Source organism: Protopterus annectens, chromosome 5.part0, assembly GCF_019279795.1.
Source record: "Protopterus annectens isolate FY-2018-M chromosome 5.part0, PAN1.0, whole genome shotgun sequence".
In the NCBI taxonomy this organism is placed as follows: domain Eukaryota; kingdom Metazoa; phylum Chordata; order Ceratodontiformes; family Protopteridae; genus Protopterus; species Protopterus annectens.
In genome coordinates, this window is record NC_056735.1 from 1,398,020,429 (window position 1) to 1,398,092,517 (window position 72,089).

Below are 72,089 nucleotides of genomic sequence, written 5' to 3' on the forward strand. Positions count from 1 at the left end.
TTTGAGGAATCCCAATCTTGTGGTGAGTGGGATATTTGGGATTCCCAAATTGCACAAAGGCTTAGACGATGTCAAATTTAGGCCTATTGTGGATGGTAAACGAAGCAAGACATGTTTCATGAGCCAATATTTGGATTATTATATGCAGAAAGGTCTAGGTACCTTTGGATATATTACTAAGGATTCTTGGAATTTTTTAGGAAAATTAAATACAATAATTATTGCTGATAATACCATGTTAGTTACAACTGATGTATGTAACCTATTTTCGGTTATTCCACATGTAATAGGATTGAGTTGTTAGAGTGCCAATTGACAAAAATGGGCCTGTATGATCAAGATCAAGTGAATGTTTTCATTACCTTGATGGAAGCAGTGTTACATAACTTCTTGTACTTCGAAGGGCATTTTTATAAACAAGTTATTGGTGTGGCAATGGGGGTCACTTATACCCCCATTTATGCCAACTATATAATGTCTTTTTGGGAACAGGAATATGTATTTCCAAGTGCATATAATAAGCATATTAGACAATGCACGCATTTCCTGGAACAATATTTTTATCGTTTGGGAAGGAAATTGCGAGCAGTTGAATGTATTTCTGAATTACATAAACAGCACAGTTGAATTTTTAATATTCCCTTATCAGTACAGTGCAGAAATAATAACATATTTAGACATCAAATTGAGAAAAGACAGGGAATTGAAATGTTTGAAATCTAGCATCTATAGAAAAATCACTTTTTCCAATTCATATTTGGATTAAAATAGCTGGCACCCACACCATCAAAAAAGGTCCATTGTTAAGAGCCAGATGGTGAGGGTGACCAGGATGGTCAGCAATGATCAGGAGTTTCTTACAGAATTGGAATGTATGATTATGATGTTTAAAAGAAGGGGCTATCCAGAGACTCTATGTATGGATGTTAGGGAAGAAATTATTCGTAAAAGGAATAATGGTATATATAGGGCCATCCTGATAGGGGGTACTGGGAAAGTTTCAAATCAATTGGCATGGAATATTGACAAAGTAGACTTGAAAAATAAAGGTGAAGGTTTATTATCCATCACCATTTATAATCAGGATTCAGATTGGCTTAAGTGGATGGTAAAGAAAACCTGGGGCATCTTACAATTAGATAAGAATGTTGAAAGTAAGATGGGTGGTGCTCCCAGGTTTGTACTTCAGAAGGACAAATCCTTTAAAGAGATCTTGGAGAAGGGGTTCCATCAGCAGCCATTTAATGGTGGGAGAATGGTGGGTAATTTTAAATGTGGGAGATGCAGCATATGCAAACACATTATGGAGATGGGTAAGAACATTAAAGTGAATACTTATTTTATCCCTTTAAATGGGCATTATGATTGTTATACCCAAAAAGTGGTGTCTTTAGCAAAATGTGAGGCATGTCCTGCGTTTTATGTGGGAAAAACTTCCAGACACTTCAGAGAAAGAGTTAATGAACATGTTTTGGACATTAGGCATCTTAAATCTACCAATGCCTTTGCTAGGCATATTGCTGAATATCCAGAGCATCATTTTAAATTTTGTGTAATCCAACAAATTAAAAATGACATTCAGGGCAAGGTGTTAGATGTCCATTTAGACATATGCGAACTTAAATGGCAACTTAGGTTGGATGCCCAAAACTATCTGGGAATCAATGACAGTGTTAGCATTGCCCCTATATTGAAGTTAAAAATAATATATTGGGAAAATTGATGGTCAAGCTAACACTGGATTAGATTAGGTTAGTATGTCAATTTGGTTTGCTTTATTTACTGTTTTTATTTTTATATGTATGTGGTGAATAAAATGACAACAGTATTATGAATTTTAAATACATATAGAGATAATACATTAATTATTTTATAAGTAATTTTTATACAAATAATATGTTGCATGTATTTTAATAGGTTCGAATGGAATATGATTATGTTGCTTTAAATAATTTGGGGGGAAATCAATTGTTTAAGTGGGTGGATTTATATAAAAAGGAATTTTTGTAAGTTTTTATTGTTCTGATGAAGTCCTGATGTGTGGACGAAACCTAGGTTAACAATTCTGTGGACAATCTACTTTTACAATAAAGTGCGGACTGGTTTTCTGTTCTCCAGGTGCTTTCTTCTTGGATTTTGTTGGATTTGGTTCTCACTTTGCAGTGTCCCATACACTGAACATCACATGTTACAGTCTAGACCCAGCTGATAATGTGGACTACTGTAATGCCTTATGCCATAGTGTATCTCTGCAGTAGTTGCCATTGTCCTACAGGTATATACACTGGTGTTGCACTGTATATGGGTGCTGTTCCGAACATGTCCCTACTGTAGGCCATGTGTCCTACCATTAGGTTACTCCCTGTGGACATATTCTGCAATGACAGGATGTTAGTTATGATGCAGGTGTCTGACATACCCTTCCAATACCCCATCATGGTCACCCCTGTGACATCGTGCATTTCACAGCAATACGTGCACATGTACAGCATGCATTCAGAGTAGGTGTGTTAGATGTGTGCATGGAATATACCATCGCCTTTAAATGCCCGGTGTGTTGGCAAGTATCTACATAAACCATACTCACCAGCTACAGGCTGCTGCCTTAGTGGTATCCTGGAGGGACCTACATAAAACGATGACAGATGCAGTGTCAGTGGCCACACCTGTGGCAGTGCTACAGGGTGGGTGCAGTATTAAAATACATTAACAGTACATTTCCACAATGCTACCACATCTGGACATCTGTTTATCACTACAATGCAGCAAAACAATATATCTATGACATGTCAGATATGCATGATCTACCTGTACTGATGTAGATGTATACACAACAGTGGTCTACTGATGGGCCCTGTGTCCTTACCTGCACGCTCCTTGGCCAGTGTGTGGGTGCCACCCACCTCCACAAAGGTGTCCAGCAATTGGTGGCTGGCCGGATGGGCAGGTGCCATGAGGTTGGCCAGGATCTCCTCCACACGTGTCAGGCGGGATGGATGGCATACCCCCCTGTGGCAAGGTGATCCCCCTGGACTGCAGCAGCACGCCAACGGGCATTGCGAAGCAGGTCAGTACAATGATGCTGGACCTGCTTATAACTGTGGTTGTACAGTTCGACATCATTGACCCTGTGGACTAGGTCATTCCACAGGGCGGTCTGCTCCTGCTGTTCATGGGCAGCCCTGCCAAACAGAACTGGGCTGTGCTGGATCAGGTGTGTGATAAGCACATCATTCGTAGCTGTTGAATAGGTAGGCAAGCGTGCATGTGACATCTTGGCTGAAAGACATAAAGATGGAAACAGGTCTGAGCAACTCATACAGCAAGGTTGCCACAGTTTGTAATACACATATCTGTCACCCCCCACCATATTAGCTTCAACAAACTGTACACACAACTCATTAGGTATGGCTACAGCTTACCTACCAGTGGGACAGATATTGTATTGTACCACATATTCTGCTATGTGATTGTAGCCATGTTCCCTGTGTGGACACTGTCATTGCTGGCCTGTTACAGACTATTCACCTGCATGCCATTGTCAGGGCCTCTATGGTTCCATATATGCCTGTGGTATGGCTGCTTTGTGATTGCTGCATATCTGACATTCTTTGTTATTGGGGATATCTATGCATGCTGTCGGACATGTTCCGGGATTATATAGACTATTACTACCAACAAATATTCTATAACAGTGACACAGTAACATGTATATGTACTATTGGCCAGTAGAACCACCTCTCCAAACCCATCTGCCCATGATACCTGGCCACATCACATGTGTGTCCCAACTTGGGGCCTCCTCATGTACTGGTCCAGCATTACCTTCAGGTGGAACCAACACAGGGGATGTTATCCCCCCTGGGCAAACACAGATATGTTCCTGTCCCCTGAGGTCAGGTCTAGAGTCTGTTCCATACCAGGCTCCACAGACACGTGGGATGTGCTACATCACTCTGAGGCACCCAGTACACATTCACAGGGCTGACATGCCCCTCCTGCTCAGCGTCCAGGCCAGACACCTTCAGGATGTGGACTGCTATTGTGAGTAGCAGTAGGTGGGAGGCTTGTTCCCATTGTGCCCATATTGGGGCCTATGGGGTGTCCACATCACAGACCACACACACCATCCAAGGTATTTACCCACCACAGGTCTCACATACCACCCCTGTAGACTGTCCCCTATATCTGCCAACCCTGACCACCTCCACAACTATACCTACCATGCTTCCCCATATTCCCATTGCATACTTCACAGACGGGGCAATATGGTCCCAACAAGGGACTGACATGTGACATACCTGTCCATGTTGCACACACTGCCAGCTATAGATATCTGTGTGTTTCGCTATGTGTGCTGGTGTTTCACACATAACATGCATCACTGTGGTAGTAATATAGGGAACATGTATTTACATACATATATGTTTGTGTGCGTGTTTGTATATATGTAGACGTACATAAAGGTATATATCTATACAGGTGTAGATATATGTGATCTTGTATATATGTACTCATATATTTATTTATTTTTTTATTTGTTTTACATTTGTTGACCGGGCTAGTCTAGCTGGATACATGTCCATTTTCAGTAGAGGCCCGGAGAGAAAAGCTCCACAGATAAGAGAATACAGAATATATTTACAAGTGGTATAAAGTAGCATAACATACATATCACAGAAAATGACATTGGTATAACATATTTGTAAAATAACAATCAGAATATTTTATAGATAAGACTAAGGTTGGCGACAAGTTGAAGCCGAGGGGGAAGGTTGAGAACTCTGGGATAGGGTGTATACTACAGCGGCTAGTCTGGTTTAGTACATGGGCATGACCAATGAGACTTAAGAAATATTTTGAGGTGATTTTTGAATTGATTAATCGAGGTCATTAGTCTTAGGCTATTGGGTAGGGAATTCCATAGCTTTCCAATGGAATTGGCATAGAGAGCATCACCTCCAGAGTTATTAGCTTTAATGGTTAGTACCTGAACACTATTAGCTGACCTGAGTGATTTTAGGTTTGAGTAGGAGGTCAGGATATTGCGCAGAGAGGGGGTTCTGTCCGGATGGTTGATTATTTTAAAAGCTTCAGTAAGTTGGTTGAGTTTGAGAAGGTTGGGGAGGTCTAGCCAGCCGAGGGTATTTAGGTTGAGGCAGTGGTGAGTACGATACGGTGTTCCTGTTATAAATCTGGCTATATGATTATAGGCAACAGATAGTTTATTGAGTTCCCGCTTATTGAGGAACGACAGTATTGGGGAGGCATAAAGGAGGGTGGAGAGGAGATGGGTGCGAGCAATGGTTAGCTTGGTATGAGGGGTTAGGAAATTTTTTATTCTGTACATAGATCCAAGTTTCTTGTTTACGGATTTAATGGTTTGGTTAATGTGTATATCAAATTTAAGCTTGTTATCTATAGACACACCTAATAGTTTGGTATGAGACACTGGGGTTATGATGGTACCATTTGTAGATTCCACGTAGAACATGTTGTCCGTATTCAGAGGTTCTTTACCTAGAGGAGTAGTTGCAGAGGGGTAAAAAAGCAATAATTTGGTTTTAGTAGGATTAAGGATGAGTTGCCGTTTAGAGAACCATTTTTCTACTAACGTAAAACAGTTTTGGGTGATTGTTTGAAGTTTCGGGAGGGAGACGTCAGAACAGATCAAGGTGGAGTCGTCTGCATATTGGATGCATGTAGATTTGGGGATAATCGAGTGGAGATCATTTATGAAAACTGAGAAAAGAAGAGGACCCAGTATAGAGCCCTGAGGAATGCCTATGGTGTTGGGAAATAGGTCAGATAGCTTGTTTTGCCATTGGACGGCTTGTTGCCTGCAAGAGAGGTAGGCTTTAAACCAGTTTATGGTTGGGATGTCAAGATATAGGGTTTCCAGGGTGTGAAGCAGTTGCTGATGATTGACCATATCAAAGGCCTTTGAGAGATCAAGGAAGAGTGCAGAGGAAATTAATTTCTTGTTACGGTTGTTGTTGACTGAGTCAACAAAGGAGAGCAGGGCGGTGGTTGTACTGTGATGGGGGCGAAAGCCATGCTGGGTTGGGGACAGAAGACTATTAAGGTTGAGGTAGGGTAAGAGCTGTTTGTGAACACACCGTTCCATGACTTTAGCTACTGGAGACAATATTGCTATGGGACAGTAGTTGGATGTTTCCGTGGAGGTCCCTCCTTTATGAAGAGGGATGATATATGAGATTTTCCAAATAGAGGGAATGGTAGTTTCAGTTATAGTTCTATTAATCAAGATTGAGATGGGATAGGCAATGGCGTCTGACGCTATTTGAAGGAATTCTGCAGGGAGCTGGTCGGCAGCTAAGGTAGTTGGTTTGAGTTTTTTCATATATATGTCTACACATGGGTATCTGTATATTTGTCAACATACATGGTGATATATATATATATATATATATATATATATATATATATATATATATATATATATATATCTTTATATATTATATGTGACATTTACACATACATATAGCTATATGTGGGGTACATTCAGACATCAGGTCCACAATCTCACAACACCTTCCTGCACTGTTCTGCTTGCTACAACACAGACAGGTGCCATATATGGACATGACCTGACATTAGGGGGGTATATGTAGGACCCGATTGCAGGTAACCCTACTACACACCTATAGCATTCCTGCATGCTACATTACAGATTAATGCAAACAACACAATACATTACAGATTAACCTGAGTATCCTGCAAATGGTGGGCTATGGGTCCCATGTGTCCATTATAATGGCATTACTTTCACCACCAGCTATTGGCCACATAGTATACATACTTCCCATTACACAGCACACACTATGATGGCTTACATCTTGTCAGTCAGTGCTGATCTGTACAGTTGACAGCTATGGCCCACTACCCACAGGGACAGACTCTATTGTCCATAGCAGTTGTTCAGTTGAACATCATTACAACAACACCTGATGGCATATATAAATCATTCCACATCATCTATCCCATTATTATGGACCAGGTACTACATTCAATTACATGCATATATACTTCACATACCTGTTGTGGGAATGATGTCAGTTCTGGATAGTTTGCTGGAAGTTAAACTGGTTTGTTCTTCCTTTGGCTTTTACTTTGCTTAGGCTGTTTTTATTTATTTATTTATTTATTTATTTATTTATTTATTTATGTATTTATTCATTTATTTAATTAACTTTTTCCCTCTCTCTCTCTCTCTCTCTCTCTCCCTAGTAAATGGATTGAGCTGCTTTGAATAAATTGCAGCATGGCTTTAGTAGGTGATGCACATAATTTGGTGATGGCCTCTGCACCAGTCAGTGTCCTCCACTTGCTAACTGCATGCAGCTTGTTGTGTAATACTTCCATTTACCACTGTCATTGCAACCACCTACTATAAATCCCTACATCATGTAGGTGTGGTTCCTTTACCTTTCCTGTGTGATGGACATCCTTCCTGTGTGCGAGCATCAGTGTTACAGACAGCAGGAAGCAATACCTCTTACAGGAGAACCTGCACACTCAGGCCAGCTACATATTTGTGGGAGGTTCCAGAACTACAAACAGAGTGTGAGTAGAGTTGTGTTATGCTTTGTATATTCCTGGTGTTACAGGGTTTGTGTGTACATATTAGTTTACCTTGGAATGCAGTCTGTCTGCATAGCTCTCAACTGTGGGCCTATCCACTTGATGGCCAGAGGTGTGCCTATTATGTTTTGTCTGTCCACCACACAGGTCCTGTGTCAGATATGTCACTGGCAGTGTATGTGTTGAGTGCTATCAGTACATGGCTACATCCATTTATGTTTCTAACCTCAAATCCCTGACTAAGGGTATGTTGCAGACTATCCTGTAACACCAGTAACTTGCTTAGTGTATAATAACAGTTTTCCACTTATGGGCCTATGTTCCAGTCTCTGTCCTCCACCTACATACCAGGCTTTGCACATATAACATGCTGTCAGAGGTTGTTCTGTAGTGGGCTGAGTATGTCATGCTGCCATTCCTGCCATCATTCCACTGCTGTTGTATCTCCCATACATATGGTGAGACTGGGGCCATATATGGGTGGGCTTCACCTATACAATACATGTGTGCCTGTATGCACTCCAGAGGCCAGTGTATGTAACAGTGGTATATGGCCCTGTACTATTGAGTCTAGGGGGGATGCACCATAACTAACTTAGGCTGTCACAACATGTGGGGTTATCTGAGGTGAGCTACCTTAAGGTATCTGGATATACATTACCATACAGTTCACCTATATTTAAATTAATTACATAAATTGGGTTAATGCAGGCCTACTGCCTCCTGCCATACAGACTGTTCTGTTTGTCAGTGTGCTTGTGATGGTGTCAGTTATGCCTTGTTATGTAACAGTTACATCCCATTGTGTCAACTGAGGTCTTTACCACCTAGTGATTGTGTACAGAGTGTAGATAGAGGTTGCTGAGCTATACATCTGCATTACATACTGTTGATTGTTTGGTATCCTGTGGCCCAGTCTGCCTTTACTATTGTACTATTTGAAGAGCTCAGCCTGGACAGCAACATTTGTGCACCTTTCCAGACTACTGTATTAGTATAACTGTTTCACATTTGCATTACTCTGTTTATATGGATGTCAGTGTCTAAACAGCTATATGACATGGTATATTCAATTGTAATAGTACACAAACAAAGGTTTACCATTTATGCAAACCTGCATGTGGTGCTATATCCTATGACCTCTCTGTGGGTATATGTTGCAGGCAATGATTGTCATTTGTATGGGTGGCTCATAGAGTGTCCAGTTGTTAAGGTGTTAACTGTAGGCATAGTGGCTGTTCCATATTGTGCGCACCTTCTACATATGTATCTTGAAGAGTGAACGTGTTTGACTGTGGGGGGGGGTATAGCTACTCGTACAAGATGTATGTTGTTTGGGGCCTCTCAACCCCATTAACGGTGCATGTGGATATATATGTTTTTGTTATGTTCCCATTGTTATCTACAGATGTATGTCTCTATATACCTATATATATATATATATATATATATATATATACTTACATATATATAACTTGCTGTATATATTTAGATATATAGATGTGTGTATGTATATATATATATATATATATATATATATATATATATATATATATGTATGTATATAGTTTTATATATATATATATATATATATATATATATATATATATATATACAATCTACATATATAGATATGTTGTATCTGTTTAGATATTAATATATACACACACATATACATCTACATGTTGGAATACATTCCCTGTACTGTTGAATGACTGGGCTAGATGATATGTTTGTGAAAACATCAGGGTTATGTATGTCTGACATGGCTTGGCGGTAAATCACTTTTGCTATGGTGTACAGGGTCCTGGGTTTGAGCCTTGTAGAGGTTGTTTATTTTGTTGCTGGGCAGAACAAGGGCCGTTGGATACAGAATGATTAAGGCATCTTTGAGCAGTTGTAAGCGGGTTTGTGCTGAGGTAAGTACTGCTACCTTCCGGTTACAGTTTCTTATACTCAATTAGCTTTTAAATTGCTTAACCTGTGTAGGCATTACTTACATCTGCGCAAACAGGTTTAAACCCACTTACTGCTGCTTAAAAGTGCTTACTCCCACTTACCCCCACGCTAATTTCTTTAAAAGAAAAGAAAAAAGGGTTGATAGGAAAATGGTGAAAAAGGGGCACAAACAGGGAAAGACAGTAGGGAAAATAGCTAGGGATGTGCAGGAAGGGTGTAGGGAAGGTCCATAGCTGCCCATTTCTTCTACAGCAACAGCTGTGCATTTACACTGAATTTGGAGATTGATTTGGACACTCAAACCCCTGGGATGGGGTGAGGACAACAAAAATAAGTTGTGATGCCAATTAGACCAGATTATATGTGTCCAGTGGACACATGTGTGAAATGGACAGCTATGTATGGGGCGAGGTTTTTTTTTGTGAACAGATTGCCTTTTTTTTTCATGTGAGAGTGGAATGTTGGGGAGGGATAGTAGGTATATTTGGGGAGGTAGGTTGGGTAGGTTAATAGACAAGACAAACAAGATGCATACAGGGGCAGTATGTGACACATTTGGGGGGGTAAACACCTTAATAGGGAGGGGTGTTGGGAAATCAGAAGCCCATGAGCCCCCTAGTGGACACAGTGTGACTGAGGTCCCCACCCATGGGCAGTGACTACTGCACCTTCACAGCCCCGAAGATGGCTGTGCTGGGGGCTGAGTCGCAGAGCCAGGCTGCCCTCTAATCATGACATGCGGCCCTCGAGCTGACGTTGTAGATCACCAAATTGCTGGTTGAGCTCTCTATGCACCATGACTTGGACTTGGCAACGGGTGACAGGTTCCTGTCCATGCCCACTCCCGGGGTGGTGAGCCCCATCCCCTGAGGCAGTTCCACCAGAAGGTGGTGCAGGACCAATGGACAGGGGGGTCCTGGGATGGGCCCCTGACTTGCTGGTGCCCAGTGCCACGGCCAGGTGAGGTGGGACAGGTGGGTCCGCTGGAACCGGTCTTCCCAAACATGCTGTAGTGTTTAGATTTTATCATCATATGTGGGTTAGTAATAGTCAAAACATTCCAGGGTTAGGTATAACAGCATGCATAGATATTCCCATTAACCCAGACTCCAGATATGGAATAGTTGCATAGCAAACAAAACGCATGCATATATGGGACCGCAGTGGTAATAAGAACAGCATGCAGGTACATTGATGGCACCATGACACCAATGTTGGAATAATTCAATATAGCACATGCATGGGAAAAATTAAAATATTTATCAAACAGGACAGTATCAGAACATTGTAGTCATTATATACCGGTTGGGGTGGGTATGTTGTTTATTGTTGGAGATATGATGGGGGAGAGAGAAAGATGTCAATTAACAACTAGTATATTCCTGTAGTCCATATTACTTTTCTAGTTAGTGCTGTTGTCTGTACCTTACAAGTCTTACTACACTACCCTATAGCCTTAGTTTGGACAGTGATATGGCTGTCATCATCATTATACATGAACTGGTTTTACCTGCAGTATACACCTCTTACCTGGTATACCTGTGGAGGGAATGTATGTTAACACTAACTAACTCTTTCTATACATACTCCCAGATTCCGGGTTGATGTTGTTCACATGGCTATCCAACTCTTTCTGCATTGACCACATGCAGGTGTACCGGGACATATCTAGAATATTGTCCTCTCCAACCTGTGAATTGACACAACATATACATGCTTTCATACACAGTTATATTATGTAGCACAGTGTGGGTGACAGTGATCAGTGATACTTTATTATTCAGAGAAACTGCAACACTCACAATTCCCTACAATACCAAAGTAAACAGTACCAGTACAGGGTATAATGTTTTTTATTTCTCAGCACAGTGTTTGTATCTGATGTACCTGTGGGAGCAATGTTTGCTAGCACTAACTGAATGTTGCCACACAAAGTTCAAGATTACATATTACTATTATGCACATATATCTCACTCTGTGGCTGTACACACTCTGGTCACAGTTTGACAACATGGGTGTGTAAAGGCACAAATAACTTGATAAAACAGCTACACAATCCCCCGGACACAGTAGAATCCATTCATGACTTTTAATAAATCTCCAGAGAATGAACTTAAAGCACTTTTCGTCTGCTCTCAAAGCAGACTTCATCAGAAGTGTTTTTTACAAGAACAGTTCACAGTTTAAATAATCATTAGCACCAAAAATGCGGGATAATTAAGACATTAAAGAAACACTACATAATTGGTCATAAAACCTACACTAAATTAAAATATATATATACAAACTTATTCAAATATAAGAATGTATACTCTGATTCAAGAAATTAAAAATTACTTGTATGTAAACACAAAAACATTCCCCAAAAAGTACTTCCTTAAAAAGCTTGTTGTTTGTCTGAAATGGACTTTCAAATTCAAAAGTACCACTAATAATAATTCAACTGTTTGAACCAAAATTATCAAGTTCACTATGAGTAAGTGATTGTATTAATACAATTTGTTAAAGTCTACAGAACATTAAACAACCCTAGATTAATCATTTTATCTCAGCAAGCTCTTCAATTTCAATATGCTGCTAATAGAGGTAAACTCATTCAAACCTGGAATATTACCTGCATCTAATTTGATTTGCCACTTAAGTTCTAACTCCTGACCTGCTCACCAGTTCGGGGTATGCCAGTGGCACTGGCACTGGTGAGGTCATGGGCAAGATGTTCCCAGACATCTGCCTTATATTGGGAGCCCTGGTACTGCCCCTGCAGCAGTCTCTGTTCATGGACTTTGACAAGGAGTCCTGCCATGACTTAGGACTCCTGGATGCACCAGCGCTGTGCCCGAAAGCACACACCCTCTCCCCTTCCTGACATAGTGCCTGCAAGGGAAGCTACAACCAGTTATGAGATGTATTCTCGCCTCTTTGGTTTAAGAAGGGCTGATTTCCTGCACTTTTTCATGATTGGCCAGTTTTGTAAATGGGCAAATCTGCTTACCCACGGTTGGCATTGTTTAAAGGGCTATAATACTGGGCACATTGCGTTAGCTGCCCTAGCATTGCTTACATTTGACTTTGCATTATATTTTCTTTTTGGCATTGATTTATTGTTCATTACATCTTATATGTATGCCTGGTATCCATGATTCATGTGTGCATACACTGTATGGGGTCCTTGTGTTTTATTGGAGACTTCAACACTCTATTACAATTACACATAACTTCTAGGCTTACTGCTGTACTCCAGTTCACATATTTATGTTATGTAGTGGGTTATGGAACATATGTCTGTATACTGATTCCTTTCACAGGTTCAGTTTGATTTTACTATAGTGAAGACTTGTTTGCTGATACCTCATTCTTCTGTACTTCTGTGATGGCATGGTGGTTAACTACTGTGAGTATAGGGTCCTGGGTTCATGACTTGCAAGGCTGTTTATTTTGTTGATGGCCAGAACAAGGGCCATTGGATACAGAGTGAATAAGGCACTTTTGAGCATTTGTAAGCAGGTTTGTGTGGGCTTGCGTGAGGGTAAGCAATGCTAACCTCCAGTTACATATGCTTACAGAGAGTTAGCTTCAATATTGCTTACCCCCATGCAAATGGGCTTAAACCCACTTACTGGTGCTTGTCTATGCTTACTACTGCTTATTGGTGCTTATACCTGCTTACTAGTGCTTTATTCATTATGACACTGACACATCACTTGTGCATTTACTACAGTACTCCAGTTCATAAATATGTTATTTAGTAGGTTATGCAACAAAAATATTGGTCATACCGTGCTTTGCCAGGGAAAATGGAATGTGCTGCAGTGAGACTAGAACCAGGGATGCCTACTCGTAAGATGAATGCTCTGCCCACTACACTATTGCTATGCTGCTTTGTTTGCATATATCTTCCTTGTTATCCTCTTCAGCCATTTAAGCTGCATTAACCGTAGCTAAGTGTTGGGCACAACTGCGCACCTACTGTTGGCTTTAATTGGAGTTTTAAAAAAAAATAAAAGGGTTTATTCATTTTATTTCTATATATTTGCTGTTGTACACGTGGGAACTGTTGGTGGGGATATGCAGACACCTATGAGTGGTCTCGCTCATTTCTCAGCCCTTTCAGCTGTTCTTCATTGCAGGGACGTGTATATTCTGAGAGCTCTGCTCTCAGACACGCCCCCTGCAGTCTTACATGCTCCATGTAAGATTAGGACCTTAGGCAGAGCACCTCATTACTATGCATGGCGCACTGCCATCCTGCTCCTAAATGGCTGCTTCTGTGCAGGACTAAGCTAGTCCTACATGGAAGATTAGTAAATCTGGGGGATGGTCTGAATATATATTTTCTAAAAAGTGTAATAATATATTTTGGCTCATTTAGTCAAGAACTAATATGGAGATTGGGCAGGTTTGTAGTGCAAGGGGTCACTAAATATAAGGAGCTGGGTAATTTTATAAGTCATAAGATATTATTTCAGAGAAATTCAAAGGTGGTTTCGACAAATTTGATGGATAGTATGGAATTATGTTTGAACATTTTATGACAATCTGAAACTCTTCTTATTAAACTATATATAACTTAGATTAGGCCCATTACTGAAGATAACTTTTGTGTTTTGCTCATATTCAAATGGAGATTTGAGAGGAAGTGTTCAAAAGAAGGTTACAAAAAGAATAATGAAATGTGAAATTATTTCTTATGATTGTTTAAAAAACATAACTTAACTTCTATTAGTTATCAGTGGTTAAAGAAGGGCTTCATCTGGCTTACCCAGCCTTTCATAATAAAAAATGCAGGTTGTCATTAGATACTTAGTTGTTACAACCATGTTGAATGTTATGAAGTGAAAATTATACATTCCAAACTGCAAAATGCTGACCTTCCTTAGATCAAATTTTATAACTTGGCTGTGCTAAGATATTTGATTTAATTATCTATACAGATTAGTCAAAGTAAATCTTTTGAAGTATTTAAGAAATTATTGGATACTTAATCAGGACCCAATTTATTCTTTAATAAACAAGTCTATGTTGTGATGATCCTTGACCCTTACATGGTATCTTTGAAACTATGAAACAATAATTTTCTATTTTTTTGTGACTGACATTTCCCTTTGTATATAACTTTATTGTATACAAAAATATATTTATATATTTTTTGATTTGATTGTTATTATGTTTGATATTCAGTTGTACAACATGCTGACTTTGTGTATGACCTGGAAAATAAGACTGCTGTTGTGTGCCATCCTTATGCCATGTCAATGGCAGTTTTCAGTGCGCTATAGCAGCAAGGCTTGGGTACTGTAATACTGAGGTACTAGTGCCCAGTGCTGGTATGGCATGTGCCAGAGAAGGTTATGCAGCCAGCCTGTGCAGAACCACATCCTATGTGAAGTCATCATTTATTACTGTGCACTCTCGTATTATGATGACCTGGTACACCATCATTTAAATGGTGCATCCTTACTGCTACAGTGTAGCCATTGTGCATGACTTGCAAACTTATGTGAAGAGCTTACAACATTGTGCAGCAGTATTTATGAATCACATACATTCACAGCCACATACAGTAGGACTTTGGTGCACATTGGATATTGTGTGGGTCCTGCTTTTCATAGCTATCAACACCACTGATTCCTAATACACGGTGTGAAAAAAGTATATATTTGTAATAATGAAAATTTATAAATATCTTAGGTTGAAAAACTTTCCAAAATGTTTAGAATATAGATGTTAAGAATACAAACTCCTGTAAATCTGCAATACTTATGCTACTTAATAAAAAATAAAGTAAAAGTTGGCCTACAACAGGCATAAAACCCCAACATGGGGAAATATGCCCTTTTCCCCACTGTAGTGAGATCCTGGAGGTGATATATATATATATATATATATATATATAGGTAGGGGGATGGGGGTGCAGCCCCCACCTAGATGTTTTTTACATAGTCCAGTGTGGTTACGTTATGTTTTCAGCAAGTGTTTACTTGCCTTGAGAAAAAACAGCCCTTCGTGATTGCAAGTATTTGTTTTTTCATTTTGGCAATATGCCGTTCAGTGTTGTGGGATTCGTGATTTAAAAGTAGATCCATATATATATATATATATATATATATATATATATATATATATATATATATATATATCTGTATGTATGTATATATATATATATATATATATATATATATATATATATATATATATATATATATATATATATATATATATATATATATATATATATATATATATATATATATATACAGATAGATAGATGCATAAAAAGCACAGCACACAAAACCTACAATTACCATTCCACAGAACAATGCTGACTTTAAGAAAATAACACACTAGCCCCAGCACTGACAGCAAAAGAGAACCAGTTCTGTCTACACTGATGAAAAATTAGCTAACTAAAAACAAAATATGTCAAAGTGTTACTTCAAAAAGATTAAAATATATAAAATAAACATCTTACCTTAACTCACACTAAACCACTAATAATACATCAGATAAATACATTTTCACAAAATAAATAAATAAATAAATAAATAAAAATAATTACAGTTTACCTTAGAACTAGAGTGCAAAGCTATTCACAAGACACAAACCCTGGAATTCAGAGGCAAGGGCTGCCGCCATGTAAACTACCTACCATAGGTAGGTCCAGTTTATGCGGGTACATAAAATGCAATTCTGAGAGATGTTTAACAGCAATTAAGTGGAACTCATTACTGGATAATCTCTGAAATGCCTATAATTACCAACAGTGCTAGACAGTATTTTGCAGCAGTAGTTATTACTGACAGCCTGTGCATTGATTTGGAAGAGGGACTATCCCCTCATTCACACTCCCACACACATGCAGGCATTCTCACACACACACACACACACACACACACACACACACACACACACACACACACACACACACACACACACACACACACATCTCCTTGCACACATTCGTTTAGCATGACAAATCCTCTCTCACTTAAATGCGCTCACTCATAAATTAACCCATTTACCCATATAATCAAACAAACATGCACATACCTACACTCTCAATCCCGTACTTAAAGGAAAACTTCACCTTCTCCTACAGTTTAACTTAGCCAATAGGTTGCTTTTCTCCATACAGTATGATTCCAGTACTGTGTAGGTACCAGAAACCTGCTTGTACTTTATAAAAGTTCCATTTCCTCACTTTGGTATCCTTCCACTTTTTTAAAGCTTAACTTCTCACATAAGTTGCAGAGGAATTTGTCTATACTTGCATGACATACCATAGACACAGAAAAATTTGTAGTGAGGAGGTCAACTACTGTAAACAAGACAGGTTTGAAACGGTTTTCCATTGTCTTTATTATAGAGAGAGAGAGAGAGAGACAACTTACACTGGTTTTCCTTGCTGATTTTCTGCTGTTTTAAACATTTTTTAGTGTGTTGCTGTTTTTTTTTTTTTTGTTATTTTAAACATTCTCTACTTTTTCCCACTGAAACTAGGGTAGCTAGTAGCTGTAGCATAGTCCAGATACAGGCTTGCTGCTTCTGGTACTGTTTGTAATGGTTTGTTTGTTCTGAGCACGGTTTCCAGGCCATCTTAGATTGGAAGGGGCCTATCTGCACTTTTGTGAGAGAATTGTGCTGATTGGGATGTGTCTGGTAAAGGAAGGATGGTCTAGGACTTAGAATAAGTATCCTTTTTGGTCCTTTTGAATCTTTTTAAAGTTTTTTTTCAAGTTTTTAGCTTTTGGTATATAGGCCCTGCATTTGTGCAGGTCCCTGCTTGTTTGAACCAAGTTGAACTGAGGTGTGCTACCAGCTACAACTCAGAGCTAAGACACTAGATGACTAGAGGCATCTGAACTTCCAAAAAAACATAAGTTGCCTATTTTTTTTTGCCTGCTGCCTACTTTTATACTAGATTTATTTACTGTGTACTAAACTACACTGCTGTACTGCAATTGCCTGCTTTATTGTACCTATTGAATCAAATGTTGTTGCTGTTTTCACTGTTTACAAAGCTTTTTGTTAGCTTCACTGTTTAAGTATTTATTGATATTCTTCACTGTTTTAAGCTATCTTTTCTGCTTGTTCTGTTTTATCTGCCAAGCAGTGTTTAAATAACTAATCTGTTAACTGTTTAAAACATTCTTTATAGCCTCCTTGCTGATTTTTTGCTATTTAAAACATTTTTTAGTGTCTCACTGCTATTTCTATACTGTTTTAAACATTCTCTAATGTTTCCTGCATAAGCCAGGATAGCTAGTAGCTGTAGCATAGTCCAGATACAGGCATGCTGCTTCTGAAATTGTTTGTAATGGTTTGTTTGTTCTGATCATGTTTTTCAGGCTGTCTTGAACAAGAAGGGGCCTACATGCACTTTTGTGAGAGAATTGTGCTGATTGCAACCTGTCTGGCAGTCTAGGGCTTGGAATAAGCATCCTCATTGGTCCTTTTGAATCTTTTTAAAGTTGTTTCAAGTTCTTACCTTCTGGTATTTAGGCCCAGCATTTGAGCAGGTTTTACCTTGTTTGTGCATAGTGCAGCACAGTGCACTGCTGCACAGTTGTGCGACAAACCTGGACAGTTAAATTCAGCAAATTTTCCCTAAACCCCCCACAGAAATATCCATCTACTGAGCTCTTCCATGATTGATTCTGAATAGCCACCCCTAGTGACAACAGTCTCCAAACTAGCGCATTATAGACAGTTGGGCTACCCTTGTTTCTCCTGCCAACCTTGTTGACTTGGGTCTCTTGAGACAGTGTAACAATTGCCTCATGTACAGAGACAACAATCTTCTCATAACACAATCTAGTACTGAGTGCGAGCGATGTATTTACACCAGGAAGCTAGAATCCATGCTCTCTCTTACTCAAAACAGTAACATCGAGAAGGTTGTCAACTCGCCCACCACTACATATACTCATAGTACCAGTACTCATACACATACCACTACTCATGCACATAGTATGCATCAAACACGTAAATACACATATTCAGAGGTTCTCTCGAAAACAATACTGAAACACCAGATAACTCCAAAACACAAGACTGCCGCAACTAACACAGTTCCCACAGAACTCATGGCAAATAGCAAAACCAGTGTCTCACCCACCAAGCCAGTAAGGTGTATCACTCAACAATAAAATGTTCTTGTCACTAGAGACTCAATAGTGAGACACACCGATATCCCACTCACCAGATTGGATAAGGAGAAATTCATGGTCAGCTGCCAGGATTTATCAGATCATGCATGCACTTAGGTCTCTCAGTAAGAAGTACCGCTATGACTCTGTCATAGTTCATGTTGTTATGAATGACCTGAAATGTACCTCACTGGACTATATGAAGAGAGACATGATTGAGCTCTCTGAGTATGTGTCCCAGGCAGGTATGTCACTAGCCTTGAGCACCATACTACTCTCACCTAGAATGATGCCACAGGATAAAAAAAATGATTGAGTTCAATAATTGGCTCATTTTTTGCTGTCATCCAAAGGGGATCCAGTTCCTGTCAGCCTGGGAAGTCATGGTTGACAAACCTCTCTGCTTTGTCAGAGATGGTTTGAGCCTGGCACCTCTAGGATTTCAGCTGCTGGCAAAGGGTCTTGCCTCCCCCATAGTGCCTTTTTTATGAAATGTCTTGAAAACAACATTACAGACATGAAATTAGCCAATCAGAACAAAATAAGGGGCATGCTAAAAATGCTAGGACCTTAAAGTAAAAACTGCACTACCTGGAAACACTTCTATCACTAGAAGATGTAGATGTTTGTGCACTCACAGAAACCTTGTTCAAGGCCTCATATAGTACCCTGGCCTTACAAAGCTACAATGCCTTCCACACCTTTAGATCGCAAAATGAACATGTGAAAACCAAAAGATGCAGTGTTTCAATCTATATTAGAGATAAATTCATCTCCCATCTAACTAGACTGGATTACTCCATGGAGTTACTCCAGGTCCAAGTTACAGTAGGTATGAACCCCATTCATGTCATAGATCCCTCTCCATGGGTCATGATGCCCATGAAGCCTATTTGACCAAACTGGAGACAATCCAAATTTTACCAAAAGCACTGGTTATGGGGCATTTCAATTATCAACTGGGAAACCTACGCTAGCCCTAACTTGCTAGTGCAAAAGGTCCTTCATAGGATCATAGATTAGTAGTAGGCTAACTGCCCTTGTAGGCCATTTTAAGCCTAGCCAATTACCCCATGTAAGAATCAAACTCTGCACCTGGTCTCTGTAAGGTAAACACCTTAACTATTATACCAGCCTCCCATCCTTGACGCTGTTAATCCAAATGCCCTGAAACAAATAGTCCATATCCCGACAAGGGGAACAAACATTCTGGCTCTGGTTCTCACCAACATGTTAAACAGATGCACTGCCACAACTGTCAGATCTTCATTAGTTAAAACTCACAACAAATCAGTCACTTCGAGCTGACACTAACACCAGAATTCACAAAGGGTGAAATCAGACTAAAAGAACTTCACCAAGGCAAATTATACCCTCCTAGATGAAGGTATAAATGCATTCCAAGCCCTGCCCCATTCTGGAAGTGGCAACTACTCTGAAACTTACACTAAAGCCCTGTACAATCACTTGCATAAATGTATAAACTCAGTTGTACCTGAAAGAATCAAAGCTAGAGCTCTAAGTGAAAATAAGCTGCCATGCTGGACATCCAGCATCAACAAACCTTACAATAAATGCAAAAAGTTGTTATCCAAGAAAACAAAGGTAAGGCTCCAACAATGGAAAAACACCCTCCTCAGCCTCAACAGGCAAATAAGACAACTTGTCAAATCCTCCAAGAGCTCCTTTGAGAGAAAGTTAGCAGGTATAGCCAAAGATAACCATAAGGTCTTTTACAGCTATGTACATAGCCTAAAGGGTAGGATCCAGGTATGTGCACAACTAGTGGCCAACAGTATATCACACACACTGACCCCACAGAAATAGCAAGCCTGCTAGCTGATATGTTTGGTGAAAAATTCACCCCTTATCCCCCCCTAAATTGCAACACACCTTCCCCCAAACTCCCTCCTACCCTGCATTTCTCAAATGCAGGACTTCAAAGCCTTGTCCAGGGCAAAATACACAGCCGCTATGGGACCAGACAACATCCCAGACTGTCTTCTAGCAAACAAATTTCTTTCAAACATTTGTAAGTACCAAAGACCTTATTAGTACAAGGTGTTAAAATTTTCATCCCTGAAAATTCTAACAGTTGTTTAATATTTCCATTTTTCTTTTCTACAAACGGGTTTATCCCCCACTACGTTTGGCAGGTCCTCATGTCCTAGCAACATTTTCCAGTTGTCAGTGACAATATTTTTAATGGTCATGGAATACACCATGTCCAAAGAAAACCTTGAAGCGAAATGGGAGTTAAAAGATTAATCTCTTGCTTCATTGGTAATCTGTTTACTAGTGATACCATGTATAATAATGGGTGGAAATTTATTAGCTCTAATGCTAATAATTTCATCTACTGTGCTCATAAGTAAGTCCAAGCTATAACCTCTTTCCAAGAATAACTTCTTGATAAACTCTATTTGAACTGCAGGATGTGTAGCTTTATTTCTGACGGTCCCTTCATAGACTTATCACATTGTAATCAAACTATAAAAGTGCCAGGTAGATTTGATTGTTCCTCTACTGGCGTTGTTTATGTTGCTTTATGTACATCATGCACAGCTTTTTATGTTGGCATGACTACCAGATGTCTGGGTACTAGAATTAGGGAACATGTATATGCTATTATGACACATGATGAGAGTAATGCACTGTACAAGCATTCTGTAAAATGTTCCAATTTTAAGAAATGTATTTTTTCTGTTTTGGACATGGTACATATGGACTTAAGGGGAGGTGATTTTAAGAATGAAGTTAAAAGGAAGGAAGTCGAGTGGCAGATTCGGTTGGCTGCTCACCTTCCTGGTTTAAATGAAGCTGTAAACATCAAATGTTTTTTAAAGTATAGAAACATTCCCATTTATTCTGTCTGATGCATTAAGGGTTAACATTAGTGTTTTCCTGTTGGTTAACTGTTTAACAAATTTGGTTTAAATATGGCTGCAATATTATGTGGTTGTCTGTTTCTGATGAAGTCTTCAGACAAATAGCGGATTAATAAATTTGGTTTACGCTAAAAGCATTGTGTTGAGAACCTGTTTCCACCAGTGTACTTTTGCGATGTGAAAATTGAAGTTATTATGAAAGACTAAAATATCTGAACTTGTACAGTGTCTCTTATAGACATCTAAGAGGAGATCTTATTCAGGTATATAGGGCATTTAGTGACAATTACCTCTGGGAATGTTTGGGGTTATCAAAAAGTACTAGAGTATCATCAGACATCCTATGTAGAAGATTCTATAGGAATGAGAAGTGTACTAATTGGTTCTCTGACAGAGTAGTTGATGCATGGAACAGACTAACAAATTAGAGTAAAGCAAGTACTAGTTTAGATATTTTTAAGAACAGCCTGGATACTTATTATGGGAACAAGTGTTTTGGTATATTGGCAAGCTAGAAGGGCATTAATGCCCGTGCTTGAAATATTGTATGTATGTATATATGTATTCATAAAGTCCTATACAACCTATCTAAAGCCTTATTGGAAACATAAGCAATTATCACCACCCACTGAAGACACTGGAAAGCACTACTCAAAATAAAAAAATGGATAAATAGAATAATACATGATGGTCTGGTTTGAGTGATAAAAGTGTAATATATTGTAGTACAAACAGAACATGAAACTCAAAACATACAGTGGCTGGAAATTAGAAGTAAATTACATTGGTGCAGTGGAGTTTATACTTGCTACTTGTTTAAAATGCATCATCTATAAAGCTGCGCTTAAGTTTATCTTGCCTTGCACTGCTTTGGTTTCCTGTACCTTAAACATTTGCTTGTTCCTCACTAAATTCGTCATTGTGTTACTCTGCAGCTGCTGGAAATTTACAAAGTGTGAACTGAGTCATCAGAAATTCATTTCTTTTCATGTCAAACACTATACCCATGGACTTTTCTAGGTCAGCGGTCTCAGGACTCTTGTCATACTGTGGAGCTTTAAAATGATCCTGAAAGTCCATTTGTTTAACTTGGCCTACTAAAGTCCCAATACTTACTTATTGTTTTAGAGTGATTTTAATCCTTGTTTGTCACTATGTTCTTTTCACAATGTTATTAATTTAACTGCCATGTGCTTAGTCATAATCACATTAATACAACAACAATGTCAATTAAAATACTACAGATAGTATGTAGATATAAAATCTACACTGGTATAAGTGAGGCGTGAACAACTGAGTTGTGGAACATTGGAGACAAGGAAGGAAAGCAGTTGCAGAAGCCTGAACAATGAGATAGGCTTAAAGAAGATAGTTTAATTTGGGAAAATTAATGTGTTTGAAAATGTAATAGTATGGAATACAAAACCTGCATCCAACAAGTGGAACTGCTCGTATAGCAACATCCAGTTTATACTATGAGTGAATCTGGGAGTTTTGTAGGGATTTTAAAGTTCTTTAACTTAAATATTAAGAGTAAAAATTTAAAAGACTGTTGACACTATTACCTAGCAAATTGTATATGCACTTGCTATGATTACTGCCATTTAAAGGTGCTACATTTTGTAATAGATGAAAAATTATTCAAAATGTGTTCTCTAGTAAACTAATGTCTGCACCCTCAAAGGCAATTCACAATTGTGTGCAGAGCTCATTGTAAATGGAGTCACCTATACTGAGTCAGAAGATATAGCAAACCTCCTGGCTGATAAATTCAGCTCCAACTTTACCCCCCCCCCCCCAACCTCCTGCATATCCACAAAAGAAACAGCACCAGAATTATCCATTCTAAGGACTTAAACCTTGCCTGTATTATAAATAAAACCTGCTGGAGCGATAGCTATGTATCCCAAAGACTACACCATCTGTGGAACAGGCTTCCCATCCACGTGAAGCAGAGTTCCTCCCTAACCAAATTCAAGTGCAAATTGGATAGATGGGAAAATGGAAATTCATCCCTGGTGTGGCACCTATGTCTCCAATGGACACAGGTAACCTGTAAATGGTTCTTCTCCCTGGCCCATGCTTACACTTATCAAGGGTATCAGAACTTGTCAGAGATTTGGGATGCATGGCTAGGTTTAAAAAGGCCCTTGTGGTTGTTAGCCTAGTAAACACCTATGAACTATTAATTTTACATTACATCTAATAATGACCTTATATCATATACACATTGATGGTAATTTAATAAAGCCTACAGTCTTACTTACCATGTAGGCATTGTGGCACTCTGCTTACATGAAACTAAGCAGGTCTGCGATCCAGTAAACAAAGCTGGGCAGCGAGCACACACGTACGCATGCACCAACACGTAAGTATATATGGTATGCAAATCACCTCATAAGCAGGTGAATTTTATGCAAATGAGGGAGGTAGACCAATCCAGCAAGCAGAGAGTCAATCCTGCAGACCCCATATTAGTGTCCATAGTGTACATGGAAAAAATCTGTGTATAGGATTTTAAATACATAACAGGGGTTGTAAAAGTGTAGTTAGATGGACTGAAAAAAGCATAACAGACACAGAAATGTGGAAGACTATCCACTGTGCATCCAAAAATGTAAGGGAAATAAGTTAAAATATTTATTTTTTTTTTTAATGAGCTGGTTATGTTTGAGCAGCATTTCGCAGTGCGCAATCATACAGCTATGAAAAAATAATAGTGGAAAAACCAAATTTCATAGTATGTGACAGAAATGTAGTATAGGATCCCACAAGGAGTATCCACAATGTGGGAATTGTGCAGTTGCTAATGAGGTAGGGCCTGGAACCGTGATGTTTCCAGGTTATGTGCACAGAACCTTATGCAAATGAGTTGGGGTTTCTGAACAGCACAAATGGGTATCCGTGTCCACATATCCCTTCTGTGTAGGCAGAGAGCTGTGTTGGTGTCCACAGAAGAGGTAGCTGACATCAATGGGGGGGTGGGTCTGAGGACTTGTAAGCTCATTGGAGCTCAGCTACACCTGTTTGCACAGCATGTCACTGTGCTCGGCGAGGGGGGGGGGGCACCCTGGCTGCTAAAATTTGTTTACTTTTGGGGTATGTGTTTCAGTGTGCTTGTGTGGTGTGCCACCATGCTGAGTGTGCCCTTTCACGGGGTGTGTATAATGACTGCTGAGCTTTGTTTTCCCTCATGGAGCTTGTTTTTGTGTGTTTCTGTGGTTCGGCACACTGCTAAGTGTATCCAAAAGCCAATGATATATTAATGATTCACTTAAACTAGAGCCATTACATGATCTTAATGATGTATTTGGCAGGTGGAATGCATCATAGGTAGCCAATCACACAGCCTTTACCTACAGCAGAGCCCAATAAAGGCTGCATACACCCTACAATCTGATTTCTTCCCCAAACTCTGCACCAGTGAAGTACAGACTTGGGAATTTTAAATGAAGGAATGCTAAGGGCTACTTCAGGTCTGCTACATCTGTATGTGCTAGATGCTGAGGTCAATGCTGCTGCTGGTGCTGCTGACAATAGGCTTAGACTAGAAGGAGAAGAGTGTTGAGGCCCAAGGTAACCTTCCAGCTACATGAGCTGGAGATTGTAGAACACTACAGGGTGGACATGGACATACTACAACAACTCACTTGAGCTCCTTACAATATCAACTCAGACCCAGAGCCAACAGAGGGGAACCCATCCCAGTGGACACAAAAGTATGTGTAGCTCTAAGGATACTAACCACAGTTATTTTCCAAAGGCCAACTAGGGACATGATGGGGGTTTCACAGGCATCAGCATCCAGGATACTCCACCAGCTCCTGGATGTCATGCTACCACATGCCAGTGAGCACATTAATTTACCCTCTCCCTTGAGGCATGGGGCAGCAATATGCAACACTTCTATCATGTAGCACACTACCCTGAAGTACAGGGTGCCATAGACTGCACTTATGTACACAGCAAGGCACCAGCTGGTAGAATCTACGTCAATCGCAAGAGTTATCACTCCATCAACTGCCAGGTCATGTGCAATGCCCAGGTCATTATCATGAATGTGTGTGCTGGCAGCCCTGGCAATTATCATGACTACCATGTCTGGTATGCATTGCAGCTGTATCAGATGTTTGCTAGGGGGGACATCCCACATGGCCATTTACTGGGGGATGCTGGCTATGCACTAGAACAGTTGATAATGACGCCCATCAGAAATGCACACACACCTATGGAAGAATGCCATAATGAGGCACATACACAAATTCGGAACATCATAGAGCATATGTTTGGGTTGCTTAAGTCACAGTTCAGTGTCTCAATATATCTGACAGAGCCCTACAGTACTCTCCAGCCACATATGCACAGATGTTCACAGTATGTACCATGCTACACAATATGATCCTGCGTAAACAGCTGCAGCAAAATCATCAAAGGGAAGAGACACTCAGCCCCCCGCAAATACCTAGGTCCCCACAGCCACAGCGACAGGAGGACTTGGAGGAGGACCCCCTGAGGATATCCCTGTAGGCAGATGTAGGCATGCCCAGTATGCCCTGGCCTTGTCCAAGAGGCAACATATAGCCCATGCACTGACAACCTAGGGCCCTAGGGACTGACACCTTACTCCACCTCACATACATATAGTAAAAAGGATGCCAGCCCACAGAACCTGTACATAACCATGTATTGGCTGTGTACTGCATGCATCAGACAGAGTCAGCCCTGAACTACAGGTATGTCAACTGCTGCATTCACAAGGTAAGTAATTCACCTATACACCACTTGTAATGAGTACTAGAATATGGTACCATATGTATGGATCTGCCGCATGTAAGCAAGGGTAATATAGTGGGCTACTGGGCTACTTGGAAAGATCTAACAACCACATGGGACAACAGGTACCCAGTCCAATAGTATGTGCTTCATAATATTCACTAGGCCACATTGCTGGAATATCCACTACATCAGTCAAAGGAGATGGTGAACAGTGGGGTCACAGGACAGTCTCACAACTGTCTATGCCAGCAAATCATAGGCTGCTCGTCCCCTACCCCATCACGTCAGTCTTCCCATACAATTGCTGTAACAGTACATCAGCAATGATATATCAGCAGACCAGCCAACCTCATGGTTGTGACATAAAACCTGGGCACACGTTGGATTTCACACATAACGCATGGATGATAATGAATGTCTGTAAGCTGTTGATTGTGTAATGAATGACACATGCCTGTGGGGCTCAGTGGGCTAGGGACATTAGCAGGGGTGATGGCGTCGATGGTTTGAATGTAGCAGCATACACATCTTTTGATTGTGAGGTCATCTGGTGGTATTACGACAGACTATCATACAACTCATTCTGTTACTGCAAGAAAGCTGGATAAGATCAGAGAGAATGGGGAGACAAAGGGTCATAACTACAGACAGTCATTGCACATACTCTGATTAAACTAGAAGGTGACTAGTATAACAACAGGTTGCATCACAAGAGAATATCTGCAGGATGTGAAGTCCATCACTCAAATGTGCCTGTAGGTAGTACTATTTAGTGACTGCATTATACAATAAATTACCAGAACACCACAGTTGCATGAGGAACAGACCAGACATATGGAGTGAAATGCCAGACTTTCTACAAAAACATGTACAGTGAGAGGTATGCAGACTGTCATCCTGTATGTGGTGTTTCATTATGTACTTCAGTGACATACAAAGTACAGCAGACAGCTGGGGAATGTCATGTACAGGTTCAGGGAAGTGCTGTACTGCAGAAACAGGTGCAACTCCCAATGTCTTTACCACACAAAATCCCAGACTGGAGTACAGGCAGCTCTGGCCTGGAGTCTTCTTGTAAGTACTGACAGTCCCACAGGGCATGTTCCTGCACTTAGCTAACTTGAGTGCAATTCTGCTGCCTCTCTATCACAAAGACCTGCTATTGGAAATGCATCTATACATACAGACAGCTATACATTCTGTCTGTCCCTATCCCCCACTCACATGAGTAGTGCATCTAGCAGTATGTACCCCAAATACATACAATATATATATATATATATATATATATATATATATATATATATTTAAATATATTACAGTGATACATAGACTCTATACATGTGTCTGTATAACACATATACATAATGTACGCACACAGTGACATTTATAGAGACATCCCTTTTATACACATTTAAATATATATATATATATATATATATATATATATATATATACATATATATATATATATATATATATATATATATATATATATATATATATATATGTGTGTGTGTGTGTGTGTGTGTGTGTGTGTGGAGATGTATGAATTCCCCACATACCCTACAAAACCTGTGGTTATCTGCACTCCCACATCAATGCAGTTGCCCACAGGAACCAAACAAAGGCTGGAACAGTACATATTCCACTCACTCTCAGACCCTTCTGCCTGTGGAATCTCACCCATGTTGACAGACACAGGTGAGCAGGTGGTGTAATGTATAATGGTTCCAACGCATGCCTTCTACATGGAAAAGTGTCTCTGGCCACATATTTGCCTAGATAACTGCAGCCAGGCACATATGGCCATACTGGTGACTGTACATACATATCAGGGATATTAACAGGTACCCTACTCCTAGGACAATAGATACAATAACATTACCAAGCAATATCACTCTGCAGGCCACACATACTGTCCAACACAAATCTACTTTGTGGAATCCACAAGTGAAGTGCCTGCAATCACATACTCATTAGATGTAATCTGTGGCACGTGTGATAAGTACTGCATGCTATAGTGTGTAACAGTTTATAAGTAAGGGTTCTAATCTCACAGCAGCCAACTATGTGTGTGTAAATATATCCTCTTATAGCACATTGGACATGTCCTCATGGGCTATCCCTGTGCAATGGTTATGCAATTTTGGTCCTGTAACTAGCTGCTGCTCTCTAAATTGCCCTCCTCTACATGACCTGCTGATGTCATCCACCTTAAGAGTGCTGGCTGACAGTCTAATATCAGGTAAACGTTGTGGCACTTACAATAAGTACTAAAAGCAATAGTGTATAACAGTAAATAGGTAGTAGTTCTAATCTCACAGCAGCCAACTCAGTGTGTGTGTACATGTGACAGCCTTTGTAACATACACATTGGTAGGGCTTTGCATTATTTTACTGGTTGTGGGTGATGTGGCCTCCCAAATGATTGATCACAACATTGTCTGCTTATATCAACTAGCATTATGTGTCCTACTTGGATAGTACTAGCAGACATGAGGCGTAGTGTGTGCATCCAGTATTGTCCTCTGTACTGTGTATCACTACATAGGTAAGTTTTCCACTGTCCGTGCAGCCAACATGCACTATGTGTGCACCATGGCATGCCCTGTATATAGTGACTGGAAGTGCCACTAGTCTGAATGTGGCCATGTGTGCATATCAGGCTGTGACAGCATTGTACATCATGTCACCGAGAAATAGGAGATGAGCATGTCACTACCATGATGGCCATACAGCTATCACAGTTGGAGACATTGCTACCCATAGTCACAGGAATAGCACATATTGCCCAAGTCCATGGGAGGTGCAGACACACCCCAGTGTTGAGATGACATCTGCCAGTTAATCATAGAGATGGCATGTGTGGAAGTGCACTAAGGTGCTCACTGTACCATACCAGTATGGAGGGACTGTATTAAGGGTGTATTACATCTGCTGCACAAATGACAGCAACAAGCATGTACTACTAATGTCACATAGTGGCTTAATGTCCTTAGGGTGACTAATCCATCTACTATGCTTTCTAGAGATAGGCAGCATATGCAATCAAACAGGGTCCCACCTTGTCCTGTATGCATGGCACAGATCACCTATGAATATGCTGAATGGTGCAGGTGGCAGTGACATGAATTGCAGGTGAACAATGGTGAGCACATACTGATGATATGATAAGACCACTTGAGGGGCCATTCTGTTATCTGCATGTGCCAAAACAGTTAGGAAAGTACATTAACACATGGCCATTGTAGTCAAATAGTGGCATGCTGAGGGAGGAGTATATGGATGGTATGGGTATGTCACCAACCGGTGACTGTGACTGCAGCTATGGCATATGAATCCTGCCATACCACTGTACAGGCATGTTGATGCATGGCACGTGAGCTCTACACCTGTGTGGCTGGGTCTGTGGGGCTAATTGTCACCCCTACATATGTACATCACATGTAGGGACTGCCGTACTACTAACCAGGATCATAGGTATCCCTGATGGAAATGGTAGTGCATATACATATTCAGTTGGGGTTAATGGCCAATACTATGTCACCAGGCACCTTTGTAATACCGTCATATAAGACACCAACATAACACAGTGGCTGTATGAGTGCTCATAAGTAGTAGGCAGCAGCCAACATCGTTAGCCACAGTCAGTCAGTACCCGCGTGTACTGTGGAGACATGCAGTCCAAACAGTAGAGGACCCATGACTGTGCCCTGTTGAGCACTGCAGCTTACAGAACAGCTATTGGAGTCAGATGTCCCTATGTTGAGTATGTCTGCCTTCAGTGGGCCACATGTTGACCCCCACATTGATAGTATTGTGGTTGCCTAAGTGGGTGCTTTGTACATGTTGCCTGAATGAGCGGTACAGTGAGATGGCTTTGGCTCAGTGTGGGTGTTGTACACCCTGATGTACCCTCACCCATGTCCCTGCTAACTGCCATGACAAGGTGTATGGTAATAGTAAGGCAACAGGGCATGCTGCCAGATGTGTATGCCATGTACAGACTGGTATGTCAGCTGGTGTGTATGCAAGTGTCTGAGAGACAAACCCTAGGAACATAACATCCAGACGCAAGATATTTGTAGATGGGTCAACTCCATCACCACACCTTGTAAATATACATTCACAGAGCCCAGGTGACATGTATCAAGGGTAGCAGCCCTTATCACAAAGTATGAATGCACGATTACATGGACTGACTCCATTGTCCCTGTTAGACTGTTATAGACATATGTACCTAGGGATACATGCACGTATACTGCCATACCTTGCTGACGTCAATTTTCTGCTGTGCTGCCATGCCATCCTGTGCTGCTGTATTACTGCCATGTGTCCATAGTTTATTCCCTCAGTCTCCTAGAATAGAAACATACACAGGTCTGTGAGGCATACATCATCCTGTAACACTATCACCAGTACAACATCACACAACATAACGTACACAAAGTTTAGTACAAAGTCATGACACATGCTAGCATTCAGTATCAGTTGTGTAACACAAACAAGTGGCATGGCAAAGCAATACTGCATTACACACATGCATGTCAAATAATGTAGTCACCTTTTGCATCAGACACATAGCTTAATTTTCCTGCATCAACGGCAAGGATGACAGGAATGTGGCACAGGTATCATCGCATGCACAGGGTGGGGTGTGGTGTGGGGGTGATGGAGGCCTAGGCTGTGTCAAATATTTGGCATGTGCATGAGTCAGAAAGGGGTGGGGGTTAGATGGGCCATGGAGAGGTGTTGTGTGTGTCCGTAGGTGACCTGCATGTGACACTGAAGTTTGAGTGTGTGCATGTACACAGTCAAGCCCAGTGCTAGCCCTACAGGTATGTATGTATGTTGGAGAGCTGTGGACCATACACGGTAGAGTGGACAGTTCACCATCTCTGGCCATGAACATGGGAATTGGTTCTGCTAGGAGCTGCATTGACACCACCATGCCCAAGGTCAAATGTGGTGCTAGTATCTGATGGTGACTGCTGTCTGTCGGGTCTGTGTCCCCTGATGGGCCACCCAGGACAATGTGCCCATGGCCTGCCATGTTGTGTTGTGGACAGCACACTTCCCTCTGTAGTGCTGGAGGTACTGCCACTATGGGAGCATAACTGTGCATAGCCATACTCTCAGCAGTTGATGTTGCTGACCTACGTCCAGGGGTCTGATGCCCAAGTCCAGCCAGATGTTCCAGCACAGACAATGTGTGGACCAAGACAGACACTGTCTCAATCACTGTTTTTCCACTGCATCAGTGAACCAATCCAGGGTGTCCCCAGTGTGGTGGAGGCAGTCACAGATGTCAGACTGTGCTGCAGCCAAAGCCCTAAGCATACATCTGGTTTTCCATTCAGAACATGTCTGTGCCTCCAAGATGGCCTGAAAGATACATCAAGTGACTCGAGATGTGACACCAGCAAAAGATGGCGGATGGACAGTAGGCCTCCTACAAGCACCCCTGTCAACCCACCTGTGTGGGACACTGCTAGCTTGCTGGCTATGGCCAGTGTTTACACTCACTGGAGCCTTAGTTGCCACAATTCCCTGTTCAATGTGTCCACCCTCTGACTGTCCAGTATCTATGGCCTCTGTGGACTGGGTATGTGTGGACATAGTGACTATGTGCGGAGACAATGGGGGCAGAAGAGAGATGTCAACCTATGGGATAGATTCAGACACCAGCAACCCCACCTCTGCCTCACTATGTCCACCATCATCATTAGAGTCTGATGAGACACTGACATCAGGTTGTGAGGGGAACAGACTCCAACCCCTTCAGTCATTTGTGAAAACCAAGACAAAAGCAGTACATTACTATCTGCACTTTTATGTATGATAATCCACATAGACTCATACAAATGAGGATCTACAACTTCATTACAAGTCTCACATCTTCTCATCTCTGCTCCCATGCACAACAGACAACTTCACAACAACGTACACATACAAGTCAAAGCCTTTATAACATGCACATTAGCTACACCCAAAGTTAAAGTTCCCAGTACAATTAAAGGTATGAAATATGATACTGTATGTGATAGAACTACACATTAAACCCAGTGCATCTATCTTGAGAATGATATGCCAGTACTAGTGTCAATGCCTTGGGTATGTAACATCTATCTTTTAGGTTTGAACAGGTATCTTGGATTACTTACCTCATGTATTCCAGGTTGTGTAGTTACTCATTACTATAAGTGCAAATGTGTTAATGTTCCTTCAGATACACACCTGTGATTACCCAATCTATGAACTGTAGTCAACTGTTCCAGAATTGTACATGCCAATATTTTAATCTGTCTAAACAAAACATTTGTGCATAGTGCAATATGGCAGCCCTTAACTTTCATAGGATATATGATCCATAAAACAACAGTATCATGCTTACCAGGTACAGGACCATGGGCTTGGGTAATTCCTGGTGGACCTATTAAAGGGTGAGGGAGAGGTGTTGTCAGCACCACCACCATATGTTGCAGCACTACAGAGTAATATGTGCATATATCCACTTGTACAGTAGCCACTGTTTCTGGCTGCATTGCTGAGATTCAGAGGATGTGTGCTCAACTGAGCTTAAACCCCCAACCCCCCCAGTGCAGATAGACCTGACACCCATGTACAGGTATGTACAGCCTGCCACAATGATTGATAAAGTATTAAAATGGTGGCCACATTAAGTTTAACTAGACACTCCTCTGCTGGGGGCACTGTGGCACCCACCTCCATGGTGTATGGTATGATGGATGCCTGACAGCTGTCGGGTGTTCCTAGGTTCACCAAGAATTCCTCTGTGGCTGAGAATGGTTGAAAAGCTGCAGGTCCTCCAACAGTGGTGGCATGATCCCTGGCAACATCAGCAGCCCTTCATCATGCAGCATTCACCATATCTGTAGCTCTGTGTCGCACCTGCTAATAGGTCCTGTCCTGCTGGCCAATCTAATTCACATCCTGCACAAGGTCTGCCCACAATGCTGCCTGTTGCTCATGATTCTGCCTCCCCCTGGATGACAACATCTGATGATGCACCCTTAGTGCATCCACTATTACCTCATTCTTTGCATCGGAGAAGGGGACATGACATCTGCAATACATGGTTCCTGAAAGACAACAAAAGGAGAACACATTACAGGACTAGATATGTGGACATTCACTATATACAGATTCAGCATGCCTATAATGGCTTGTACTACCCACTGTTCCCTCAGACATCATACCCCCAGTCTGGCAACATACTACATGTGTGGATCTCAGCAAGATAGCAGCACTACAGGGGTATGTCCCTGTGTGCCATAACAGATTCTGCTGTATATTCCTACACCCAGCACTGCAGTGTACTGTGGTGTGTCCCTTACAGGCAACCTCCCACTACTATGTCATACGGTCACTACCAGACAAATAGCAGTGTGCTATTACAAACATTATATGGGGACAGTCCAGCAACATCAGTGTGCCACAGTGACAGAAAGAAATGCAAACCTGCTGTAGAATACGTTCCCTGTAGCATCATACCTCTCACCTATACAGATGTTTGCGAATGTAAGGATGTTTGCTTCATACTTTTGGTCATTTTCATACAATTTTGTGGATTTCTGACATAAGGTTGGCTAATCATTGATGGCTGATGTCAGAAAATAAAGACAGACATCTGAATTTAAGATGTCATACTCTTCAGAACACAGTTATGCTACTGTAATACCTGTTATTAAATTCACTTTCTTACTTTATACGAGCTGTAGTTACAGTGTCTCTAATTTTGGACCTTTGTCACTCCATTAATTAAGGCTTTATCCAGATGTCTTGCTGAAACAGGTTGACAGCTACATTAGGCATAGCTCTCAACCAGACAGGGACAAACATCAACAGAATCATGGATTTAGCCAGAGTATATCAGGGACAATCAGGGACACTTTTAAAATGTTAGAACTATTTATGAGACATTGACAGAATGAGAGGAGGTAAAGTAGTGTATATTGTCCGACGTTACAGGAGTATGCACACTTACTTATTATCATAATGTATTACATGTAAATCACTAGCTTTCCTACAACAGCCAACCATTGTAGGAGGGATTAAGGGGGACAGAGCTTAGATGTGAGTAGAAATCAGGGAAATTTTAGAGGCATGCCTATAGGTGTATGACAGCTGAGAATCAATGACAAGTCATTACCATAGATCTAAGACAGGCTAATGCTGTAATCCATATTCCCCATACCTTCATCCTCCCATCTGCATCCTGTTATATGGAGAAATCAATTACATAGCTGGTGGAGTGCAGTATTCCTTTGTTGAACTTTGCTTCCGGTAATCTTTTGAAAATACATTCTGTGTGTGAGGTAAGTCTCATATAGACTTCTTCCCCATAACCAGCTGCTTGCCTTTGTAAGGTACTGCTCATTAGCAGGTACTTGCCTCTGTATCAGTCTGTGGCTCTGATATGGTAATTGCAGCCAAAATAGCTGAATTGCATTAGCCAATGACATGCCAGGACAGTGTCTTCATAATAAGGCCTTCATGTAGACCTGGGCCCATTTCTTAGTTGTTAAGATGGGCATTACTGAGGTGTTGAGACCACAGCATCACAGAGGGTAGGCACTATAACTGTCAAATGTAGAGATTTATGCAGTATGTCCACAGTTTCACCTTATATGTGTGATCAGTGTCCTATGCCATTGTGGTCATCTGGCAATTCACTGGCAAACATTGTGGGTTGAGGTCAGTAATGGAAGACACACATTTGAGTGTCAGACCTCATACCCCTCAGAATATGCATGCTAATGCAATAGCTGTTATTCTGTTAACTTACCGTGTATGTAGGAGAAAACTATAAAACATGTCCCAATCTCTGGACCTTTGTCCCCCCCCGTTAAGTATGTCTGTGTCCTGCTTCCTTGTGTTAGGGGGTTGGGAGGTATGGTAGGTATGTATTAGCTACCTTTACATACAGGTGAGTGTGCTATAGACTGCAGCTGCTGCTGCAGCCTAGAACACGCAGGGGTGAGTGTGAACACTTTGGAGGACAACAAGCTGTACATAGGTTCATAGGTTCATAGGTGTGTACTAGGCTAATTGCCCTGGGGCCTTTACAAGCCTAGCCATAAGATTACCCTGGCATAGTGCCACCCAACCTTAGTTCCATGTGCATCTGTTGAGTAAAGCCACTGGAGTTATCCCTGGGGTGAATTTTCTGTTTCCCATGCACTCTTCAATATTTCTCTTGAAGAGGGTCAGCGAGGTGCTCTGCTTGACATGTATGAGAATTCTGTTCCATAGCATGGGCAGTCTCTGGGTTATGCACCTGTCCCTCCAGCATGTTCTGTTAATTGTGGTAATGAGTTTGAGGCCTCTGGAGCATGTGGTCTGGAGGGATTGGGATTTCTTTAGATGTAGCATTTCTAACAGAGCTGAGACAGACATGGCTTTGTAAGTCAAGCAGAGATCACCTCTAAGTAGGCGATATGATACAGAGAATAGTTGGAGTTTTTTTAGTCTGTCCATATAGAACAAGTGTTTAAGGCCTAGGATCCTCTTCATGAGGTAATTCTGCAGCCTCTCCAGTTGATGCAGGTGTCTAGTGAGGTATATGCCAAATGGAGCATTGTACTCAATGATTGGCCTAATGAGGGAAGAGTAGAGGGAGACAATGACCTCTTTCTTCCTGGATGCAAAATTCTTAGTAATGAGATGTGCCACATACAAGGACTTTCTGACCACAGTGGCAATGTGGTGATCAAAAGAGAGGTTGCTGTCAGCCTGTGTTCCCAGATCTCTTATAGCGTCTTTTGTGTTCAGTGGACTACCATCAATGTGGTAATTCATGAGAACCGGGTTTTTCCCAAAGGGGATGACAACTATGACAGCTGTGGCAGCCCTGACATTATAGCAGAGCCATGGTAAGGGTGCCCTTTAAAGTCTAATTGAGGCATGTGATTAAGGTACATCTGTTATGTAACCATGCCAATTATAGAGTAGTAGGTGATATATAGTTATGCTATACGGATATGTGCAGTATGTCCGTATCTGCAGACTTTTGACTTGCAAAACTGGATAGTAGTTCATTAATTAGCAGTAATATGTGTGGATAAAGATTGCATGACTCAGTCATTAATTGCTGTCTTCACAATAATATAATTGAACTGCAACACAAGACTGGATTTGAACCCAGGACTGTGTGTGGCAAAATATACTGTATGCAAGGCATGCAACAGACTGAGCTACTGAGTCACTGTTGAAGCAGGTGTATTTGCAAGGTATATGTGCAGACGTATAGGATACAACACACATTGTCTGCATCCATCAGTATATGCATGGCTTTCTATGGCTGTATTTCTGCACCAGGGTCCACGTTGAACATGTTCTTTGTCATTGATGCTTTAGCAGGTGTCTTTCTACATGTTGCTGATAAAAGGGCACATTTACCTGCTATCACAGGCCTCACATATCCGTTTTTATGTCTTTGGCTGTCTACTGGTGTATTATTGCACCAGAGTCCAAGGTACACTCCCATTTTTCCAATTAATTTTTAATTCCAGTTTGCACGGTGAAGTACATTGCACAGCTCTGCTGAGACACTCTAATGACTGTAAATGACAATCACTATGTTTTGATGAAAACACCTGTTTTAATTAAGATCTGTGTAACATGGTGGGTTAATGCAGTGTGCTGGGGGTGTGATGGGCTTGGGTTTGAAACATGGCAGAGGTGTCTGTTTTGTACGTGTCTAACAATGTTAGAAACACATTTACTCATTAAAGCTCTATTTAGCAGAGCTAGGCGAAGCTGTGTGGCATGCCCTGCAGCTTCACGCTAAAAAAATATAAAGAAAAGAAAAAAGGGGAGGTAGGAAAGTGGTGAAATGGGGGCAAACAGGGTGAAATATAGTGAAAGGTAGATAGGGATGTGCAGGAAGGGTGTAGGAAAGAACCATAGCTGTCCATTCTTGTACAGCAACAGTTGTGCACGATGACAGATTTTGTAGATGAATTTGGACTTTCAAACCCAGAGAGAGGGGTGAGGACAACATAACTGCATTGAGAAACCAATTGGATCAAACTACTTGTGTCCAGTGGATGGGACTATATTAGAAGGCAAAGATCCGTTTGAGTGAATCTGAACAGAGTGACACATATTGCGCGAATGACGGAAACGGCGAACGTCCAAAACCGCAAAAGTTGAAATGTCGATTTGTTATGGTTGGCCCGTCTGCAGTGTAGCTACGTAAGGTAAATGTGCAATAATTACAGACCTTAGGGTTAGGGTGCGGGTTAAGGTAAGTGCACAGATAGTAATGCATGTAAAGTTTAGTGTAGGATTAGAAGTAGGGTTTGATTAGTGTATGTATGTGGTTTATTTATTATGTTTGGGTACGTAGTATGTAGAGCGTGGTGGGGTTGGCCAACTATGGCAATTTGAGATTTTAAATTTTGTGGTTTAGGGGTTTCGGCATATTTGCGGTTCGGACTATATGTGTCGCTGTTGTAGTATTAGCTCAAAAGGGTTTTCGTGTTTATAATATATACTTCAGTGGACATGTTTTTTTTTTTTTATTATTAAGGTGAGAGTGGAATGTTGTGGAAGGGACATATGTATGTGTGGGGAGGTAAGTTGGGTAGGAGAAGATGCATTCACAGACAGACAAGACAGCTGACAGGGGTGGTGGGTGACACATGAGGTGGGTGAATACCTTGGATGGGGAGGATGTTGTGGAATACAAGTCGCACGTGCCTCCAGGTGGCAGCAGTGAGACTCACATCCCCACCCATGGAACTGTCAGCACTGCTCCTTCACTACCCCAAGGGTTCCTAAACTGAAGGCTGGGCACCAGAGTGAGGCTGCCCCACTAGGTCAGCCAGTATGCTCTCAATCTAGTCCAGGCGGCATTCATAGCTGCGATGAACAATCCTGTGCACCATGACCGGCAGTTGATCCTGGGTGACAATGGCTCCTCTGCCATCGCTCCCAAGGGGAATCTGGGCCCATCCCCTGAGGCAGTCCCACTCGATGCTGCAGGTGGTTCAGGGGCAGCAGACGGAGCACCACTGGTCTGGGTCCCAGATGTGACAGGACACAGTGCCATGGCCAATTGAGGCAAGGTAGGTGGATCAGCCAGAACTGGTCTTCCCTGATGTGCTGTGTTAATGGAAGTATAGCAATACATATAGGTTAGTTGTGAACAAATCATTGTTAGTAATTAAAGCATGGTAGAACATTGGAAATAATCCAATTACATATCAATCCATATTATGTGAAACACAACAATAAACAACAGAACAATCCAATAAAAAAGAGTAAACAGAGGCAAGGCTCCAGATTCTTCAGCTGATTTATTCACACAAACACAAACGCTTTCACCAAATGCTTCTTTAGGTGTATATCAAGAGACACTCACACACCTGTACTTATATCAAACATTTAAAAATCACATGATCAAGAGGTTAAGAACATTTAAAGGCAAATAGATACAATAAAAATGTAACCACAATAAAATACATGGTATTTCCTATCTAAATAAAAAAAATGCACAAATTCAATATATAATTTATAGACCACACGAACACATACCATATTCTATCTACGTAAGGGTCTGTTCTTCAGGATAGGTCTCATAGGTACATGGTCATTAAGGCCATGTCCTGCATTCGCTCTTAATCTAACAATCCAGTTGACCTCTAAATTCTCAGTCTGAGACCTAATATCACCACCCCTATGATTCTCATAGCATCTTCCTAACACCATAAATTTAAACGTATGTTGGTCATGCGTCTCTTTAACATGTTTTGCTAGGACATTAAATGGACTGCCCTTCTTAATGTAATAAATGTGTTCCTTTATTCTATCTCTTAACAATCTGTCAGTTTTCACTGTCAGGGATCACATCAGTCGCCCTGCTAGGCAGGGGTCCAGGGAAGTAAATAGTGTGGGAAGAAATAGTGGCTAGGCTTGTATAGGCCCTAGGGCTGATAGCCTAGTACCAACCTATGAACCTATGAACCTATTTTGCCCACGTAGAATTTATTACATACTTGACAAATAGCGAGATAAACTACATGTGAACTATCGCGTCTAGTACTAGTTCTTAGTTCATATATCATGCCTGTATCAGGATGTCTAAATTCCCTGTCCAGAGTGATGAAATTACAAACTTGGCACCTACCACACGGTCTGGTCCCTGGTGTATCTATGGTCCTAATTTGATCTTTGGGTGTACATAGTCGTCTCCTTAATGATTTTTTATTCTTGTAGGTGAACTGTGGATGTATTCCTACAAGATTACTCACTTGTTTATCAGATGTTAAAATATTCCAGTACTTACTTATGATGTCAGTATACTGTCTTATGTTCCTCAAGAAACTGAAACACATTCTAAGTGGCTGCTGGTTTTGCCTTCTTATAATCCCCATTATGAATAATGTCTACTTCAGACTCAGAGAAGTAAGTCTTAGCTCTACTGTGTCTAAGGTTCTTTACTGTTTCTATACTGTTATTAACAAGTTGTTGATCATAACCTCGCTCTATTAAGTCTGTGCTTATCAATTCCATTTGTTCTTTAAAATCATCTTCCTTAGCATTCAGTATGGAAGTTCTATAAACCTGGTTGTGTGCAACATTCCTAAAGGTGTACTGAGGATGCATACTGTCCTTCCTTAATAGGCTATTCACATGGCATTCCTTCCTGAACATTTTGGTATTCAGTGTGCCATTAGATTCTTATATGATGGAAACATCCAAGAAATTGATTTCAGTATAGGACCAATTCACAGTAAACCTAAGGAATTGTGTGGAAGCATTAATGTAGTCCACAAAATTCATCAAATGCTCCGGTGACCCCCTCCATAAAAGGAAGAGGTCATCTACGAACCTTCGAAAGAATAATATGTCATCCTTAAATGCACCCTTAACCAATATATCTTGTTCTCATTTTGACATAACAGCGTTTACATAACTGTTAGCACATGATGTTCCCATGGCTACTCCGTTACATTGCCAAAAAACTTTATCCCTGAATACAAACACATTATTCTCTAGCACCAACCTTAGTAGTGTCCTTATCAGAGTTACCATGTCACTGTCACATTCTGTAGTTTCAAGCATCAATTCAACCACATTATTGATCCCAATATCATTTGGAATGACAGTGAAAAGTGACACCACATCAAGAGTAACTAATAACATTTGTTGCTCCTGTGGTTGTTGTTCTCTTTCACAAGTAAACTTATACAGGTCTCTAATGAAGTGTTCAGTGTCTTTCAGAATATAAGTTGACCAACCTATAAGCTTCCTAAGAAATTTCTCTGTGTAAATGGATATTGATTCCATGCACCAATTACTTCTGGCCACAATGGGCCTCATGGGAGGATTCTCCCTATTTGTATGTATTTTGGGGTGTCCTTGAATCATAGGGGTTGTAAGACTAAATATAAGAAAGTATCTTAACAGATCTTCATCTATGAGACCCACCTGAGCTGTCTTTCTTAATTCATTGTGCATATGTTCAATCATTCTTTTAACTTGTGATGGTGTAATAATTTTATAAAATGTATCATCATTCAGTAATGTAAACATTCTTCTATCGTAATCTTTTCTATCTAATATCACTATCTGTCCCCCCTTATTTGCAGGACGTATCATAATCAATGGGTTAATTTGCAAATTAGTTAATGCTGTGAATTCATTCTTGGTTAAATTATACCATTTACTATTAAATGAATGAATTTTCTGTGCATGGTATACCCTATAAGCATCTTCTAGGCATAACTGGTCAAATGCATAAACCAAGGGATTTAATTTAGGTAAGAACAGACTGGGTTTCTTAAATACAAAATCTTCATTTTCATCATTGCTGGAATACAGTATTTTCAACATTAAGTTTTGTGTGAATGATTTGATATCAAATACAACTTCAGTGATATCAGAATCAGTGACTGGAATGAAAGAAAGACCTTTTTCCAAAACATTACATTCATACTTAGATAAAACATATGTAGATAAGTTAATTATCAGTTTTTGTTGTTCATAAAGGCTTTCTTGGTCGGGTAAGGACTCACCATTGACCAACAGTCAGTATGTTAACAGCATGCCAGTAACAGTTACAGCATAACGCCAACAAAATAGGTAATTTAACAAGATATGTTTATCTGCAACCATTCTAATACATAACAATAATAAAACACATGTCCCAAAATACAGGTAATGTAACAACATATGTTAATAGTAAACCATAACCAATGAATAACAATTAGAAATAAATGAAGATAAGGGGTGGGGAGAGAGAGAGAAATGGTCCAATAGTAACATTGCTGGTTATTTCCTTGACAACAGTACTAGTATCTATTCTATGGGTCTATATTTTCTTTATGTGTACAGTGACTACAAGTCTCCTATAGATGATGTAGCACGTACATCCCTCTCAAGCTATTTGCATGTGACACTATGGGCCAAGCAGTAACAACTGTGGGTATACAACTACACAGAATGCTTGCACATCAGGTGGACCTATATAACTACCAAGGTGTTCTGTGGGCTGATTTGATGATACTTTGCAATCTAGGTAATCATTTCCATAGTAATCCTGTGACAGATGGACTATGCACTATTAATTACATAACGTAAAATTGTGACACTTGAGAGACATGTATGTGTACAGTACAGACACTAAACAGCTGTCATGCCTTGGTTGGTAGGCATGGGAATAAAACCCAATAGAATTGACTGCAGGGAACATCTGCAGAGAATGTATTAACTGACTGCAGCAGTTTTTAACAGACACCCCAGGCATACAGCCATACCGAGGTGACACATTTTATTTCTGACTAAGCATTGCTGATGAACACATTCCTGCTAGTGATTTTAACAGTCTATGACATCTAAACACACAATTATCTACTCATAATATGGGCTACCTCACCCATTTACCTGTAACTTCTGTGGAGAGAGAAATTGTGTGCATTACGTGACTGCTACTTGTGATATTTACTACTACATACCACTGGATTCGAACCCTGGACTATGTGTGGCAAAATGTACTATATACAGAGCATTTAACAAACTGAGGTACTGAGTCACTGCTGATTACTGACTGACTGATATTTGTCTAGAGCTCACCTGGAACCAAAATATGACCTGGTAGTACTACTACAGTGTTATACTAGATCGCTGTGATAGTAGAATGTACATGCATGAAATAAAAGCATAAAGCAGATAGTAGGTAAGCTATATTTCAGTATTATATCTATGAAGTCAACAAACAACATCAGCTCATGGAATAGGCTACCTCACCATATACCTTTATTACCTGATGTCTGTGGATGACTGAGCATTATGTGAACAATACTGGCCTAGACACAGCCTTGAATAGTACTATATGAGTTAACCAAAACAATTTGCAGTTATTAGATTTGTATTCTACAGCTATTACAGTGTCATAGGTTCATAGGTTCATAGGTTCATAGGTTCTTAGGTTGGTACTAGGCTATCGGTCCTAGGGCCTATACAAGCCTAGCCATAACAATTCCCTGTCTATTTCTTCCCACACTATTTACTTCCCTGGACCCCTGTCTAGCAGGGCGACTAACATGATCCCCGGGGTGAATTTCCTTTCTCCCATCCAATCATCACAGTTCCTTTTGAAGAGGGACAAAGAGGCACTCTGCTTGACATGTATGGGCAGTCTATTTCAGAGTCTGGGGAGTCTCTGGGTCAGAAACCTATCCCTCCAACATGTTCTGTTTATTGTGATGACAAGGTTTAGATCCCTGAAGTGTGTGGCTCTGAGGGATTGGGATTTCTTTAAGTGTAGCATGTCCAGCAGCTCTGGGTTTGACATGGCCTTGTATGTTAAGCAGAGATCGCCTTGGAGTAGACGATATGCGACAGAGTATAGCTAGAGTTTTTTAAGGCGGTCAGCATAGGGCATCTGCTTTAGGCCTGTGATTCTTTTAGTGAGGTATTTCTGCGGCCTTTCCAGTTGTTGCAGATGTCTTGAGAGGTACATACCAAATGGGGTGTTGTATTCTATAATTGGTCTAATGAGGGATGAGTACAGTAGGACAATGACCTCCTTTTTTAGGATGAAAAGCCCTTAGTGATGACATGTGCCACATAGAAGGATTTCTTGACTGTTGTGGTGATGTGGTTATTGAAGGTGAGACCACTGTCCACCTGTGTCCCTAAGTCTCTTATCACACTTTCGGTGTTTAGTGTACTGCCACCTATGTGGTAATTCATGGGTACATGTTTTTTCCAAAAGGGGATAACTATACATTTCTTGGCAGTGAGCTTGAGCCCTTTTGTAGAGTATGGACATAATTTGGGGATTCAATAATGGCTCCCAGTTTGCAGTCATCTGTGAACTTTGTTAGCCAGAGTCCCTTAGTGTTGGCCTGTCCCTTAGTGTAGGTCTGTACTTCAGAGAAGTAGATGCCAAACAAGAGAGGTCCCAGGCCTGAACCCTGAGGTACTCCACTTGTCACTTGTCTGGAGCTGGATTTGGAGTCAGCTACGTTTACAGTGTGGGTTCTGTCAGTACGCCAGTTGGCAACCCATTGAGTGACGTAGGTATTAATGCCCAGCATAGTAAGTTTATCTATGATTCCAGAGTGGGGGATGGTGTCAAAGGCCTTGGTGAGGTCCAGATAGGCTGTGTGGACTGTCTTACCCTCATCCACGGCTCTGGAGACTGATTCAAAGAAGTCAATCAGGTTCAGGAGACAAGATTGGCCCTTCATGAACCCAAACTGGGTGGGGTCCAGTGTTTTAAGGTTGCTAATGTCTTTGTTTATAAGTTCCATGATAATACGTTCCATGGCCTTGCACATCAGGCTTGTCATACTGATGGGGCGCTAGTTCCCGGGATCCTACTTGACTGTAGCTCCTTACATTTCACCCTCAATGCATACAGCTCTACCGCAATGGTTATGACAACACAATCCTGATGTACACCATTTTCCTTGGTGTTATTAGTATTGTTTCATGTGTTTATTGAACTACAGTTGGTATTATTCATTTATTCCACTACAGCTCTAAGTCTACATTTATTGCACTACAAACTTTACTGTATATACTTTATTGCAGTTAATGCTGTACTCTTTTTTGCTTATTTCACTACAGTTTGCATAATAGATCCATACTCACCATACTCACAGTGCAACCTGTCCAAGTGCCCGGCATGCGACTCCACATTGCGAGCACTCTTAGCTGCAGCTATTGGCAGAGAAGCACACCATTATGCATACCAGTTTTGCAGACATTCAAATTACATATTGGTAAAACAGAGGTAAAATTATTTACATAATTGTGGAGCATTCCCTGCCTTTGCTTCTTGGACCCAGGTGTCCAAGATTCCCCTCTTTTGCCTTTTCAGGTCATTGAAGACACTGTTCATCTGTGCGGGGATACCAGTAATGCTGGTGAGTTCTCTGGCCAGCTAGTCCCAGGCCTCCACCTTATACTCCAAGCCCTGAAAACTGCCCTGCAGCAGCCTGTCATCATGTTTTTTTACAAGGAACACAAGCATGACCTCAGACTCCAGAATGCCCAAATGCTGCACCCGAAAACACACACCTTCACCTACACCATCAGCCATATTATACCTTCAGTTGACAGAACTCCAACAGATTCTAATGTATTCCTGCCTATTGGGCTTAATATAGGTTTTCCCGCTTTACATGTCATTGGGCAACATTCAAAAAAGTGCTGTGCCACTTAGCACCAAGCAAACCAGCACAGCTGAGCTAAGAAGCATGAAAACTTGCAGAACCATAGTGTTAGAGGAGCTCAAATCACCACTCAAATATGCATAATATATTTGTATATATGGTCTGCATTGTTTAACTGCAAGCTCATTCTACTGAATTTGAATTCACCCTGACCAAATCGCTGAAAGCTCAAATTATTAAAAATTAATTTCACCAAATTTCAGGTACTGGCACTGTGTAGAGTACTATAAGGCTAGTAAAAGGTATATACCCTTTTCCCCACTGTAGTGTGATCCTGAAGTTAGTATATATACTTAGAGGGGTGTGGAGGACATAGCCCTCCTGGTTAGTTTGTCTTCTGGAAAGAGTTAGTCATTGGTGTTGCAAGTATGCATATCTACAGTTTAAAATGTATTGTTTTGAAACTTTCGGTGAAATATAATATAAAACCAAACTAGGTGGGGGGCTTAGGGTTGCCACCTTTTCAAATATCCAGAATGGGACATTTTTTGTAGAAATGTCAGATTTTGCAGGACAAAATATATAACTTCACTTTTTTGCCAAAATAAAAGCTTATTCTTGTAACATTTGAGTTGCTTATGCAATTTCATATAACATTTAGGTATTTCAGATAAAAAATAACTGTTTTATGCAACTATTAAAGAAAACTTAGAAATATTTTTGTCCTAAAATGTCGGGACATTTGCCATTTTTTGATTTTTTTTCGCAGGACGCAACTGCCCAAAGAGGGACTGTCCCTCGCAAAGTGGGACAGGTGGTAACCCTAGCGGGGCTACACCCCCCAATATGGAGGGCACCCCCCCAACTATATATAGTAACTCCAGGATCGTACTACAGTGGGGAAAAGGGCATATACCTTTTTTTTTTGCCTTACAGTACTCTACACAGTGCCAGTAATTCACTCCAGTGAAATAAGATTCGTGACATGAGTTTTCAGTAATTTGAGCTTTCAGCGATTTGGTCAGAGTGATTTCAAATTCAGTGAAATGAGCTTTCAGTGAAATAAAGTAGACCTACACACACACACACACACACATACATACATATATATATATATATATATATAAAATAACTGTATATATATATATATATATATATATATATATATATATATATATATATAAATAAAACTGTATATATATATATATATATATATATATATATATATATATATATGTATGTATGTATGTATGTATATATATATATATATATATATATATATATATATATATATATATATATATCTATCAATGAGTTTATGGTAGACAATTAAATTGCCATAATGTCAACACCCAAACCATTGAGCTCACATCACCGGTGTACCATAAAGTCAACATCACAGAACATAGAAACCAGGGATCATCACAAAATATATGTTGTCTTTGCTGGAGGGAATCTTCCCTACTTTTTATAACCCCTGTTAATTATATACCAACTGAAAGATCACACTACAGCTGAGAATGGGCAAAACCACAATCACTGCCACTCACACAACCACATAATGCCACTGTGTGATATTCCATTGTTTCGGTGTTCTGGAATGTCACCATTGTGCTGTGTTGATGACGTGCGCTCAATAATTTATGTCACAACATTATATTGTATGCATTTACAGCTGAGACAGCTGGTATAAAAGCAGTTTTGTTACATGGAATTTAAAGTAAAATGATGTTTGGACATTACCTTTATCAATTCAGGTGCTAAATGAAAGTAAAGTCACCACAAAATAAGTGGATCTAATCCACTTCCAGTCAGTAAGTCACCAGGTCTTCCACTGTTAAATCATCTTTTGAGAAAAAGGCTACCCTCTAAATGTGATGCTCTGCACCTTTGGTGCTCTCTTTATACCTCAGACTATGACTTCTCAGTGATTTAGCTTATCCAAACTCAAGTGTATATAATCCTTTTCTGACAGTTAATGCAAGGTATTAAAACAGACTTACAGATAGTATAACAGGCCTTGATATACTTTAATCAAGATAAACACTGTTCTTTGTTACAACAGATATAGCTAGGTATCTATCTATCTATCTATCTATCTATCTATCTATCTATCTATCTATCTATCTATCTATCTATCTATCTATGTGTATGTATGTCTACGTATATGTGTATAGCTATATATTAGACATACATAGATAGATACATGCATGTATAGATAGACATGTTTATGTATCTATGTGGGTCTACTTCAAATAGCCAAAATCTGAAAACAACATGGATGAGATGAAAATGATGAAAGTTAAAATGCCAAACCTTCTAAATATTCCTAGGACAAGTAAACACTTGCCCAACACTATAGTACAACACACTGTACTAGCTGAAACCCAACTAGGTGGGGGGCTATGCCCCAAATATCTATACCAACCCTGGGATCGCACTACAGGGGGGAATGGGCATAATGCCGCACATTGGGGAACTAGATCTATCTATCTGTATATGCTATATATATGAAGGAGAAAATATCAACATTGCATTATGGTAGTAATGTTCTCAAAGGGCTACAGTGTCGCAAGCTTCACTTCTGAGTATGTCAACATTTGAATTGGTGAACACTTTTATCAAGGATATATGGCAACAAAAGATAAAGAAAGTAAATGCTTTCTGTATCAGAATGAATTTTATTGCTCATCAATTACATGTCATTTTGGAATCAGTACTGTAAATTTCAAATATATGGCATTGTATTGCAGGGATACTGCTAAAACATAGTACTATATTATATAATTCCTTTTTCTATCTATCTATCTATCTATCTATCTATCTATCTATCTATCTATCTATCTATCTTGTTTACCAGATTTTCTCTTGTGGATGGTGTCCATTTGCAGAATTACCTAAGAAAAGATGCATAATAATGACACAAATAATATAAAATGCATAGATTCAGAATTTTATAAAAATAGTGGAAAATATAACACTCTGCACTCAGCATACAAGACATACATGACTGACATGTAAAGCAGTTAAAACGGTCTAATAATCAAAGAACAAATATTTAGCTTTTCGGCTTTTCCTAGTTAGGGGTCGCCACAGCGAAACTTTGGTCCGGTAATGATTGGCAATGGATTTTTACGGTGCCAAGTTGCCAGCTCGATGCTCAACCTTCAAGGAAGGTACACCCATTCACATACGTACCTACCTGCATGTCTGTAGATGTCACTCGACCGCGGGGAGGACATGCAGACTCCACACAGAAGGCGCTCCAGCCGAGAATGGAATGGGAGAACCATTTAGCTAAAACAAGTTTTATAGTTTTGTCCTAGTGTAAACAGTAGTTTAATATATTACAGTCAACTGTAGATAGATGCATGCACAGAAATATATAATTGTAGGTATAGGTCTCTATTCAAAATCTAATTAAGATTATTGGTTTAATATGTTTATTTATGCTATGCATCCTTTAGTTAGCATTAGGAAAAAGTCCATAACTGTTAGACATTATATATTTTGTGATATATTGTGACTCTGGACAATGCTTTTGATGAAATGTCACTTTAAGTTATTAAGATATACATAAAAAAGCCCTAGTCCATTAATTAAAACATTTGCACAAGTAAAAGGAAATGAAGAGCAGATATTCTATCAGCTAGATACCCCAATGACAGAATAAAGCCCTTCCTTTTCTGTTGCTAACAGTTTTTATTAATTGTTTTCCTCTCAACATCTTCATCTTTTTTGAATTTCACATTACATGGCACTTTGATTACTGTCCGTTCCTTGGTAAAGTGTTTTGGACAGCAGCTGATGAAAACTAATGTTTAACATTTAAGGCTCATCAACAAATCACTCTGAAGAGAGACTGCTTATAAATGACATGCCGCCTCAGTAGAAGGCAGTGTGTAAAACATGTAGGCACAAATGCCACTATAAATGATCATTTTCAAGAACTGCATGAAGGTTATTTAACTGTGACCTTTACTTGTCAATTTAATTGCGGGGCTAATTTAAGGAAATAATTTATGCGTGACTGCAAGTATCTGCAGTTTATATATGTAGTCACTCAGAAGTTATTTTGCCAAGTATAAATCCGGAGGAAATGATGCAGTATTTATAGATATTAATTTTACAGAATGCATGCATAATAAGTGATAACACTTTAAAGGATGTTTTATTAAAAAGCTTAAGACAGCACTATTATTATCACCATATTTTAGGACTTTTGTTCATATTACATCAGAATTTCAATCATATTTACTAAAACAGATAAAATCTTAGTGCAGAAATGTAACAAGCGAGTGCAACAGTGATCATACTGCCGTTTAGAGTCTTGCAACAGCAGATACTATTAATAAACATAATATACCTTGTGCAGCTATGTCTAAGGTTGCTGCCTCATGGTTCTTGGGTTTGGGGTATCAATCTTGACCTCTAATCACTTTATTTGTGGGTTTATGTGCTCTTTCCATGTCTGAATGTTCTCTGATTTCCTCCCCCTCCCAAGATATGTTGAATAATGGTTGTACTAAAACTGTGCCTGGGTATTACATTGCCTCTTCCTCATGGCAAACATCATCCCCAAAAGTATCTGAGATGACTGTTGTCTTACCTGGCTTAGATATACTTTGACAGGTCTACAAGGCCGCTTAGATGCAATGTAACATAATACCTTTGTATTCTCCTCTTGTCACAATGCATCTAAGAGGAACTATATATGAAGGTATGTAACATAATATTATTCACCACAGTCTATATCAACCTTTTGAACAATACACTACTTTAATGACTTTGCAAAAAGTGATGACCTGTATGTAAGCACAGACCTTACAAGCACATGTACCATTCCCTAAATACCCTGACACATCAGCAAGAGATAACTTTGTACAATGTAACAAAAATTGTTAAAAGTAACACTAACAATGTATCAGTAAGATTTAAATATGGTGAAAGATTCAAAAAACAATGCATACAGGGATACACATGAGGGATGGCGCACGAGCAAATAAAGTTAACCTCAGTGGCAAATGTAGATCTCTATCACCATTGTAATAAAGTCCACTGATGAAGAAGTTTGATGAATATGTTTATCAGGTACAAACTCGGGAGACATGTGTTAGATCTCCACTTTGTTTTTTTAATGGTGCCTTCTGTGTGAAACCCAGATATCCAACCTGCATTTGCAAAGATTTTTACTAGGTAGACTGGCAAATGCAAATCTCAAAGATAATGGTGTAAGTAATTTGGTGATCCTGAAAATTGGTCATTCATAACACAATCTGCCTGAGAATGAGTATGTATCTGTCTTGTGATAGGTTAGTGCCCTGCTCATGACATGCTTGCGTGCTTCAATACTTTATGCCGATTAAGTGTTATCTATATATTATATACGCATCTTCTGTATCTATCGCTATATATATCTATATATATATATATATATATATATATATATATATATATATATATATATATATATATATATAGAGAGAGAGAGAGAGAGAGAGAGAGAAATAGAATGTGCTTGCGTGTGTATAGCTGGGGAGAAGGGTGCATTCCTGTCTCTTTCTTTGTATATATGTATGTATATATATATATATATATATATATATATATATATATATATATCTATATATATATATATATATATATATATATATATATATATATATATATATATATATATATATATATATATATATATATATATATAAATATATATATATATATATATATATATATATATATATATATATATATATATATATATATATATATATATATATATATATATATATATATATATATATATATATATGGGTCCCCTACAAAATACTGAACGCTCAAAATCACAAAGCCCAAATTACCGAGACCAGAAGCCCGATACACCACATTACCAAAAGATCAGAAGCGCGAAATTCATGCAGTTTAGGTAAGTATCTGTGTTTAAGTGTGTTTGTGAGGGGCTTTAGTGTGTGTTAGTATGTGTTGTGACTGTGGTATGTGTGTGTGTGTGTGTGTGTGTGTGTGTGTGTGTGTGTGTGTGTGTGTGTGTGTGTAAGGGACTGTAATGTGTGGGTGTGAGTTTGCTTTGTGTATGTTTGTCTGATTTCGGAGTTAGAATATTAAAGTGGGGGGGTGTGGGGGGTGCAGGGTTTAACTATAGTATAGGATTATTTGTTTGGGTTTGGGGGGACACTGTGTGTATGTGTATGTGTGTACTGTATGTGTGTTGATCGTTCGCGATTTTGAATTTCGCGCTTGTGTTCCTTCGGTCTTCTCGTCTTTCGGGTATTTGGTCTCGAGATTACAGGCGTAGGTCTTGTGGGTTTTCGGTCTTTCGCAGTGAACCTATAAATATATATATATATATATATATATATATATATATAAGATATATAAATATATATATATATATATATATATATATATATATATATATATATATATATATATATATATATATATATATATATATATATATATATATATATATATATATATATATATATATGAGTGTGTGTGTATTTATACCTTGTCGGTAGCATATTCTGCATAAGATGTGGAAGTAAGACTGATTGTATATAGCTCCCTCAGCCCCCAGTAATCAAAGAGCTCTCCATTTATCTGGATGTGAAAATAGTGTCAGCATGCACTGATAAATATATGATTGTGTGTGTATGTCGGTATGTGTATGTTTGTGTGTGTGTGTGTGTGTGTGTGTGTGTGTGTGTGTGTGTGTGTGTGTGTGTGTGTGTGTGTGTGTGTGTGTGTCTGTGTGTATGTGTGTATCTATATCTATAGAAAAAGAAAGAGTGAGTGAGACAGAGAATACAGTCTGCAGCATTTTTGGATACCCTCAGGATTATACAATGGATGTTGGTCTGTAGGTATAGATAGATGTATTTTACCGAACTAGTCACCTACTGTCTTTTATAAACGTACATAAATCACATAATGAAAAAGCTACCATGGAAAAGCATAAATTTAGGAAACTGCAGCTTGAAATTGCATACTTCAAGGAATGTATTCAAAGTAGGCATATACCAAAAGGCCTTAGGCAGTAGAAATTTCCTACAGGCTTAGTGAGGAATTCACCTTTCCATCTGGAATTATTGTAGTTATTTGACACACAGGGCTGTGAGTTCCTCGAGTTGCTCATCAAACAGTATGAGGGACAGATTGTTGTGCTGAGAAGTCATTTAACAACATTAGAAAATTACATCAAAACAGCTGAGAATTTTCCTAGGTACAAGTATGAATTTTCCCGGATTTTCACCAGCATTGACAGTACTTTGGTCAAATTAAGGGAAGTTAAAATGAAAAAATTATTAAGAGACCTACAGGACTATGATAATAGGAAGGCCTATCCACCCCCCCCTGAACCCCAGAATGGATATAACAGTGAGAATATGCATTTGGGTGGCCAACATGATCGAACTCTGAGACATATACAAATGAGGAGATGGAAGAGACTCAGGTTCAGGGCCAAGCACAAGCACCTGTGAGCTGTAGTGACCATCTTAGAGACCAGCAGAGGAATGTCAACCAACCAGATGACCAAGGTTTTCAGAGGCGCAGGATAAATGGACAAGTGCAACAACAGGGAGGCACAACAACCAGACGACGGCAGAGGAAACAGAATCAGAGACGGCATTAGTTGTAGATAAATATGATGATGGAAGGAACGAACCCACAGAGAGAAGAGTACCTACAATTTTGATGAATTCTACTGCACATTTTAAGATTTACAACTATTCTTCTTTTGATTTCCCAAGTGAATTGATTAATATCTTAGCAAAAGGACTAACTTTTGTACCCACTGTACGGGCAGATCTGCCTAGGACTTTACTGGACTTGTGAATATTTTTGCATAATTTAAATTTGACTGTTTTGCTGGGCAACAATGGTTATACTGAACAAGACTGTAGAGTGAGCAGTATTTTTAATCCACCATTACAAACTATCCTAAGCCTTTTTGAAAAAATATGTGAGATGGATATCAGGGCAGCTTTAAATAAGCCTATGCATCCCCTGACTAGATCAAATATCATGGATAGTGACTGAGAAGATTTAGGACTTTTGAAATTACAGGGTGTAAGAGTAATGAAATCAGATTGGGGGGGGGTTGATTTTTATGGATGATGATGATTATAAGACTAGAGTAAAAAACATACTAGAAACCGAAGGTTATATTGGTGCATCTAAGAATGAAGTAAATATAGCTTGCCAGAGGCTTAAAACAATAAATGATTTATTTCTGGAAGCTACTATTGATATTGACACATTTAATTATTTAAATATGACAGCACCTAGGTATCCGCTTATGTTTGGAGCACCAAAGATACATAAAGATCTAAGTAACCCACCCCTATGATCCATTGTGGATGGGAGGGGTCATTGACCTATGCATGTACTAAGCTTGTAGACTCCATACTTGAGAAATATCTGAATGGGGAATTGCAAATATGTTCTGATTCATGGAATTTCTTGGAAGCCATTAACAATTTAGAGTTTGTTGAAACCTATAATTTTCTTACTATTGAGGTTTGTGATCTTTATACAGTCATACCCCAGGAACTGGGTATCTCTTGGACTATAGAATTTTTATTTAAGAAAGGGGTAGATTCTGAGGAAATTGATTTGATTGAATGCTTGTTGGAAATTGTTCTTTTAAACAACTTTATTTTGTTCAACAACCATTTCTACCTCAAAACAACTGGTGTCACAATGGGCTCACCATGCAAAGGCAGTTTTGCCAATTGTGTCATGGCTCATTGGGAGCACGAATTACTTTTTCCAAACCACATGTTTAAAGAATAGGTCCATTGGTACACACAATACCTGGATGACATTGTTGTCATCATTAAAGTTGATGAGAGGGTGGCAGATTAATTTGTCAATGAAATTACTACATTAACAAACTTTTTACGATTTACATCCTCATTTAATATGTTCTCCATCGCCTATCTTGATGTGATACTAGCCAAGGACAACATCAATGGCAGATATATTGCTAACATCTATAGAAAGCCGACATATTCGAACAGCTTGCAACATTATAGCAGTTCTCACCCCAACCACCAGAAAAGGTCTGTGATGAAGGGGCAAATAGTTAGAGCTGCTAGAATGGTGCCTTTGGATGATGATTATTATCAAGAATGTGACCTCTTAAAACAGATGTTTATTAAGAGGGCATATTCATCAACATTGGTGGATGATGTCATTAAGGATGTCACCAGAAAAAGGGAAGTGGGACATTTTGTGGAAATACTCAACTGGGGCACTGTAAATGTTAGACATCAAACATCAGGTGTGTCAGCAATGGATGCCACTATAGGACATAACATGTCCAATACTGGCTATAATTTGAGCTTCATTACCCCATTTTTGAATGATGCCAGGACACCTAGGAATATTTTGACCAAAAAGTGGGCTTTAATAAATGAACATATTGGAATTAATCAGAAACTGGGTGATACACATATATTTATTTTCAAACAGGGCTTGAATGTGAAAAATCTACTAGAATCCAGAAGAAAATCTTACATAGCAAACAGGGGTATAAAAAATGTGGGCACTCCCACTATTGTAAATATATAGAAGTTACAACAAAATTTAAAATAGGTGGCAAGATTTTTAACATCAATGGGAAATACACATGTGAAACAGGGTCTGTATTAGATCACCAAACACTTAAAAAGCAAACTTTGATTAATTGACCCTATGTAAGTGAAAGCTTACAATGTCAAACTGTCAGAACAGCAATTTTTTTCCAAAGGAAAAAAATCTCTGTTCCAAAAAAAAAAAAAAAAAAAAACACTTTAAACATTACATTAAGTGGGGGGCTTCACCACCACACCCCCCAATGTGGGGGCATACACCCCCCTAGTTAAATATACCAACTCCGAGACCGCACTACAGTGACGAAAACGGCAAAGAAACAAAGTGGCCAAGCAAATTCTTTCCCAGGGAAAGAATTTGCTTTTAAAAGCCACTTAGATATTTTGCCATTTCAGTCTTTTAAGTTCGACCAAGACGCATTTGAAAGAATGCATCTTCAATCTTCTAATAGGAACCCGTAAAACAAAAGGCATGGTGTATTTACTCAATGCCAAGTATGCCCATGTTTCTATATAGGAAAAACGGAATGTTGTGTAAAACAACGTATTTATGAACACCAGTATAGTATATCTAAACCAATCATACTAATGCCCTGGCTAGACATTTTATGGAGTACCCTGATCACAAATTCTGGTATATAGTAATTGATCAAGTACAACAAGATGTTAGGCGGGAGCCTAGCTATTAAGGTAAGAGGAGAGAGAATTATTGTGGCAACTCAGACTGAATGCTCAAGCTTCCCTGGGTCTAAATGAATACAGTTCCTTGAAATGTGTACTAAAGTTAAAATCACTAGACAGATAATAAATGTCTTGTATGTGACTGTATGTATATCTTTACATATACACTGAACACTGAATTTTTTATCTTATATTTTAAATGCATTTATAACATTTGCATTGACAAGTGAATTTTATGTGGGATGCAGCTTTAAGACTGTCAGGAAGTGATGTCATGGTTACATATGTTATTTAAACTTGTGTGAATGAATGGCAGATGTCTGAAGAAGTTTACTGATTGTAGTAGACGAAAGCGCTAACAATAAATTGTGTTTGTTGGAACTATCATCATCTTTTTTTATTTTCTAAAGCATAAATTGTACTTTATAAAACCTGAACTTGTTGACTGGTGCTTTGTCAAATTCTGACAGGGCAGAAATAAAACTGAGATGAATCTCAGTGTTCCTATTATACTGTTGTAACACAAGTGGTTGACATTTGACATTGAAATGAAAATAGAGGGTGGCAATCCGAGGTTCAATGTGTTTGTATTTTCTCAGTACTCTGATTTTTATATAATGACAGTTATACCTGGTCACATTTTGCAGGATTTTTTACAATGGTTATGTCTAATTATATGTCTCACCTAAGACAATTTAAATCATCACTGAGGATCATAATCTTTTAATATTGGAGGGCTTGTGGTTTTTGGAAAAATGCTGTCTGAGCATTGTGCTCATGTTAGGCCCACTTATAGCAGATTGTTCTAAGATGAGGGGACAGATAAACTGTGATCTAAATTTTTAAAAACGGTCCCCTATAATGATGCAGTTAAAAAAATCATAGCATCTCAGCCAGAATAGTTATACCCTTTGACCAATACTGTTGTGAGATAGTCATAGGAGTGGTGTTTACCCGCTATCACTTCATAGCCTTGTGATCCGTATAACCTTCTCAGCCTCAGCCTGCAAAAGATGTATTGGGCCACAGTGGGATCTTGTCACCTGCAGACAAAGAGCTGTCATCAGATGCAATGCCAAACAAGTGGTTTGCATGAGTGAGTCAGATTAAGCTAGATTAAACCCTGGCATTTTAAACTGGCTCTTGGGTCTTGAAATCACCTCAATTCTGGGGAAGGCAGCAGAGCTTGTGTGTGATGGTGAAAGGTTTCAGCTAGATATAGATGGTCTGGCCTCTACACACAGCTCTTGTTCCAGAAGCGGATTTCTTAGATTGGTGTGCTGTCTCTCTTCTTTGGAGTTGCCCATTCGGGCAGACAACAGATGGGTGTAGGGATACACACAAGCCTCTGGCAGACTGTAGTACAGTTGGAGTTTGTGCTACTGGATGATCAGGTTGCCTTAATGTGAACATGAGTTGCTGAAAGGAAAACAGACAATTGTCTGTGCAAATATACTTAATTAATAGAGAGTATTTGACATTCAAAGAGGCTGTGAGGGAAATTTTTAATTGGGTTCCACATATTGAATCTGTAGTTCCACTGGGATGTCTCAATGCTTATCTGGGTAATGATGAAAATGCTTGCAGAGGAGAGACTATGAAGAGCAGCATGCCTGATCTATATCCATATGTTGAATTGTTACTGGATGTCTGTGTTAGTCATGGATTATCTGTAATGAGCACCATGTTCACAAATAATGCTGCTCATAAGTGTGCTCAGCCACAAAGGGTAAAGGTCAATGATATATTGTCAAGCCATGTCATCAGACCTGAAAACACATGTTCTGGGCACTCAAATTATGAGAAATGCTGAGTTGTCAGATGATCACCATTTGGTGGGGAGTTTACTCAGGTAGCCAAAGCAGTGGCTGGGCAGACCTGGAAAATCCAACTGTATAGTGAGAGTGGCCTGGGAATGTCTAGTAGCTGCTTTTGTGTGAGTGAAATTCAACTCCATCCTCTGGAAGCACTTCTCCATACTCCAGGGGAGGTTGTGAATATGAAGTCTGAATGGACCCTAATCAGGATCTCAGAAGTTAAACCAGATGCAAGGAGCTGCGACCTTAATAAGGTCAGTGATTGTCACTACGGTAAACCTCGGAACCACTTGTGAGGGGGAGTTGTCAAGTTAAAGAAATAAACCTTCCATGCAATGTTAATCAAAGGTTTCAGAACTTTACTAGTAGGTACTGACAGACTAGGAAGGTAGCAGCTTTGGCAGTCAGTGAAATGACTGCTGCAGTGTGGGAGGAGCTTGGTGAGGGCATAGAACATTACTTTTTGAAGGCTTCAGTGAGGTTCTAACAAAAACTCTGGTGACTAGGGAGAGGTGGTTGGAGGGATAGCAGGCATGTGCCTTTCCACTCCTCCTGTTATTTTCAGCAAGAGTACAGATATGCTGACCTCAACTGTTTGGAGATAGCAGGAGCACTTTGGGGAATTCTTGAATCCCATGGACATGCCCTCTTCTGAGGATGCAATGCCAGAAGCAGGTTGTCAGGCTGGATACATTTCTGTGGATGTGGTCAGTGAGGGACTAAATGGCTCTGCAGCAGCAAAGCTGTTGCTGTAGGTCAAATCCAACTGGGAATGTTTAAGGCACTGCCTTGGGTGTCGTGGTTATTGTAGCTTTTTAGAGTTATGTGTAAGGCAGAGGAGGCAGTATATCTGCATCTGTAAATGGAAGTGAAGCAAGAAGGTATGCTTCTGTTATACAGGGATCACATTCCTCATCCTCACAGGCAAAGCTTATGCAGAGTACTGGAAATGACATTTCATCCTATACCCGAGTCTCTGATTCAGGAGGATTAATGCAGTTTTGATCACAGTCACAGATCAGTGAGTCAAGTGTTGCCCTTACACAGATATTAGATGGGCAGTAGTAATTTGCTATTCCTGTCTGCATGTGATTTGGGGACCCAGAGACGTCATATGACCCCAGAATATCCTGTGGAAGGTGCTGCAGCAGAATCGAGTTTCAGGGAAGTTGTTGCATAACATATAGTCCTAGTACTTGCAGAGTGAAAGTGGTGTTTACATTCTCAATGTTAAGTTAGCAGAATTAAAGTGAGCATAGGAGTCTAGCAGACATGCGCCTTTCTAGTCCTCCTGTTTTTTAATTTACTCAAGCAGGATATCAAGATGCAGTCATGGTCTGGAGAATATCAGGTCTGAGAATGTGAAGACAGCATAGCTGTTGTTTGTAGATGAAGTTGCTCTCTTGTTCACAAATTACTGTGATCCCCAGCATGTAACAGTTCATTGCTGAGAGTGAAATGGCCTGGGTGAGAATTAGCTCTTCTAAAATCAGATGTTATGGTTCTCTCTGGGGGGGTGGTATTTTGTGTCTGCAGCTGACGGGGGAGAAAGTATGTAACATTAAGCAGTTTAAGTATTTCAGAATCATGTTCATGAGTCCAGATGAGGGGATCAGAAGGGGATACTTCACCAGCACAGGTGCAGTACCAGACTGTGGTGGGCAAGTGGGTGATGAGTGCAAGCATAATGCTGTCAGTTTGATAAATTTATGTCTCCCTCCTAACCCATGAATGTGACCATTGGGTAGTGACTGAAAGAATGGGACGCCAGATACAATGAGGTTCCTTTATAGGGTTGCTGGGCTCACTTCACATGATAGAGTGTTGAGCTCAGCATTCGGAGGATCTTCGAGTTCAGTCTTTGCTGCTTAAGACTGAGAGAAGACAGCTGATGTAGGTTAGGCAGCAAGTGGGGATACCAGTGTCTCATCTCATGGAAAGTGTACCAGGCAGTGCCAATGGGGAGGAGTCCCCAGAGGCAGACATGGCATACTCAGGAGAATATATCTCTCAGCTGGCCTTGGAATGCTAAAGCATCCCCAGAATGAGCTGAAGTCTGTAAAGTCTGGCCTGCCCTTCTCACTTTGCTACTACATTGATCTTTATCTGGATAAATGTTTTAGGAAATTGAATGGATGATGCCTAAGTTAGAAACTGGTTATAAATTTGTTATTCCTAAAATTAGAAATATCCTTCTTTTTTTACACCCTTACCAAGATCACCATTTCTGCATTTAGACGTGGGACTTGTAAAAAATAAACAGTATGCTACAGGCTATTTAATGCAAATTTTAAGTTACTATCTTCATTAAATACATCACTACATGTTGCAGAATTATAAGTATTTAAATACAAGACTGTAGGGCATTAATTCATTTCTGATACCTGCTTTATCCTAGTTGAGGCTCTGGGAGAGACAGAACCTATTTCAGAGCACTCAGTGTGTGTACAACAGAAGCAATGCTGGATGGGACACCAACACCTGTAACCATTTTGGAGAATTGGCAGTTAACCTAAATGCATGTTTGTGGGATGTGAAAAGGAAACCAGAGTATCTGATGTAAACCTACCAGTTTTATGGATAGAGATGCAGAGTATCTGATGTCAACCTACCAGTTTTATGGATAGAGATGCAGAGTATCTGATGTAAACCTACCAGTTTTATGGATAGAGATGCAGACTTTAATAAAAATATCCCATTCAAAAACTGAACCAGTGAATCCAAAGCTGTCAGGTGGCAGTGTTAACTATAGCACTGATGTGTTATCTGATTACAGGGAATTGCATTGAGGTATTTACAAAAATTTAACAGCAGCATGTAAAGCACTGGCCTGTTTTGTTGGTGATTCTACATAGTAACATTTTGGTCTTCAAAGACCCTTTAAAAAATAGCTTTTTTTTCTGTGAGTATACTGTGGTCAATTGACATTTTTTGTTAGTAACTGTTTACTCCATTCACCACCTTTTTACCTAACAGTTTGTTTTCTGCCACTTTAGCTTATACAGCTGCAATGAAATTGTCTTTATTTATTTATAATTGATTAGTTGCCCCACCCAATCCCCCTTGTTTGTTAGGCATTTGGTATTAGTTAAGGATTTCTGCATGGATTTAATGTGAAATGATAATATGAAAATGCCAAAAGACTAGAATTCATTGAAAAGAGCTATTTGATTTTCGAGGTTTTGTTGTGGAGCAGTTCTTAAAATATTGAACTTGATGTGCCAGTGCATTTAGCTGCTAACACTTCATCAACAGATTATGGGAGAGAAAATCTGCAGCTGAGCTATTTTCTCTAGTTTTGCCTGTATTTTCCTATCAAAACCAAGATTTTTTTTATTTGATAGCTGTTCCCTTTTTGAGCTGGTGGCAGTTTGATTTACTGAGTGTACTATAAAACCTGTATGAATGGCAGTACAAGTCAGAAAATATGTAACTCATTAAAGTACTCCTATTTTTCTCATACGCTGACTATTTTTTCCATTGTACACTTTTTGTCTCCCACAGTTAACCATCAGGGAGCCCTGATGCCTCTCCTTAATCGTTGGGTCTACCTGCCCTCTCCTGTCATTATCCAGACTTGCTCTAATAAGGCTCACAGCCTACTAGGAGGCCAAGACTTTCCTGGTTCACTATCATGCTGCTTTCAGAAATGTTTTTCTTATCTTTTACCCCAACCACATAAGTACCCCAGTGACACCCCTTGGGTGGGACATGCAATGGGTGGGCAGCCAAGCCATTCCTCACTTGCACAGGCAACTGATGTCAACAAGCCATGTTACCCACCCTCAGGAAGCATTTCATGATTGTTTCACTGGCCTACACCTAATCTAATTGCATTATGTGCCCCATGAACAAATTTCTCCCTCTTTCCTCCCAGGATGGGCATAGCCATCTTACCTTGCCAGCTCCTCTAGTTTAACCTGAGTCTCCTGCATTGTAGTTGAGACTTATCCATCTATACTACAGTACTGGTAGAAGAAAATACTTTTACTTTTTATAGAAGCATATGTTATTTCATTATTTACTGGTCTTGGGACATTTATTTCTATATTGATTATAGTGTGTTATTCCGTTAAACTATGTTATAATTGATAATGAGTGCAGTATATAACAACACATAAAAAGGGATTATCATCAATTAACCATGCACTCTACTCATTAATATATTAATTTCCTAAACCTCTTCACTTTGAGAGGGTCACAATAATAACAGGCAGAGCAGGCCAGGCCAGGGGTCCTTACTCCCAACAGCTGTCTTCAACTCATCCTGAAGGATTGCTAAAGATTCCCAGGGAATCAGAGAGATCCATCCATCCATCCATCCATCCATCCATCCATCCATCCATCCATCCATCCATTCATCCATCCATCCATCTATCTATCAATACACCCACAAAAACCTTTGTCCCATTTTTGCACATGGGGACGGGGTGTCACCTCAACAGTGACAATCATCTAGAGCCAAGGTTCGCACTGCTAAATGGCTAGCTTTGTCATGGTAGTTCTTACACACCACATACTCACATGCACAGTCACAACTATGGCCAATTTAAAATATTGAATCCACCTGCTGCATGTCTTTTGAATGTGGGAGGAAACTGGAGTACCCAGAGGAAACCCATGTGAACACAGGGGCGTTATGCAGACTCCGCACAGAAAGAACCCAAGTCGGGAATCAAACTGTGGAACATCTATATTCCTATAAGTGTGTCCTGGATCTGCCCTGGGCTCTCCACTCTGAAAGCAATGCTTGGTGTATCTCACATAAAAGGTGCCTAAGGCACACTCTCATCAGTGATCCAGACCATCTTAACTGGCTCCTCTCAACATGGAGGAGCAGCAGCTATACTCCAAAATCCTCCAACATTACAAAGCTCATTATAATGTCATAGAAAAAAAGAATTGTTACTGTGTGAAGAACTTAATTTCTGCTGCTTGTGTCTGTGATCTCATTCGTTTGATCACTACCTGATGCCTAAGATAATGCATGGAAATTAAAAAAATGAATGGCAAATTTTAAACTTCATTGCCTGACTTACTTCTAGCTTTTCTTTAACAATTTGGTATAACACATACTGCACATTCAACAGTCTGATAGTTTGTCTCCTATACCATTTCCTAAGCTCTCTGTAAATGCTGACAGTTCTATGCATGTAGAAGGATAAAGCCCTGGCTGTGCCAAAGATCACTTAGGTTCAATTAGTGGCCTGGGCACTGGTGGACATGGCAAAGGGATTGGGAATGATAAGGAAATACCAACTTGCTATTTGGGGGGGGGGGGGTCATGTCTAAAGCGTTTTTCACATGATTTATGTCTGGCATACAAGGCATCCCAGAATCCCACTCATATGGATGTCTTGCATATCTGCAACAGAAATAGCATCATAAAAATCTGATCCAGGGACTTAAACCTTGATTGCAACATAAACAGGACATGTTAGAGGTGCAAGTAAGTGTCTCAGAGAATATCCCTTTGCAGGAACAGGGTTCAAATCCATTTGAAACAGAGTTCTTCCTTGACCCTATTCAAGTATAACCTGGACTAGTGGAAGGGAAATCAGAAATTCATCCCTGATCTGTCACCTTTGTCTCTAATGAACAGAGGCAACATGTAAATGTTTGACCAGAAATACATTAGCTTACACATATCCCTACAAATAACCTTGTTGGATACATCTGAGGTGCATAGCTAGGCTTAAAAAGGCCCTTATGGTCATTTGCCTGGTATAGACCTATGAACCTATATACCTCAGGACCCACCTCTCACCTCAGGTGAAGAAATAAGCCAAAGGCCAGCCATCTTGGAGATGAAATGGGCACACAGAGCAGTGGTGTTGGAGTGTGGGTGCTCCTTGACCAGCATAAGGACTGCTGAGAAAAGAAAGGAAATGCTATCTGTAAATGCTAGATGACTGGATAGTTTTGATTATCATTGGCTCGTTTACTATGCCCTAGCATTACACACTTGTTATTTGCTGTTTATTTTTTAACACACATTTTATTTTCTACTGTGAGCCTTCTGACCTCCTTCCAAGGATGAATGGTGTGCTCTGGTAGCATGGTGAAAGACTTCTTGTCCCGTTTATGTTCCTTTAATGTCTTTGTAATTCTTTAAAATAAACATGAGGGACTCGAGATAGTCAGAATACAAGAAAGCCCTAAAGAAATTTATAGACAACTTCTCCAACCATCTGAGTTGTATTCCATTCGTAATATTCATCAGACAGCCAGTTGAGAAATCATTCCTGGCACAGTGAATACCATGTCTTAGCCACATACCCACTATTCCTATAAGATAATTTATTCTGAGAGCACAGAGCCCAAGGCATTTAATTTGCAGACAACAGTACTTTATCAGTGCCAGATCCATCCACAATAATTTCAAAAAGTTCTCAAATTTGGTACATGACCATGACTGAAACATGGCTTGATGATGCTCTTGGCCCCTTTTTCTGGAAGCTGTTTTTCCACCACCATTTGGAGGTTTAGCACCAATGAAAAAAATGCATAATAGAGTACAAGTGTAGTTAATTTTTGGAAGAATCTTCTTCTTGTCCAATATCTAATGACCCATGTGACCATGACCATGCTCCATCCATTCCCCATCACTGGGAAAAAGGTCAATTGTTACCATACCTCTCAACCTCTTAGAGCAAGAAAGCTGGACTAAGCCTCAAATAATAGGGTATACAAAGGCCCAAAAATAGGGACACTATAAATATTGCTCTTACAAACGTAGAATGTTGATAGAATAACAGCTTTTGTATTAGCATGAATTTTCTGAAGGATATGAAGTCTGAAACACAAATGTCTGCCATTATTTTCTTACTTCTGTCCTCAATGATTTGTTAGTGATTTGCCAGAAAATCATAGTTTTAGGAAAATAGACAAAAAATCTGAAGCAAAAATCTGGACATTCTGCGAAAATCTGGACAGTTGAGAGGTATGATAAAAAACATCCAAGCAACTTAAGGGGATTTTCTGTTTTTTTTTTCCTCTTTTAATAGTTAATATTCATGTTTGCAGGCACAATGTCCTTTGTCAGCATGCACATTCCTGCATGTGCTCAAGAGGCTGCCACAGTCAAGGGCACGACCACAGTCCATTCATTGCATGCTGTACTCTTCCATCTCTAGCTGGTAGAAGCTTTGCAGGACAACCTCCTACAAATTATGGAAAATGCCATGAACCTGTAAATTCTACTTACTTACTTTAGCTTATCTAGTGCCTAGATCTCTCGACAATCCTCTGCCATCTGCATTACAGTCAGGACATTATCCTTCGGTGTCATTGTGATAAGAGGTAGTTATTTATTGTAATTTTTTATTAGATTATTTCCTTGTTCTGACTGTTTTACTATCTCCTTTGAATACACTACAAGCACAGAAAAATACTGCATTTCTTTGTCTCTATCCATGGAATGATATCAATGTATTCCTACAGATATTTAATAATATTCATATTTGAACAAAAATGATGGATGGAATATGAAAATAACACAGCAACAACTCCTGGTTTAGCCACAGTCTTCATCAGAACAATAAAATGCAACAATCATTCATATATATACACTCATCCCTTTAATTTAATGAATGATGATTGATATAAAGTTAAAGAGACATTACAAGTTTTCACGTATACTATAAACTTTCCTCATACATTTAAAACATAATTAGTTTAATAAATAAATTGTGACTACATCCTTGTCGCACGAGCAGTTTTTCATATTCCATCCATCATTTTTGTTCCTGTGTTGCTTGTTGCTTGTTGATTTTGGGTAAATATTCATATTTGGTTAAGTCTGAGGTCTGGATATTTTGGATTAATTATTATCTAGGTCAATAACAACTTATGAAATCTCTCTTATTATTAAACTCAGTCACTTCATGAAAAGGCAAGATGGGTGAGATTTACTTACAAGGAAAAGTTAAAAATTACCCTTCTTGCAATACTTATGGAGAATAACAGAAACATAATAGAAAACAAATTCACTGCTAGTCTGTTTAAACAAATGCACATAAACAAAACCCAGTCTGTTTAAAACAGTGCATATCAATGCTTTCAAAATTCGGTTTTGGTCTTTTTTCAGTCAACACCATTTCATTAATTCATCATATTGAGTACACAAGTATTTGCCTTAAGATTGCCAGTAAAACAAATGGTAATTAAAGGTACTAGCCTTTTCCCTTGCACAGACTTTACCTTCCAGGCAAGGGTAATTCTATTCATTTCTCATTAAAAAAACATCTATTTTTTTTCCTTTTCCAGGTTTCAGGGATACTTTTCTGACTGCTTTAACACATCAAATGCAACTCCCTGATTGACTCCTCTTCAGAAATCAATTCAGATCCAGAGGTCAGAAATCTGACTTCATGCATAGGGAAATGGCTGTTGCCACTTATTAGTAGCACTGAGAGTTGCCTCTCTGGCTTGTCTGCCTGCTTTTCTACTTTTGACTCTTATTTCTAAGTCATACCTTCTGGCTATGGTAAACCTTGCTGATACACAAACAGCATGTTGTATATTTTGTTTTTCATTTTAAAATGATAAGGTTAGAGCGTAAATGCCAGTTTAGATCATTTTGATTTGCAATCCTTCTGCCAGTAGAGCCATTGAACAGGAGAATGGTCAATGATTAGCAGAATTTTCCTTGCAATAAATAATACTTTAGGGTGCTGATACCCTTGTTTGTGGCAAGGCTTTCCTCTTCTGTAGTTGAATAATGTATTTGATTCTTAGATAGCAGCTTAGGTATTCATCTTTAACTATAGCATGGGACAAGACTGCATCTGTGCACTAAGGATTTTTTTTTGGAAAAGTCTTGAGCTAGAATTACTCATTCTGAACTCAACATTTCCTTTTAATTGCCTAAAGGCTTGGTCTGTTTTGACCATCTAATTTTCAAGATAGCCTTATCTTAACTGAGGTTAGTGAGGGACAAAAAATGGAAGAAAAATTAATAATACATTGGCGGTAATAGCTAGCAAAATTATTAAAGCTTTAACTTGTTCTTAGTGGTCAGTGCTTGCCAGTTTTGAACTTCCTCATGGTTTTTGGCCTGTGATTGCACTATCCCTAGGCCTGTTTCATAGCCCAGATAATGACCGTTTGCCATGTCTAGCTTGCATTTAGCTGTGTTAGCGGTTAAACCATCTTGATGCAGAGAAACTAAAATGATTTGAACCTTAGAGATGGCTTTCTCAGTCTCCAGAAAATATTACTATATCATGCAGGTAGGCGGCTACAACTCTGGCTCAGGCTTTTGGTCTAATAACTTTCTCCATAAGCCTCTGGAATGTAACAGGTGCTCCATGGAGAACAAAATACAGGAACCTCTAATGAAAAAGTCCATCTGGTGTACAAAATACTGTTTTTTTTCTGAGCATCTGTGGCTAGCAGAATTTGACTATAATCTTTGGTTATATTAAAAGAGAACAGAAACATAGTCTTGCCCTTTTCAGTTTCATTACTCGATCATAGGATAGGAATCAAATGTAGATGGTATTTAATTTCATGACAGCAATTCAAAGCCACGTATAGTCATACAGGCTTAGGGACTAGTACAATGGGGTTGTTCTGAAGTCTTTCTCAATTTTTTTTTCAAATATATTTGAATGAATTCCATAGTATTTATACATAACATCTTAAATAACTATGTACACTATTTACATTTGCCTGACACTATAACAGATCTTAATGTATACAGTTACTACAAATAAAAATAAAATAAAATGTCCGATCCATTATCAGAGTGTGTGATCAATTATTGTACAGTGTTAATCAACGATTAACACTTATCCCTAAGGGTTGATGATAAATGGCTTTGGATAAATTCTTAGTTCTTTAATTTTAATTTCCAATAATGCTGTGGACTTCAGTAGATTGTAGAAGTCTTCCAAAGTTGGTATTGTGTTTGTATTCCATCTTCTTGTTATACACTTCCTTGAGATTGCAAGTATAGTCCATACTAGATACATGTTTGACCTATTCAAATGAGGACCTTCGTTCACATTTAATAATACAAGAGCTTTAGTTAAATAAAATGATTCATTAAATAAAGCTTGTATAAAGTTATTAATACCATTCCAAAATGGCTTAATTTTAAAACAATCAAAGAAAATGTGGTTCCAATCTGCATTGTGTACTTGCTCACATCTCCAACATATTCTTTTCATGGAAGAACTAATTTTACTGATTCTGTCTGGGGTTAAGAAATTCCAATTAAAAACTTTCCAGTATTCTGTAATGGATATATATTTTTATTGATAATAAGATATTTGTTTTAATAGCTTCACTTAACTATATTGAGTGTCCTTTTGTTATATATTTCCAATATGCGGTTTTGAGTGTTGTTTTATAGTTTATCAATATTTTATAAAATTTTGAAATACTGTTTCTCATGTTAAAGTCATTCCCCTTGAAGCAGCCTACTAATTGCTAAGAGTATTTAAATGAAGTAATGTTGGCAAAATGGCAGTCTGAAGTACATGCTCCTTTTGGCGTGCACAAGCACTCTGTAACTAGTCCTGCACGTTCCCAGCATCTGTATGCAAATTACTCCATTTGCAAGTAAAAAATATGCAAATGAGGTAAATTTGTTATCCAGGAAGCTGGAATCAGGCTGTGCAGGGCTAGCATAATTTGCAGAAATGTAACCGAGTACGGTTCTGCAAAATCCAAAATGGAGACATGACAGCTCCAAATAAAGGCAGCATATCATTAAGGAAGCATGCCAATGGCCAAGTATAAGGCCATTGGCATTGCAAACAATGCAAAATGTAAAAAAATAAAACTTTTATTTTATTACCACTGATCATGGTTGTTTAAGCATAGGGCTGCACCGCACAAACGGGATTTGTGGGAAAATAAGAAAATAAACCTAAAACAAGCATTCTAACTAAAATCAGTATTCTTCCATGCAAGTCAATGGCAGGCAAAAGACAACCTGCCCAGTGAATAGTGGTTGCTAAGGGGGAGGCTCAGTGTGACACATTTAACTATGCATTAGCAGGCAACCCTATACAAATGAGAGGAAGGATAGTGAATCCCAGTTTTCTCCAGCATGTGAGGCAGGTCCCAAGAGTGTAAGAGTATGAATAGCCGAGTGAAGGACTAGGAGGTAGGTGACATCATGGGTGGGTGTGTTAGGTATACTGTAAGCAGTTTGGAGCCCTGTAGATCAGGTTTGGTCCTAGCTTAGCATAGCTAAGCTAGGGTGTGTGTCTAAACCTGCCTAGCACTTTTGACAAAGTGTAAGCAGGTGTGCACACCGTGCACCAGGATTTACAGGAAGAAAAAGAAAGTTAAACCAGGAAATAGCAGCAATGTGCTCATTTGAGTACTCCATTTGTGCGGTGCGCCCCTGGGCTGAAACAGAAGGGCAATGGGAAGAGAAAACAGCAGTAAGAAGGTAATCAAGGGGTACTAGGTTAGCTGCCAGGTGAAATGTATCCGAACCAGCCAATTACACAGGCAGCAGACCAGCCCAGCTCAGAACACTTCTATAAACTATGCAAACACCTACCCCTCTGGTTCTTCTCTCACTCTACATCATCAGTGTAAACAAGCGGGGAACTTTTAACACTCACAACAGCAAAATGTGAGGGACTGCAATAGCTATCATACAACTTGTGGAAGAGGCTGAGGGTGGTGAGGATATGAATGCTGCTGATCAACCCACAGTGAGAGACGGAGAAGAGTGTACAGACCCAGGGTAACCTACCAAGGGCTACATGAGCTGAAGATAGTGGAGCACTATAGGGTGGACAGGGACCTCCTACAGCAAATCATGGAGCTGTGCCAGCCATGCCTCACACATAGAACTAACAGAGGGGAACCCATCCCAGTGGACACCAAGGTTTGTGTAGGCCTAAGAATACTAGCTACAGGTACCTTCAAAAGGCCAACTGGGAATATGATGGGGATTTCACAGGCATCAGCATCCAGGGTACTCCACCAGTTCCTGGATGCCATGTCAGCACATGGCAGTGAGCACGTATTTTTCCCCATCACACGTGAGGTGTTGGCCAGCAATATTCCTCTCTTCCACCAAATAGCAGAATACCCTGGGGTAGTGGGTGCAGTAGACTGCATGCACATACGCATGAAAGCACCACCCAGTGAGCAGGGTAGGGTCTACATCAACTGCAAGGGCTTCCCCTCCATCAACTGCCAGGTCGTGTATGATGCCCAGGGCATAATACTAAACGTGTGTGCTGGCTGCCCTGGAAGCTATCACGATTCCCACATCTGGCATCTGATGCAGCTGTACCAGAAATTTGCTAATGGGGTCATCCCAGTCAATGTGGGATGCTGGATATGCACTGGAGCTGTGGCTGATGACCCCCATCAGAAACATACATACCTGAACAAGAACTTCATAATAAGCTACACGCACAAACATGAATCATAATAGAGTGTGTGTTTGGGATGCTCAAGTCATGGTTCCGGAGCCTGGACATATCCAATGGAGCCTTGCAGTACTCAACAACTACATGTACCCAAATCTTCCTTGTATGTACCATGCTACACAATATGATCCTGCGAAAATAGCTGCAGCATGGGGCAGGGCCACACAGCCACCCACCTTTGCCAAGGCCTGCACAGGAACAGAATGACTCGGAGGAGGAACAACCTGAGCCTCCCCCAGTAGGCAGAAGGATGACTGCCCAGTATGCCCTGGCCCTGGCAAAGAGGCAAAGTATAGCACATACTCTGACATGGGAGGGACCCAGGGAATAGCACCTCTCTCTGACTCTCACATACAGTAAAAGGGATGCCAAACATTACACTACATGTGCATAACCATGCGTATGGAGTGTACTATGTGTATCTGACATAGGCAGCCCTGCAGCACCACCCTCAATACTGGCACACCCACAAGATAAGGGAGTCACACATGCCAGTCAGGAGGGGGGATCACATACCCAACAACAGTCACAGCCAACAGGACAGGTGTAAACAAATGCTGTACTATTGTGTTGAATGTTAACTGAACTGGAAGTTTTAACTCTGTTTTTTCAGTTAGTGCTTGCTAGATTTTTATTGCCTGTTAGTAATTGCAGGCGGGGGTAGTCTCATTCATCGAAATCCTGTCACTGCCTATTTAAGTGGTACATTTTGGAATATTTTCTGCTTAAAATCTGAGCTTTGGCCGGCTAAGATCTAGCTGTATTCAACTGGACATATAAGAGAATTTAAGTTCCTTTCAACTGCACATTTTTTAAATAATACAGCATTTTAATTGATTTATTTGTGTTGCATTTAATATTAACTGAACTAGAAGTTTTGACTCTGTTTTTTGAGTTAGTTCACCATCCACCCACCCACCCTGTTTTTGTTTTGTTGTTAATCTTGGTGGCATTGAAACTGCCCGCCCCTCTTGTAAATTTGTGTTTGGATACTCCTTCTGGGCCCATCTCATTTGCTCACTCAACTAAGTGCAGTGATATCATATTCTGATTTCAGGTACAAAGAGAGAATCTGGGAATGAAAAAAAAGTTTTAAGCTTGTTTCCTGCCTTTCCTGTAAGTGGTCTAGACTGTTTGCAGGCTTCTGAGCCCCCAAGCCTTTCTGTGTTGGAGGGAAGCCTTCTAGCTTAATTTTGTTTCTTAGAACTAGCCAGTTTTCTAGTTTCAGCACTCAAATCTGTTTCTTTGAAATCAGCACTTGTTCAGAACTCATTGTAAGCACTAAATAAGCTGAAAATTACTGAAGCACTCAACTTTCTTCACTTGTCTAGAGGAAAGCAGTTTTTAGTATCTAATAAATAAGCACCTACCCAGGCATGTCTAAGGGTCAGCTACCGGTGAATTCTCCTGCCTACTTGATGAATCTGGGCATCTTGGGGCATTGCAGCAATTGCCTCATGTACACAGACTCCTCCTACCACCCAACACTACAACCTGTGAGAGATGCACTTATATAGACAAACTGGAAGCAAAGCTCTCTTCACCCAAGACTGGACTAGACAGTCAAGAGGAGAAGGTAAACACTTGCACAACACCACACTCATCACATAGTCCCTCAAAACCTACACCACCAAAACACACACATAGAAACACAAAACACACACCTACATTCATGGAGGCTCTCAATAAAAACCTGCCAAAGCATCAGGGACCTCAAAAGCAAAAACGCAAGCAAACTCCACCCCCAACACAACTCAAATGACACATAGCCCACAAACTCAGTGTGCCACTCAACCACAGCCAATAAGGCAAAACAATGTACCCAACACTCTAATCATAGGTGACTCTATAGTCAGGCACACTGATGTTCCACTCACCAGGCTAAACAAGGGGAAAGTTACCATCAGCTGCCTGTCAGGTGCCAGGATCCACCACATAACACACTCACTCAGGTCACTCCACAACAAGTACAAATATGACACTGTCATTGTCCATGTTGGTGTGAATGACCTGAGACATACCTCCCTGTACTACATGAAAAGAGACATAGAGGAGCTCTCTGATCTTGTAGCCCAGGCAGGTATGACCCTAGCCCTGAGTAGCATCCTGCCATCACCCAGAATGATACCACAGTACAAGGAAAGAATGATTGACTTCAACAATTGGCTAAGCTTCTGGTGTCATTCTAAGGGGATCCAGTATTTTTCTGCCTGGGACAACATGATTGACAGACCATGATGCTTTGCCAGAGATGGCCTGCACCTGTTGCCCTTGGGATTCCAGATACTGGCTAGGGCTTTTGCCACCCCTATAGTGCCTTTTTAGGCAAGGTTCAAATGACAAATTCACCTCCGTAACAGGTACAAGCAAGCAAAATCTGAGGGTAATGCTACTCAATGCTATAAGTCTAAACCTCAAAATGCACTCACTCGAGGCACTCCTTAAAATGGAGAATATTGACATCTGTGCAGTGACAAACACCTGGTTCAAAGCTCCAAGGAGCACCCCTGCATTACCAGGCTATAATTCAT